The sequence below is a fragment of the Phalacrocorax carbo genome, chromosome 2, assembly GCF_963921805.1.
Source record: "Phalacrocorax carbo chromosome 2, bPhaCar2.1, whole genome shotgun sequence".
Classification (NCBI taxonomy): Eukaryota; Metazoa; Chordata; class Aves; order Suliformes; family Phalacrocoracidae; genus Phalacrocorax; species Phalacrocorax carbo.
The window spans coordinates 83,055,360-83,127,448 of NC_087514.1; the positions used below are offsets into that span (position 1 = coordinate 83,055,360).

At 42.3% G+C, this 72,089-nt stretch overlaps 1 protein-coding gene across 1 annotated transcript; it reads left to right on the top strand.

The window, feature by feature from the left end:
* Nucleotides 1-1,912: 1,912 nt before the first annotated feature.
* BASP1 (brain abundant membrane attached signal protein 1) lies at nucleotides 1,913-55,515 on the top strand. The gene is made up of 2 exons (XM_064443421.1): nucleotides 1,913-2,045; nucleotides 53,886-55,515. Exon 2 carries the CDS (start codon nucleotides 53,895-53,897, stop codon nucleotides 54,624-54,626), a length of 732 nt encoding a protein of 243 aa, XP_064299491.1. The 5' UTR covers nucleotides 1,913-2,045; nucleotides 53,886-53,894; the 3' UTR covers nucleotides 54,627-55,515.
* The last annotated feature ends 16,574 nt before the right edge of the window (nucleotides 55,516-72,089 follow it).

The window sequence follows — 72,089 nt, forward strand, 5'->3', positions numbered from 1 at the left end:
CCCGCACCGCGCCTGAGGAGGGGTAGGATGCTGCATTTGGGCAGGTGTGGCATGGCGAGCTGCTGCGCCCCGTAGCTGCAGAGCGAGGGTTAAACCACCGGGGAAAAAACGGATACGGAGGAGAATTCGGGGGTGGGGGTGGGGGTGGGGGTCGAAAGAAGAGGAAAAGGCTGGGGCGAAGGCTGGCATGTGAAGGTTTGCACGAAAATACGGGGAATTGTCCCTGCAGCCGCCCGGGGAACGCACCGTGCCCGTGCTCCCTCCCTCCCTCCACGCCCTTGGCTTTTGTGTGACCGCGGGGAGACAACGGGGGTCTCCCGCCGCCCGAGCCGCCCGTCCCCCCCTGACCCCGGCGTCCCCCCCCCAGCGGCTCGGGCCGACTTCCCCGCCCCGGCGGCGGCTGGATGCTAGGCGCGGCCAGAAGCTGCAATGCCCGAAACACATAAATCTCAAATGCATTTTATTGCCCGATGGTTTTCCTACATGGGAACGTACGGGAAGCGGGGCTCCTGGCGTCGCACATCGCCCCGCACACCACGTCCCTGCAGCAAAACGCCCCCGCCGCCGCGCCTGCCCTACCCACACGCCCTGCGCCCTTTTCGCTCCGTCTCTGTCGGAAATGCAAACCCGAATTATCCTTTTCACGGGCCAGCTACGCGTCTCTCACGCGGTCCTTGTCCCCAGACGCATGGGAAATAGCCTTCATCGTCCCCGCCGGGAGATGGTGCTGCTGGCTTCGAAGCCGTGCCGTGGCCGGGTCGCTCCCCGCCGCGCCCCTGAGCCGGAGCGTCCCCGAGGAGATGCCGCCGCCGCGGTTCGCTCCCAGCGGGTCCCCTTCACCGGCCTCCCCCGGCGGCGGGGCCTCGAGGGGGCGGTCACCCTCCCGGCAGCCGGGCCCCGGCCCGGGCCGGCAGCCCCTGCCCGCCGCTCGGGGGGCAGAGGGCGCCCCAGCCCCGCGCATCCGGCCCCGCCGGTCTCCCGCAGCGCGGAGCGGCGGAGAGGGCGCGCCCGGCTCCAGGGCTCTCGAAAGAGGGAGGTGGGGAGGTGCGGGCAGTGCCCCTAGTTGTGGCGGGGGTGCGGGGGTGCTGTGGCTGCCCCAGGGACGCCTTCGAACTGGGGGGAACCGGAGAGGTACCAGACCTGAAGCCCCCGCGACGTTCAGGGCGGCGCTTCAAGCTGCAGGAGCGCCCGGGAGCGATCCATTCTCCTGAGAAACGGGTTGCTCTCCTCTATTTTTTTTTCTTTTGTGTTTAACGGGCGAACCCTGTCCTTAAGCGTGCCAAAATCATACACGCCTGGGATTTTCTCAGTCTCTTCCACCGGTGCCGCCCCTCTCCGGAGGTGAAGCTCCCGCGCTCCCCGAAAGGGCCGCACCTGTAAGCCAGCGGTCCGCCCTGCCCGCTCCCTCCGCCGCCCAGCTTTACGGGACCCCCGCCGCCCCACGGGGCACAGCCACCCCGCTCTCCTCGCGGCGGGAAGGCTGGCTTCTCCCTTCCCCGCTCCCCGTCCCCTCCCCGCCGGGATCCTCCCTGAGTTTGTTGTTTTTTTTTTTTTTTCTTTTTTATTTCTGGGAGTGGGTGGGAGCGGGGGAAATGAGGTTGCAAGGCGCGTTTGCGGACCCCCGAGCGAGCCCTCCCGCAGCGTGCGAGGCCGGTATTTAAACCCTCGGGTCCGTGCGCCCCCTAAGCGCGAGCGCCGCATCTCCCGCCCGCGAGGCTGGAAAATAAATAAATAAGTGCGTGTGGCTTTTGAACTGCCCACAGACTGTCACAGAAAAGGGGGTGGGGGGGTGGGGGAGGGAGGGAGGGAGGGAGGGAGGGAAAGAGGGAGGGGGGAGCGAGAGAGAGTGGGAAATGCAGAGGCAGCAGCCGCGGTAGCGCCGGCATTGCTCCAGCAGGCGCTCGCCGCTCCGGTCCCGGCGAGCGAGCGGGGGGGAGGCGCAGCGCTCCGACCAAGCCGGGCGGGCTCCGCGGTACCTGGGACTCTCGTTGTGACACCCCGGCACGCAGATACACAGAGGGGGAGGGAGGAAAAGCAGAAAGAAGGTAAGAAGGGGTGCATCTGGCTTACGCCGTTGACACGGCAAACCTGGGAGTTTTGCCGGTTTTGTCGTTTCACCCCCCGCCCCGCACTCCCCGCGGTGTCTCGGGCGTGGGGAAAGGCGATGTGCGCTTGAATCGGAGCGAGTGGGGAGCGCGGAGCAGGGTGGGAGCCGCCACCCCGGGCACGTTTTCAGGAGTGTCGGTGCGAGGGGCTCGGTGCCTGGAGGGGGAGACCGCCGAGGGGCGGATTCGAGGCACAAAACGGACCGAGGCTGCTCCGTGAAATTTAAATGCCCGATAACGCTTTCCTGGGGCGGGGTGGGCGGCGGTGGGTGTGGTGGGAATAATAGTGGTTTATGCCCCGTTTCTTTTCGGTGCCTTGAATCGGTTTCCGAAGGGAGGCTGCTTGAAAAAACATAATATTTTTTTTTTTTAAAAATTATCCCCAAACCTCTCCACGAAAGGAATCGCTCGGGGAAGAAACCGCACCGCGCTAGGAAGATGGCAGGGCGGCTGCGGGGCGGGGGGCGGCGGTGGCGCAGGGAGGTGCCCGGGTGGGAGCGGGGGGGGGGGGGGGGGGGGCAGGCGGCTTGCGCGGGGACTCGGCGGGGCCGGCGCCCCGGTGCGGTGCGGGGTGCGGGCGGGGCCGGGCGTGCGGGGGAGGCCAGCCCGCGGTGGCGGCGGGGCGCGGGGCGGCGCGTGCCCGCGGTGGCGGGCAACAATGGGATTGTTCTCGGCGAGGCGGTGCAGGAGCGGCGCTGGTCACGCGTGCGGCTGGACGCGACGGCGATTTTAATCCCTGCTCTTGGCGGGGCGCTATGGCAAGGATTTTTGTTTGGTTTTTTTGGGGGGGTGGGGTGGGGGCATCGGCTGCCCGAGCCCTGCCTGGGCAGGGGCTGAGGACCGGCCGTCAAAACAGGGAGGGCCGGCCGCCGCCCCCCCGGTGCCGCCCCGCTCACAGCGCCCGGCGCCCCGCCATGAATATTCATCGAGCGCCGCCCCCCACTTCCCCCAGATACCCCCTTTCCCCCCTCGTTTTCCGTTCCCCCCTCCCAAAGCAAGGCACACCTCCCCGCAACCTTTCTTCTTTCTCCTCCCGACCCGCCTCGCCGTGTCGCCTCTCCCCACGCACACGCGTGTCTTTCAAGCGCGGCTCCCGCAAGGAGCTTTCCCCGCGCCTCGGCTGGGCGTGGCGGGGGAAAGGGGGGAGAAACACGCGCAGGGGACCCACCCACCACCCGCCACGCCGCGTGGGCGCCCGGGGGGGGCCGCGGGGGGCGGCTGAAGCCCCGCCGCCCCTGCCCGCGCCTTTGTCTCTGCCCGGCGCATGCGCGGAGGCGGGGGCGGGGATGGGGCCGGCGGCGGAACAAAGGCGCCGCGTTGCGACCCCCCCGCCCCCCCCCCCCCCAAAACCGGGGCTTCGCCCGGCCCCGGCGAGGTGAGTGGGGGTGTCCCAGCGGCGCGGCGACACCCGTCACCCCCACGCCGCGCCCGGCTTGGCTTTGGCATCTGGTACCGTGCGCGACGGCGGAGCTGACCCGTGTGTCGTGTCCCCCCCCCGCCGTGTGTGAGTGTGTCCCGTGCACCCCCTCACCTCGCCGAGACAAAATCTGGCATTTCTGAAGGGGAAGAGGAAGGCGGTGCTGCCCCACCCCGCCCGCAGCAGAACTGGGGCGGCGGAAGGCGAGTGCCTGCGGGGTGCCCCCAGAGCACCCCCGCCCTGGGCGCCAACCACCCCCCCACCCCCCCCAGCCCCCCGCAAAACGGCCTTCGGGGGGCGGCGCAGGGGGTCCTCTGCGGCAGCGCCGGCGCGGCGGGCCCGTTGGCGGCTCCGTTTGGCCAAGGCGGGCCAAGGGGGTGCGCTGGACGCAGCCAGCCCCGCACCGCTGGACGCGCTGCGAAGCGGCCACGCCGCGGGGACGCGCTTGCGGCCGCGCTCCGTCTAGGGGGAGACACCCGTGTTCTGCGTGTCCGGGCGGTCTCCTGAAGCATCTCCCTCTGCCGAGGGGGAGCAACCTTTCAAGAGGAAGATTTTCGTGTGTCTGCGCGTGTTAGTGCGACATCTTGAAATCTCTTTTGTTCGAATTGTTGCATCTCGATGCTGGCATCGGTGCTCGTCCCTCCTCCGCCCCTTCTCCTTCCCGGCAGATGCTCTTGTCCACAATTAGGGTATATGTTACTCTTTAGGGTGAGCGTGCCGAAGCCTGTTGAAATGGGTAATTTTGTAAGCTAATGACTGTTAGTTTCTGACCACGTAGAGAACTGGTGCATTTGCCAAGCCGGAGTTAAAGATGACAAACGAGTATTGCGAGTGGGCTCCTAAAGAGAGGGTGGCGGTGGGTTTTGCTGCTTCCCTTCTAGGGTGATGAACATTCGCTGGAGAACATACACTCCAAGGCCTTTCACATGGTGATCGCTTGGTATTTCCAGTGCTTTCAACTGAGGTCTCGCCTGAAGAAGCGCTGCCGTCAGAGCCCTAAAATCTGTCTCAATGCCCCCTCTCTGCTTGCCAGATGCTTTCCAGGCACCTCCTAGACCTGCAGCCAAGCTTCAAGCACTGAGGGTTTTTTCCTGGTGTAGCTGCTCCCCATTAAGCACGGGAACAGTGAGAGGGTGGGGTGGGAGCGCTGTACCAGGGGAAGATGCGCTATCTGCTGCTACCACTGTCTCCAGTGGAGAGATACCTCAACCCGCACAATCCTTTTGTATTCAGGGTGTTTCTGAGAATTTTGGGCAGACTCTCTAAGCTTTAGGATGGAGGGAAAAGGAAGAAGCAAGGACGTGACCAAAGGTTTTTGCACTTGCTGTCTCTACTCATTGTCTCATGGAACTTCATATGAGGAGCAGCTTTGCTTTGTGATCTCCCTACCTACTGGGTTGTATGCGGCAAATATTTCCTTTGTGTCTGGCTGTTTTTGTTTAATTGCAGAGCACCGACTGTGGTCGGTGGGCAGAATAAACCCAAAGCATTGGGAAATTCATGGTGGCTCTGTCTATTCTTGTACGCTTCATGTGTGAAATAGCTGATTGTGTAATTCAGGGAAATCGTGCGTAGCTGCCAAAAAGCAATCACGCAGCAGGTTTTTTTCTGTTGATATGAACCTCTGAGTTATCAAGTTAAAATAAAATCAACATTAAAAGGTAAAACTGGTAAAATTACTATTCCAGTTATTGCGTGAAGCAATGATCAGGTGGTCTTTTTTCCTGTTCTCCCCTCCCCACCACCCCCCACGCCCTTTCCGTGCTTCTTTGCATTTAAAATGCAACACGCACTGAAGCAACCTCTTGATAAAATACTGACTGATTTCAGGAAGTGGCATACCTTTGGAGCATATCCTTTCCCTGAGATTATAGCGTGCACACTCCATAATTTCAGAACCATCTCTAGAGCTATCTCTAGTCCTTAAGTATTTGTGTGGTTTGATCTTTCAGCATGAAGTCTCTGGAATAAATTGCATTTTCCAAGTGAAGCTTCTTGTGTTTGTGCTCTTTTCTACTGGTAGCATTGCCCCATGCAGTGAACCATGAAGTCCTTCCGCAGAGCCTCCTGTGTACAGGACAGATTCTGTCTGAACAATGCTAAATTCTTCCCATGTGCAGGCATCCACCCATGCCCCGATGGGGTACTCTGAGGGACAGAAGCTGGTTGCAGGGCAGAAACAGGCCTTCCCATGAAATCTTGGAAGTTCTGTACGGCTACGTTTTCAGGCGTTCAGCTACCATTGAGCTACTAATTATTTTGAAAAGTACCATTGGAAGCTGATTTTGCACTAATTTTGAAAACAAGAATTTTAGAATATTTTTTCCCCTCCATCTGCAAGAAGGAGATGCTACATTTGTAAAGGCACATTTGTGTGCAAATCCCAGGTTTTGATTTAGGTCTGTAGGTGTAAACGTAGTGTCCTTGGGTGCACTGTAAATTTAATGGTTAAAATCTGAGTTATTCAAGTAAGAAAACTGAATGCTATTCAAATATAATGAAAGGTTATCAACCAATATTCAAGGCTCTACCTTCATTCCTACAAGTGTAGTAAAGGCAGGCCGTTTTGAAGTACTGTACAGGTGCTTTGAGACAGCTTCATAACTAAAGAAAGAAAACTTAGGAGGGGCTTGAACTGCTGCTTCTGTGTCAATCAAGAACGACAAGAATGAGGTAACAACTAGAGAAATCAAAGAAATTCCTGAAAGCATTAGAGACTCGAAAACAGAAACCATATGCAGCATAGTAGAGGTTTCATGCATTAGTAGGAAATGCCTTCAAGATTAAAAAAAAAAATGCAGGGGGAAGAAGGGGGGAAACACCTCATGCAGGATGGAAAGGACTTTAAAGTCTTCTCTACAGCATCTTGTATATCACAGCTGTCTTTCTTAAAAGCGTGATGCCAGCGAAGCTTCTTACTTCAAGATGGAGACACGCTGTTAGTACAAAAATGTAGTTATTGGTTATTTGATATGAAAATTTGTAAGTTTAAAATAGAAACTGATCGATAGCAACATGATTCCTCAAACATGAAAGATTCCTGACGAATCTGAAAATAAAATCCTTTGACGTTCTTCAGCATACCAATAAATGTAAAGAGATACTGATTTGTGACACATGCGGAATGGTCAGGTTTTGCCTGGGAGCAAGATGTGTAGTAATTCCCTCTTAAGTATGGTTAATGGAATTTAACTCTGAGGAAACAGTTTTATTAAGAAAAACCTTCTGTCTTAGGATATAAATCAGAGGCTGATCTCTTTTGATGTGTTTTGCAGAATAGAAATTAAGTAGGCTGTATAGCTGATCTGACTTGTTGGGTGTAGGCTGCCAAGTACCTCACCAGTGCTGTAGTGTTGGGAAAGCCACATGCTTTTTAGTCACATGTTGCATAGTTTAGATTTTAGCCTGGTAAGTAGTTCCACATATGATTATGATCTGCTGATCCAGGGATTTTTTTTTTTTTTTTTACCCTGTAGGAATTTGAATGTCTTTTCAAAAGATTTAATTTTATGTACACTGCCCTAGCAGTTGTTCAGCGCAGCGTGCACTTGGCACTTAAAGTGAACTGTAGGACTGATGGTAGGAGCATCATTTTGATTAGAGACTTGTGGTCCTTGTAAACGATACAACACTGAATGTGTAATAAGATTGGGCCTTAACTACCTGCCTTTTGCTATTTATAAAAGTATGTTGATGGATGCTTGCTAACGATGTCACGATGGTGGTTGTAGTACCAATGCGTTGGCACGAAGAGGTTGTGGATGCAATGTTGAAGCATAACCTTTTACTCCAGGCAAAAGCCTAGTAACTATAATGGCAAAGCTTCCTACAGGATTAACTTTAATGGCAAAAATCTATGCCATCATGACTTTGCATGACAGATGGAAGCCATTTCTCTACCAGCAGTAAAATCAGGGGGCTGCCGGCAGTCTCCTGCTTCAGTAGTCCGTAAATACTCGAGGGGATGTAGAGCATAACCCCTGCAAAAGGATAGAGCCTGGTTTTAGTTTGTGAATTTATCTTCTGCTATTACAGATTTCCATATGTGATTGGTTGGTGAAGGAGGGGCTCATATTCAAAATTACAGCTTGACGTGATTAACTGTTTTAGGATGGAGTTGAAGGTGGTCACATAGCAGGATGCTGTAGGTGTGCATCTGTTAGGCAAATTTAAGACGATCGCTGAACTATGGAGGAGAAATTAAGCAAAGTTAGACAAAACAAAGAATGGATCAACAATAACAGAACTGATACACATCTCTGTCATTTAACTACCTTAGAAAAGCACACACAAAACAAACACAAGTCTGTCTGTAGAAAACAGTGAAAACCCCGTTGCAAACATGTAATCAACATGGGAGAGTAAAACCATGAGAAACCCTTTGGTACATCTGTTTGTCCATGATAGACTGGAGCCTGAGAATTGCTACATCAGCTTCCTGTAGTCATCCTTCCTCAAAGCAGTGAAGCACGTCATTCAGGGAGCAAGAAAACAAAACCAAAAACAGGCTAGAGGTGTTATAACAGTAGGAGTCTGGAAAAGGATAGGGTGAAACTGGCCACCACTAGATGCAGTGCTGAGACGATTTCGGCATTCCCTGTTCATACGCAAAGTTTCCTGTTGCTTGTATTTTGGCCAGCGCCGGTAAGTGCACGATTGTCTTCTGCTACTGATTGTGCTGAGCTAGTGGGAGGAAGCAAGTTCAGTGAGCTCTGAGGTGGCAAAAATAGCTCTTCTGGGTTTCTTGCTTTCACCACAAAAGCTGAGGCAAATGGGGAAGATGTGCTAGCGGCTGTAATCATCAGGTTGCCGAACCAGGTGGTCTGAGAGAATGGGGCTCATTGTCCTCCAGCAGCACCGCTCATCCCTGTGTGTGAACTCTACACCAGTGAATGTACGGCCCGTGGTGGGAATAGGTGGTTTCACGGAAGAGTGGGTGAAAGCTGCCTGTTGACTGTTGCTTTCCTTTTCAGATCTACAACGCCCATGAAGCGAGGGAGGCAACAGCTCCCCAGAGCGTAAAATGAAAACCTGGCCAGATTTTCCATGCTCTTCCCTTCCATATTTTGCTTGAGATGGAGGAGAGTGTGCTGTTGGTTTGTAACTTCATTTCACTAGGAGCATGTGAGGCTTCTGTAGTGTACCTCAGTGCTCAGGATAGCTAGCCCCTGAGCCTATAATTCGAATGCTTAAATTAGCGGGCTAAAGCAAAGGTGGAAATGTGGAAACTCTTTCCTTGTTTGCAGTCCGTACATGCTCCGCATAACTCTAGCATTCATAGCTAAGAGCATCTGGATGCCTCTAGAAAGCTTCATGTAGGATGTGAGAGTTCAAGGAGAGTGACAAGTTGTCTGTGCAGACAGTTTTTTCTCATGGATCTGGCGTAATTTGCAGAGAAGGATTTATCCATTCTCCGTTCCTGTACGCTGTTCCCTTTTCTCATTTCCTACCCTCAGGTATCTTCACCTTGAAGAAAACCATCCTACAGTGCAGAGATAGTAGCAGAACCCTTTTAAGTCACTTGTGGTCATCTGATGTTCCACCAGTGTTGTCCATTTTAATGATTTCCTCAGTGCTAGTTTCCCTAGGTGACATGTAGAGGAACATTCAGCTTTTCTGCATAGTGGCCCATGCTTTACATCCAGTTGCCTCGAACTGATGACATTGCCTCAATGAATAATACTTTAGAACCAAGCTAAGTAAGAGCTGCTATGTGCACTGAAATACGATAGCTCACGCGAGTGTACTCTTCTGCTGTGCATGTAATATTGAGTAAAAGCTTCAACAAAGTCAAGAAAACTAGTATTACAGTATTTTTTTATAAGCACTAGAATAATTATAAGGTCACTGAAAGTTCAGCTGTCACCCTCTTCTGTGGATGAGTCAGTGACTGACAGATTCATGAACAAATTATTGGTGGTGATGGCAAAAGAAATGTGGCACCCCTCGTGGTGTCTCATTCCTGACTGAACAATACATTCTATTGACAATCCACTGTGGCACAATGTCTTGAAAGTGGCCTTCGGTGCTCAGGTAGCTTCTGTTACCAAGGGTTCAAACTATACTGCAAATCACCTACAGCTGTTTTTGTAAACATCTCTTGAAACAATGCTGTCACCAAGGCATTATGGAGAAAAGCAAACATAGCAGTCAACAAATGCCAAAGGTAATGGATCTCCCTTGCTTGAAGCAGGATAAATATTGTGTCTTTAAATACTTGCCGACTCTGTTCTAACTTGGAGTTGATATGTGGAGGGTGGTGTTGAGGGAAATGAGCTGGCTTTGCACGTTCTCCCACAGCCATTGACTGTGTGAGGCAAGAGACTGAATATCGGAGTGCCTCACCATCTAGAACATGGAGGTGATAGGCAGTGAAGGAAGTTCTGCACTGACAGATTTGTGGTTCAGAAAAAAAGTCTGTCCAGGAGTTTGCTGTGAAACAATGACAGTAAATTTACAGTCTGAGAATAGAAAGACGTATCTCGGCAGCTTTTATTTCCTTTCTACTTAAAAAACAAAGTTCTCTGGCACATTTTCTCCTGCTTAAAGAAGCCATTCAATATGCTTCTTGATAGAAAATTTGTATTCTAACACGTTAGTATATACCGTATTATCTCTGTGCATATTTGTAAATCTGTCACAGTAAAAGAAGTTTTGGTGCCTTCAAGCTAGTACTTACTTATTTTTCAGCTAGTGTTGGCTCCGTATCCTTCCTTGGCATGTTCCTGTAGATCATTTATCTGAATTTCAATTAAATTATCATGGTGGTTATGTTGCCATTTCCCTTGGTTATCCTTTTTAGAAGTCCGTATTTTCAGCTGTGGTCTAATTCAACCTATTTCAGAGAACACCTTGTTAATCATACAGTAAGATGAAATATGTGTGTTAGCAGATATGCGGAACACAGTAAGATCTATGTCATAAGCTTAAGTGTGTGATGTCATTCCTGTGTAATAAACACAGATATGAGAACAGAACCACTTATTGCAAAACTTTAAACTCTAAAACTAATGCTCCTGGACCCCAACTGTTTGCATGGGTATGGCTCTCAAATCTAGATGTTCACTAAAGTGAGATCATATCAACATGAGAACTTGATCTTAAACAAAATTTTATGCAAATTCTGTAACAATATGGAAATCTTGGAGCTCTGCCAGCCAAAAGCATTCAACACTTCTAACTTCTTGTTACCTGAAGAAATATTAATGTGATTTCTCCTTCTGCTGACTGAAAGGGAATAGAATTTTTCCCTTTTTACATGTTGTTATAGTTTTAAGCAAAACTGGCTCTTGACTAAATGACAGAAAACCAAAAACCAAGAAACCTGTATGTGATAGCTTGCATTGTCAGTCTTATTTTCAAGAAGAACTATTTGTTTGATGCCTGTAGGACATTAAACAAATTGCTGCAAGATCATAATTAAACTATATTAGTGAGCTGAAAAACCTTACAAAACATACTTTTAGGGGAAACATTTGCTATTATAATAGACAAAGCTTGTCTGTCAAGCTGTGGCTTTGCTGGGCTGTATAATGCATAAAGGCCAGTAGCTGTCACAGTCGTACTGGCCTGAGTTTCTTTCACAGAGATCTTTGGATCCACTTCTAATTGCTTGAGATCTTTGTTGTGTCCAAGTAAAGCATAACATCTATAAATGATGGAGACAACAACATGATTGCTGTGCAAATTCATTATGAATGCCATCAAGATGAGGGCCATGTTCCGGCCAAATGAGTTCATGATGGCAAATATATATGCCTTTTTTTCTGAAGTGCAAGTTTGCAGCTACAGAGTGAAGACACAAAATAGCCTTTGGTCGCTGTGGAGGGTCCCCAAGTAGGGGGCCAGAGAACTGAAGTGGATTGATTTAGATCATCACCTGTACATTGAGCTCCCAAAGACGACCAAAAATCTCAAAGGACGTTACTTTCATTAGAATTACAACTAGTCATCTCAGTTAATTAATAACTTACAGTGATGAGAGAACCAAAATAATAGATAAAAGGTTTATTCACAGCCCGATCTCTGACCATGAGTCCTTGCAAGTTTCAAATACTAATGTTGGTTTCAAGTACACAGTGGTTTTCTGCATTGAAGCAAATTTCCACAGTCCTCCCTGGTCCCAAACTCCCTTCCCAACCTCTTTGGGGTCTCTCTGTGGGTCTGCTGCATGCTCCTCACAGCATTTTTACAGTTTTGTTGCTGAGCTCTAGGTTCCCAGCTTGAATCTCTTGCCTGTCTCACTCTGCTGCCTCTGGAAACCTTCTCTCCTCTGAGCAGCCTCAGGGACTTCTCCAGAGAAAGAGCTCCTCTGGCCACTCAGTCTTCTTGAAACAAACAAATAAAATGAGGCTGTCCGCAGGAGCCCCCTGCGCTGCCTTGCGAACGCAGTGGCTTTGGTGGGACTGCATCCATGGTGCACACATGTTCTGAAGCGCCAGTCATCGTCTGCTGCGCTGACGGTGTTCATTGACTCCCTGCGCTGGAAAGGAGACCAAATAGCTAAAATTTAATTACTACAAATGCCCTGTTTTATCTTAATTAATCCAGCCACATGATTCTGGTTCCCTGATCTAATTAGGTAGGGAGATAGTTAAATATAACTTCATGTATCTAGGCGCATTTAGTTATTTGTGGCTAAATCTGCTCACGGTTTCTAAGAGACTATATTTCAAAGTTGTAGAGTCACAGCTGGGAATACCTCCCAGGTGCCCTTCATCTGAAATAAAACATACAAAGAGTTCATCTTAATTAACATGGTGGAATTTTTTTTTTTGTGTTAGTAATATACCTCACAACTTAAAATTACATTAAGGCCTTTCATGGAAACCAGGAGGCATCTTTTCTTGTTCTGCTACCAAGGACTAGCAAGTAACTGTGTTGTACATTAGAAATGGGATATCCACTGTTTGGGTAGATAAACATAACTTTAGATTCTATGTGGGAAATATTTGCTCTGTGCGCTGTAACAGATGGAAGACGGTCAGTAACTTGAGTTAAAATAATTTTAATAATTTGAAATGGATAAATAATAGTAAAATTTCCTTGTCTGTGGAATCATTTCTAATAAAGATGGTACATGGTAGGCTTAAAGAATATGAGATCAGTATTACTATAAAGATTTTGTTGACCAGAAAGGGACAACAAGAATAACAGAAGTCCACTCCTTAGTTGTGGTAAGCGTTTGCAACCAAAATAGAATAAATTGCCTTTTAACTGTCCTAAAATGGACATCTAAGAATTTCCTTTCATATACTACGCATTGAACATTTAAAGAGATTACTTGCATGGGTCATATGCCACATAAAAGAGAGATACCGTTCAAGTGAATGCACATGCAAACGATAAGAGTGATCAGACAGGACCTATGAAAGGGAAAAAATGAACACATTGGTTTTGTGCAGTGTAAAGACGAGAATGATTATTTTAAGAAAAGGTAAGAAAATAACCAGTGAGACATTACTTAAATGTAACTCATTCTGCCTTGGGGCAAGAAGAGGGACTATCCAGACTTCTCTTGAGGTCCTTTCCAGCCCTGTGGTTTGTGGGATCAGGCACATGGGGAACCTTTGAAGCGAGCTTATTCTTGAGTGCAGAGAAATGAGTTCAGCTGAAACAAAACCGTTCCCAAGCATACTAATTTATTGGCAGTATGTCTGAGCTCTGTTAAAATAGAGATCAAAAGATAAACCCTCGGCTAAGAAGCTTTATGGACATGGTATATGCTATAAGGAAATATACGAGTAAGGCTTTTCTGGAGCCGGCAAGAGGAGGTTTAATTTATTGATGCTGACCAGCATAGGTTGTTAAACAGAGATTTCTCATAGCACTTTTGACAGAATTCCTGAAATGTGCTGTAAGTTTGACACTATTCTTCAAATTGGGGCTGATGTGCAAGAAGGGGAGTAAAGCTTACTAGAATGACTGGGACTTTTCAGTTCCTAAATTTTGTTTCAAGGAACAAACTACATGACATGTAGTCATGTGGATATGTTTGAAAATTTTACTCTGTAAACTATTTCTGAGGACAGCTGTGTAATTCTGATTGGTATGACGCTAGGATGTCTTTTGTTGCTTAATCTATAGGCTGCAGAGATGTTTGCTGGGCTGTTCCACAGATGAGTGGTGAATCTAACTGTGTAACGAAGGCTATACACACGTTTTCAACACATGGTTGCTCAAACTTAATGGCATAATAACAACAGCTTTGAAGGTTGAGCCTGATATAAATTAGGCTCATTTCTAAAGAAATCCTTGGTGTGTATTTAGAAATGGTTTTGAATAGACTTAATGTTTAGCTGAACAAATATCTTTGTGTGATCTATCTTTTGTGTGCAAGTGGGCAGCGGCCATTGAAGTTCCTGGTTCAATACCAGGGGCTCTCCATGCTGCAGCTACTCCATGCTACTTTGGACTACGTGTTTGAAATCAATCGACCTTTTTGTACCTGAGATTTATTTAGTTTCCATAGGTGCTTACTGGAAATAGCGTTGTGCTTTTAAGAAGCACTTGCAGGATTTGTGCGTGTGTTTCTGTTTCATGAACCGGATTCTTGGTTCCAAGACACATGCACGTGTCTTGGTGTTAGCAGAGATGGGGAAATGCTCACCTTTGTTTAGGTGCTAATTGTTAGATTATTCAACGACATATGGATTTGGAGCCGCGCACAACAGCGTGTTGGCATTTTCTAAAGCGAACCTTTCGATAAGGGAGGCACGTCTAGGAGCAGAATTAGAGCTGTGGGCTTGATTCCGGTTTTATTTATGTTGTTGGTCATTGAGTACTTGCCTTGAATCTAATTGAGTTGTACTAATAAAGAGAGAGCTGTGAGCTGCTAGAACTCCACAGTAATTTGGATGGTTGGGTGGGCAGCACTGATTGGGTCTGATGCTCTTATGTGATACAACAGTGCTTGTGTTCACGATCGTAATACGTAAGCGTTTACCAGAACATTAAATCCGGGTGTTCTGTCATCTGTTTGCTTTTCTTCCTGTCTTCTTCCTTGGTTCCTTTGAGAAACCAGTGGTAGGTTAATTTGAATAGTATCAATGTTGAAGGTGAGTTTCCTACTGAATGAAGAGGAAGAAGGATTATCTTTTTAATCTGTGGAAGGTAAGTGTGTGCAGCAGTGCAGTTTTCATGTTGAGTAGATAGGTCAGAAAAAAATATGCCTGTGGTTAGGATTATTTTGGTCAGAGACAAAATCCCTGGCCTTATTGATATTAATAAACTCATATAAACTGGCACTAAGGGCTGCAGAAAAATCTGTAGAGCAGATAATTTTTTTTTTCCAGTGCCTAGGCCTGTTACATGAGAAACAGCAGACCTAGTAATTATGGCGGTGAGGGAAGGGAGCGTGTCCTAGATATACTCGGCTATGCAAGCACATACTACTATGCAGTAGTATGTACTAAGGTAGGTAGGGAGCATACACTAGTGTATGCACAGGCAGTGCCCTCTTCTCTGCAGTAGATCTCTGTGTGGGAGCTACTGAATGAGAATGACGGGTTAGGGTGGTCATGGGGCTTTCACTGCTTGTCCTGGCTTTGAGTCAACGTTCTGCATCGGAGCTGACTTCAGCTGTGTTTTGGTGGTGAATCTGGTTATTTTAAGAACTGTTCACAAGTGATGCAGCCAAGCCCATTGTATCAGCTGCCTTATTGAGCTCTGAAGTACAAGCAATAGGTAGGCAAGGTGAAGTGCTAAAAATGACCATGGTGGAACTTCATTCAGTTCTTGATGCGCCCTAGCAAATAGTTCTTATCTTCAAGTATTATGTGCATGCTGATGTTTAAACTCCCGAGCTGGCCTGATCTGTCATAGAGAAATATCTGACATGTATAATCCAGATATGGCTGGCATAATTAGTCTTCTACGAAAACCTTTTCTACTTAAGAGACAGGCCAATGAAAATAAACATGAACTTTAAAATCAACCCTCAAGTTTGAATTTCAGGATTAGGGTATGCTTTTGCGACTACAATCTTCAACAGTAGTGTAGTAAAAACATTCCCATTTTCTACCATAAGGTAACTAGCCACTTAATAAAGAATGCAGTTCATAGAATTTTGAGGTTTAAGACCTAAAACATGCAGTAGCATACAAAGCTATGGACAAGTGCATGTTAATTAAAGAAACACATACATCGCATGCCTATTAGTAAAGCGCCCTGAGGATGTGCAGCAATAATAAAACTTGTTGCAAAAGCTATAATGTGAATTATTTGAAATCCCAATACATTTTAATAGATTTTATAGCTTCCTGTGTAGTACTACATCCTTTGCATTTTTTCAGCAAATGGGAAGTGTAATACCGATAGGAGGAAAGTTTAGATGAAAACCTGTCAGCAGTTTCTAGTCAAGTGAAGAGTACTTTTGACTTTATAATTTTTATTTTCTTTTACTTTTTTTTTTTTAAGATTGTCATAAAAAGGTTTGAGGTTTGGCCATGACAATGGAGCTGGCTGGGAATCTTTCAGTTATGGGTTTTCTACTGGAAAATGTTTGAGTTGTTGCAGCTCAAATTCAGTAGGAATAATCATACAGGTTTTATTTCTAGCTGAAGAAGAAGGGCAGACTTACCCACTTGGAGCTAGCTAATAATTTAATGCATAAGAAACACATGTGGACAGCCGAGGTATAAATTTTTGCTCTTGCTGATTCCAGCTGAGGTATTAGACTTGTCTCCTATATAAGAAGCGAGTAACATATTCATCAGACTATTGTCCAGGTTTGGCTGGGTCAGTCTCAGCCTCTACTGATGGAGCTGGCTGTTCCGTGCTATATAAATTACCAACCGGCAAGAGAATGTCTCTGGTCAAAGCAGTCACCAAGGTGTTGAAAGCTGAGGTTCAGGTCTGAACTGGACAGAGAAGAGCTGAAACATGTTCTTTTATAGTTTATTATTTTATAGCTTATTTATCTTTTTTAAAGTGACCCTCTTTAAGCAAAGGGTTTAAACCTGTGGCTAATTTTTTGCCTGCCTGGCTGTGAAAGCTCATATAAAAATGCCATGAGTACCATCCTTTAGAGAGACTGGACAGCTTTTTACCATGTACCAGTGTCTTCGTTTGGAATAATAAATTAAATATCTACCCCTTCTGCTTTTTTGCAGAATTTTATTTGTAGGAGTTTCTGGGAAGATGTTCAAGTCCCCAGCTGCCAATCAAGTGCTTGACATGAATCTTAACCAAGGAGCTGGTCCCGCTACTTTATGTTAGAGGCAAATTACATAGCTTGCAAATTTTAAACTTCAGTTACAATGCGTGGGATTTTTTTCCTTATTTGAGAACTAATCCCGTCTATGGTGTTAGATACTTCCACCTCAAGGGTGCAGGTAGGACGGCTGAACTGAATCAGCAGCTCCTTAGGGTGGGCTGGCTGCATGCTCTCTCCTGTTGGCTTTGTTTCTTCTAGCTGGGCTCCTTTTCTCCCAGCTCAGTGAGCTGAATCACCTCGCCCAGGGCTCAGCTAAGAGCCAGACCAGCTGCAAGGGAAGGGGAGTGGGCAGTAGGCCTATCCCACTTGAAACAGCAAGCTATTTAATTTGGCTTAGCTGTATCGCCTAAATACACCTTAATTTCAAGATTTTAATGATTTTTAATGTTGTTCCTCTAAGCGTGTTTTTAATCTAAACCCACCTTTTTAAGACTATCCATCTTATGACTAGAACATGGAAACATCACATTACGGAATTAAAAAAAAATGCACAGACTGTCACAAATTAAAACTAATTGTGAAATCTTTCAATAAAATGCTTTTTGGTTTATAATCTAGTAAGTGAATTACCTCAGTGCCAAAGGGCTAAATCTTCCCAGAGATCACTGTTTGTCTGAACTGACAAGGGAGTGTGGGAAATCAGAAGTGGGTTAACTCAGACTGTGACCTCAGTGAGCATCTACATCTCTGACATCCATATCTATTTTGCTTAAATGAAGACCAACTCAAATCTTAAGCTTCCTTTTTTAAAGTTGTTTCAATTCCCGTAAAAGCAAGCAATAACCCTTATGGTTTATGATGCAATCCTTTTGTTTACATCTGAATGGAGACTGATGTGTAAAACTCAGGTGTGAGTAAAGTGGTACGGTGAGTAAAGGGATGCCTCAGAGCTTCCGACACTTCTGTGCCTTGGGCAGGAGCCAGACCTCTCATGGGATATTGTGATCCTGGCACTGCAAGACAGCGGCAGAAGTCTCACTAAATTCTTACTTTAATGTTGTCTTGATTCGAATATTATAAATAGTGAGTAGGCTGTTATGATAAAACTGTTACATTGAACTGAAAACTTGGGTTCATACTTTCAAGAGTTTCTTAATGTTCATTTAATGCTGACTGGGGAGTGTTGGGGGGATTTCCATCAGTTTTAATCAAGGAACTATATTTTAATTCCTAATACATATTTATGATCTCTTTAAAGGAGGCTTTTGTTTGTGTTTTTTTTTGTTTGGTGGTTGTTTTTTTTTTGGCTAATGTAAGAGATACTCATAGTTTGCTTCAAAAGCATATTTTAGCTTGACTGTTTCATCTGTAATTCCTGATTCCCACTAGAAGCAGGTTGTTGAGACTACAGGTTGTACTTCTTGATATAATTAGATCAGTAAAGCAGCAATCAAAATGTGTTGCAGATAACAAATTGCTACACTGGTACTGGTTTAAGAAATCCTTTATATTGTAAACAGGAAATTAGCACATTTTATGAAATGTCTTATCCTGTAGATAGCTGTTCAGCATAATTTATAAATACGTGTTGTTTTCTCACTTAAATTTTCTTTACTCACTCACAGCACAGTCCTTAGTGTGTACACAGTACACTCACTTCATGCACTTATGAGATGGCTGTGAAACTGGGCTTCGTTTTGTACAGGTTTTTCGTATTCATGTCTACTGCGTCAGCCATTTGGCTGCAGGGAAACGGTACCACTTGCTCGTGGGAGGGGAAGTTAGGACTCTTAGCCAAACATGAGAAAGTTTGTCAAGACGGCGAGATAAGTGCACTTGTGTCAAGCTGTATTTTGTGGGGTAAGCCCAGCTATCATATTATCTTTTCATACAGTAATTCATTGGGTACTTCCTGCCTACCGAAACACCCTGAAAAGCGTTTTCTACTATGTCCTGGGGCAGTACAGTAAAAAGAAAGGACCATTGAGGGGATTTTTGAGAAACCAACTGCAAGTAAATTTCTTTTCTGATTTTATCTGGAAGTGGAGAACAGTTGGACCATTCCTAATATGTCAGATCTACAGCTATGGATCCACAGTTTTCTGCTCATTTATATTGCAGCCATAAAAGTGGGAATATATCTGCAGTGCATTTGGTAGTTTAGAAGTGTGGGAGTTAGCTCTGTTCCCAGCAGCGCCATAGCCACATTCGTGAGGATGCTCTGTGGGAGCTAATTTTATCCTTCTGAGAATGTTTAGCCACCTCTTGTAGAATTTCATGTGTATTTTACCCTACTGCTTCCACTAATGTAGGCACCAGTATGATACACTGCACTGTGCCTCACAGTTCTGCCTTCCGACCGAGTGTTTCAGTACTAGTTTCAGTGTTGCATTGCCTGGAGTAGTCAGTATCCTTTTCCCATTCTTTTCAATAGAATTAAATTGAATAACAATAACATTTAAAAATCAGTGTTAAATATACCACTTCTATCTTCCATTTTAAACCTTTTAAACCTTTTTTTGTGCACATACCTCCTCAGAAATGCTTGCAAAATCTAACAGTCCCTCTTAACGTCAACCTTAAATAACTGAATAATTAGAAAATGGCCAACATGAGAGATGACAGTAGTGATGGAGATCCTACTACCTTGTATTTGCACACTTCTACAAATGAATGGCACTATAGAGACTGACTCCATCGTACAAATGTTAATGGGTCCAGTGTCATTCAGCACAGATAGTCAGCATAAACACAATTTATAGCAAACCAGTGTTACCTCCGTTACAGGTAACAGGACACTGACCCCTGTTTTCTAGTGGTTTTGCTTCTGTAAAACAAACTCACATTGAATAAAGGAATTTAAGCTTGTAAAAAGTGTGATGTAACTAATATAACAAATATATGGCTAAGCTTATCATCCCTGATACAAATGCTAAAAGCCATCAAGGAGAACAGGCTGAAAAAAGCACTTTGTGATTTGGAGTGAAGTTGTGATCTCATGAAGCTTTCTGGCCTGACCACCCCTGGGTGATGCCAGGTGCCTTCTGGGTGGGGAAGCTACCGGCGTGGGGAGCGTGATGGGCTATGCTTGAGGGCTTACCCACCAGGCAAGCTGCACAACTTGGCTGCTGGATTGAAAGCTGCTTCCTTCTACTTCTGCCTGAAAATTGTATGGCATGTCTACACTGCTGGTGCTGCTGTGATGGCTGTGTGATGCACTACTAGTTTGGAGTTAGCTGAAGGCATGTGCTAGCGTTGCATGGCAGCATGGAGCTCAGCAATCTGCAGAAACCATGCAAGCAGCAGTGTGAATACACCGTTAGCCCACACGGTGCTTTGGGATAGCCCACACGTCTACCAGCACCTGGCATAGCTGGTGTTAAAACTAGGCTGCATGCACCTGCGCTGCAGATGGTCTTGTACAAACCTATGCCTGATGAGATGTTGGAGCTCTCCAGCTTCTCGCCTCATGCAGGTCTGATTGAAAATCCATTTCTTAAAAAGCCTCTGGTGTCTGTAAAGGCTGCTGCCTCTGAGAGGAAGAAAGGTGACTCCTTGAGAAGAACTTCTTGAGACAAGGAAGAAACTGTATTCATTTTGAGCCGAAACTTAAGTGCTAATAATACCTCATCACTGCAAAAATCTATTCTGAATATTAACAGCCCCGTGTGCTCTTTTACAAGGACAAACATTTCTTTCTAAATCTCAACAAAGCAAGCTTCTCATGTGGGTCAAATGGAAATCCTGTTTATTAAAAAGCTGCTAAAGACAACTAGATTTTTAATTTCAATGGAAGAGCCTTCTCTGTGACCCTTGAAGGCATGCCAGTGGACTCTTCCAGAACATGCCTCAGTAAACAACAAATGAATCACTGAGGTGCTCTAACAAGGATTGATGTGTCCACCCAATTAGAGGGATATAAAGAGCGCTTCCTTGAAATTTTGGGTTCATTTGGGTTTCTTTGCTGTTTCTGCAATCTAGCGCTGAAGCATTGCTTCGGGGGTATTGTTGGCCTCAACAACTGGCTTGTGTGCATTGTCCTAGCTAACAAGTACAAATTTTGTACAAATATTTCTACTATGAAGCAGTCAAACAGGGACATAAAAAACAAATACAGTCACTAGTGTCTAAGCTAAGAGCAAGATCTTCTCCAAACTTAGCTCTGCCAGAAGTGTGATTTATAAGACTCTTTAAACCCCTGTTTTCAGGAGCTTACAGTTTCTCAATTTTGCATGGGTTTAATTTTCTCAAGCCTAAAATATGTGCAGTTTTGGGAGGTGAGAAGGTGTAGTGCATCTTGTATGGTGTGATTAATAGAACTGGTCAGATGGAGCAATGCATGGAAAATTCATTAAGTATTTTGAGACTGTTTTCTCTTTCTCTTGGAACAATGTTTCTATTTTTCATTTTAACTGTACATGTAACTTGTACTGCTTCAGAAAGAATTTTGTCACGTCATCTTAAAAGAAAATTAAAAATTAGACCATTTTCTCAGTATACAGAATATTTCTATTCCCAGACAAATAGTCCGATTGTTTGCACAGAACAACACATAGAGTAGCCAAAAGAGGGACATCATGCAGATCAACAATAAAGCAAAGATCAGACTATGTTTTGTTTTTTGACCAGCTGCTGCCTCAACAATTGTGGAGCACTTCAAGACTTCAGAGGGTATCTTGCAGGTACTATGTAAGGATTCACTCTGACACAGTGTGATGGCGATTTGAAATTCCCTGACCGTGCTTCCAGGAAAACTGTATCATGTTATTATGTCTTAAGATAGTTAGATACTGGCATCTGAAATTTCATTTCCTAGACCATAAGAGAAACACCGACTTTTTTTAGCAAATTGCCTAGGCCAAGCAATAAATCATTACAAACCAGCTGATTAAGAAATTCAGCTAACTGTTAGAGAGGATGATTTAACTCCTCCCCTCTTGTTGCTTCTTTCTATCCCTGCAGTGTGACCTGAGTCTTAGTAAGGGACTGTAACTTAGCTGTAGTTAGCAGCTATTTGAATTCAGCTACAATTATATACCTGGGTTATATGCTGTTTTGAAGCCCTAGTTGATCATGTGTGAAGGTCCTTACAACAGAGGGCTGGTAGTGCTCTGAAACACATCGTTATTATGTAAAAGAAGATTTTGCTGTTCTGTAGGTTTTATAAAAATTGTAAATGTAGTGTTGCAGTTCTCACCGAGTAGCTTAAGAAACAAACTTAAGTGCCTAAATTAAAAGCCCTCGGCATCTGCCACTGATGGAGGAAGCCAAGCTCCTCAGTGCTCCTAATGATCCACTGAAGATAATTAGCTGACCGTACTTGGACACGTTTATCATACCTCAGATATGACAGAAATGAAGATGATCTGAGGATTTCTTTGAAGCAAAGATGAGAAGCATGAGTTAGAAATAGGTTCTGTAAGATACTGCCTTTCCTCTTTGTATGGCCAGAATCCTAATATACCATGTGCTCAGTGAAGCCGTGCATGATATTTCAAAAAGTTATAGATCTTGAAGATTGTTTTAAGCCACGTTTACTGGAGCCAGTAACTTCAAACCCCGGTCTGGGCTGTCTTTTAAGCCAAGGAACCTTTTGCCAATTCCTGATTTTTTATACCCATTAAGACTTTATTTTATTAATAGATTGACTTTGTTGAGGATGATTTGATCTCTTGTTTCCACTGTTTATGTAATCGAGTCACTGACCCACTGTGGAAATGCAGTAGCAAGCAGCTGTGATGCAGTGTGTATGTGCCTTATGTCACTGGCCTTCGTGTCCATAAACTTAAAAGCTGCTGCCTGGCCATGATTCTGCTTGCCAAATCTGCCTGCTTGCCAAGACCTTGAGGACATAAAAGAATCAACGTGTTTTCTTAAAATTGAGGTGCGTTTTGGTTTTTTTTTGGGGGGAGGCTTTCCTATTAGAGTGGGGAAAAAAGTAAAAAAGCAGCACAGTAAAAATATTCTGGAATTACTTCAAAAAATATCCCACTGCGGTAGTGAGTGAGACCTCTGTATTTAAAATAACCTTAATAGAGTTAAATACTAGAGTGAATGGAGAAACAGATGAACCATGTGCTTGTATTTAATCCATTCCTGTCTCCCAGTATGTGTGGTTTTTTGCAGTACTGGAGACTGTTTCACCTCTGCTCCTCTTGAGCAACTGCTTTGGGGCTGGACCAATGTAATGGACAATTCTTCATTAGCTCAGATAGTGGGAAAGGAAAAAACACGCATGAGGAAGGCTTGGTAGAGAGAAGTTCGATTGTACAAAACTCTGATTTTAACTCCTGTTCAGTGTCAGACTTAATCTAGCTGCCTCCAAGCCCTCTGAATCTTGACCCAACCTTTGTCAACCCTTTGTGAGGCAGCATGGAGGCACACTTAGTCTTGCTCGCTATGGAGATTGGAACAAAGACCAAAACCTGTTTGTATGAATTAAGGATTGTCTTGCTGCCTTGAACAATCTCCTTCCCCTTTTATCTTCCTCCCCGCAGAGCCCCTCCACCCTGCAAACCCCAAACTAAAATGAGGGAGCAAATATCGTTTCCAGCCGGGGGCTCTCAACCAGCATGTAATCTCTTCCTGTCCCAACAGGGTGATTTTCCCCTGTCTGGCACTTCTGTGTTCCTGCTCTGGGGATGTTGCCGTTGCAGTTTGGCACAGTTGCCCTACCCCTTATCACAGCAATGTCCTCTTTCAAAGATGTTGATTTAATGTGCAGAGCCCTCTTTAGTTAATTATTGGCACAGACATCTCTGCCATTTGGAATGTGTCAAGCAAGTCCAGCAGAGAGCTACCAAGACGATCGGGGGGCTGAAGCATCTCCCTTATGAGGAAAGACTGAGAGACTTGGGTTTGTTCAGCCTGGAGAAGAGAAGGCTGAGGGGGGATCTCATCAATACCTATAAATATCTAAAGGGTGGGTGTCAGGATGATGGGACTAGGCTCTTTTCAATAGTTCCCAATGACAGGACCAGGGGCAATGGGCACAAACCGGAGCACAGGAAGTTCCACCTCAATATGAGAAAAAACTTCTTTCCTGTGAGGGTGCCAGAGCAGGGGCACAGGCTGCCCAGGGAGGCTGTGGAATCCCCGTCCCTGGAGACATTCAAACCCCACCTGGACGCGTTCCTGTGCCCCCTGCTCTGGGTGTCCCTGCTCAAGCAGGGGGGTTGGACAAGATGATCTCCAGAGGTCCCTTCCAACCCCTGCCACTCTGTGATTCTGTGAATCCCTCTTGTCCTCATCCTTCTCCCTTCATGTCTTTGGATCTCAGGGCTTTTCTTGCAGTCACTTCCCATCCCAGTTCTACCTCTTGTGCTCCCACATGGTGCAAGGTAGTCCCAGACCCCTGCCTGACCATAGGCTCTCCTTCATGCTTAGCTCTTCTTTGTCCCCTCTCTGTGTTCACTCCTGCCTGGGCACAGCGTAGATAAGAGCCTGCCTGGTGCTGCCAGGACTCATGGGAAATATACTTCCAATAGACAGAGTAAAGCTTGCCAAAACCTTGCGCCAGAGCACAGGATAGTTTGTTCTGGCAGGCTCTCTGCCCCACAGTCTGCCAGTTGGCAACGACTCTTTCGTGTACTTCTAGTATCTCCAAAAATACTGGTCCTTCCTTACTTCGGGTTTATTTTAAACTCCTCTCTCACGTGGTCTAAATTTTACTGTATCTTTTTTTTTTTCTATTGAGGGCTATAGAAATTAATTGAGCCCAGCAGGCATGCACTAAGTGCCATAACAAGCACAGCACATCCTAGAGCAAGGAGCTCCTTTTGTTCATTGACCATTACCAATTCTTCAGTTACACTGAGTTGAAATTCTCTCATGGGTTAAGAAATTGTCTGAGATAGTTCACCCCCCACCTGCCCCAGACAGTTGGGTGTTTTGCAAATGAGTACCTCAAAATGGAAGTCTCACTCTCTGGGTTACCTCCTTTTCTGGAGAAAATAATATTAACTGGCAAGTGCGTTCATTTAAATACTTAGAAAATTTTCTATGTGCTTGATAGGTTGGAAGTAGTGAATAACTGAGGTATGTAAAATAGAAAATTTACATAACAGTTTCACAGGCCTGTGGGGAGACCTGCATTTGCTCAATACTGATCTGCTGCATGAAGCTCTTAAAGTTTTACCTTGCGAATACAGATGAAAACATAGAAAGTGTACCAGAGCAGTTATCTCTTGGCAGCTTCTAGATCTGTTACGAATTTTTCCCACTGTCATTTCTCAGGACATTTTTCATTCTTAAATGAACGTTTTCAGCTATCACTTTTGCATCTTGCCTTTTGGAATACATTTTTAGAAATGAATTACTTCACTGATATCAGGAACTCCTAATTCTTTTCCTTCCCATTCCTGGATCACCTCACTGCTGCCACTGTCAGTGTTTCAATGTTGAGTAATAACAAGTTTTCCTGCAGTCACCTCAGACCAGTCACTGCAAACAGCTTATATTTGGATCCATTTGATTCTTTTGTTTGTGTGACTCTTTGGTGCACACAAACAAAAGAATAGAAAAACAGAGCTGGCTGAATAAAGTTCTTCTTCATCATGATGGAGTGGCTGATTCCTCCAAAATAATGCTGATTAAGTATTGTCCACATCACTTTTGTACTTTTTAATTTTTTTTTCCTTTATTGAAGGCATAGTAAAGCTGAATCACTTAAAGTTGCAAACTTCTTTTAAACTATGTTGCAGCTACTGAGATGAGTATCTCTGGCATCATCTTCCAGGCTCCCTTTCTCATTTGCAAATTCCTTACCAGCATACGGGTTAAGACTAATTCTCTTGCTGAGTGCTAGTTTTACTGGATGGGTGCAGGCCACCTGCTATTTATACTTGAATCTTCATTGCCATCTATGTAAGCTTCATTTTTGACACAGTGATCAGAGGATGATAGTTGCTTGCTTGAGAAGCTCGTGAAATATTTAGGAAAAAATGCTGTGGCACTGAAGTCCTTGCATGTGAAACACCTCCTTTCTCCTAGTGCAGGTGGGCTGGAATAAATTACTGCATTTCTTATAATAAATGCAGGATAGAACGTTGACTCGATCTGTAGGTGTTACTTTCTCGCTCTTTCAGACTGTCGTGCTGAGTCTGTGTTGCTGCAACGAGATTCCATTGCATTACTGGGAGAAAGCACTGCTTACACTGAACACACCAGAAGGCAAAATTCAGATGGGCGAGAGGCCTTCCTCAAGTTATGCCAGGGATCAGAATGTAAAATTTAAGGGGTAAATTTAATGAAGAATGGAAGAAACATAATGTCGGATCTGGCATTTTATTTTGTACAGTGAAGTAAAAACCCTAACTTAAGACTGGTGCCTCTATGATAGAGTGGCAGTTATTTGTAATTCTCTTGAATTTGGAGGATTTCTTTTTCTAAAGATATTTTAGATTCACAAAACCAGTATCTTGGAAATGTTGAGTTTTGAGGCTACTCAGTTTACTGTTTAGTCCCTATTATTAATCTTCAGACTGCTTTTCTGGTGTTGGAATGCAGTTCCCCAAGGTGATTTCCATCTCTCCTTCAGGAAGAAGCAGGAGTGGCACTTCTTTCTCTTGCTGGGGCAATCCCATAGCAAATTATTTTCCAGCTTTGTACTTCACTTTTACAGGGTTTGTCATGAATATTGAAATGGTTGTATTAATTTGGAGCTCCTGTTGTTATCCCTTTGCAAAGGCCAGCATGCAGGAAGGAAGCGCAGTGGAGCCGTGGCTTGTTTTCTGTCATATGGGGACTCCCCATTTCGAAGTCTTTTCAAGTCAATAGAGCAAGCTAACTCCAGATGAGGTAGAGCCAGTTTCTTATAACATTTAGTTGTCAGTTTCATGGAATGGACACAGCTTGAAGAAGAGGCAGTCCTGGTCCCCCAGGTCATTCATTCCCACAGAATCTAATGTAAAAGTTGATCTGTGAACCAGTTTGTGTTTAGGCCTGGAAGTGACAGAGTACACACATCCCTCTGGATCCTCTTTTGTCCTTGCTTAGGCTTGTACCAAATATATTTCACACTACCCTGTTATGCAGGTGGAATCTCATATGTTGAAAGATAAAGTTTTGATGATCTCCTACTCTTTTTACTTTTGGCCTCAGAACTGGTACTTGCAGGGCAACAGCAAACATTTCTGTGCCGTTTTAGAAAGCTGTTCCTGGTTCTGACTGAAATTCCAGAGGTGCCTGTGCCTCTGTTTGCATGGAGAGCTCGTATGGAGCAGCCTATCTCCCTTTTCTGCTGTTCATTCATTCAGAGCTTACAATCACCCCAAATTTGTAGATATTGAGGATTCTAGCAGTGCAACCTGGTAGCTAGCCTTAGATGTTTAAATGAACTCTGCTGCAGTGCTGCAAAGGTATTACAGCACCAAGGTTAATGATGACCTGATGTCCTACGAGACTCTTATTTTGTTAGATTGCCCAGAGCTAGATATAGTTCTTTAGATAAAAATTAGATTATTTATAAATTTTCTTTAAATACCTTAATATGCATGAAATATCAACCTGTTTGGGTAACCTGTGAAGTTATTTAAATTAGAAAGGTCCAGATTAAAAAAATGTAAGTTCTTCACTGTGCGTTTTTCTGTCTCTCACTGCATTGCGTGAACCTTATCAACTCTATTTTTCTTCCACTTTTCAGCTAGCTTGTATCTATATTCGGCTCTGTATATGAACACTTGTGAACTTACAGTAGTTTCACTTCCTGCACAATTTCTGTCGTCCCAGGCTGATGCGTGGTACGCATGCTTGCTCTGCCGGTGCCGCGTTGTGTTGTGAAACTTTCCTCTTTCAGAAGCTACGCCTCAGGGAGTGGGAAAGATATGTTGTAATGACAGGAGGGGGGAAAAAACCCAACCTCATCTCTAAAATGGGAATTTCTCATAACCTGAATGGTCATCTTCTCCTCTGAAAAACGTGAAACTTGGGCTGTGTGTATATTCTTTTTTTCACTTGTTTTTTAATGGAAAACTGTTGACTAATGACACTTGCTGAAGGAGCGACTGCATACGTGCTACCTGTGCTGTACCTTTCCCAGACAGTAAAAAAAATTATCCTGATGTTAACCGAATGTCTCTGCAAGCGTAAGCAATTCTGCACTGACAGAAAGATGGGGTCTGGAAAAACAATTCTCTGCAGTATTTACTTGAGCCTTCCTTCTGTCCACACAAACCAAAATCAGCAATGTCAGTGTAGACATTGGGTAGTTATGCCACACATGGGTTTATGAGCTTGCATAAACATCTTGTTATTAAAACTTTAAATATTTACACTGAGATTCTGCTGCCTTCTGGACTCTTGTGAGATTATTTCTGAGCATGGAGGTTGGGGTTTTTTAATTGACAATATTTCAGGGTTGACTTTTTAAGATAAAACTGCTGCAGTGCTTTTCTAACAGATTAATTTATGCTATATCTGGCCTTAAGTGTTGCTTAATCCTTTTATAGTTCTATCAAAGACTGACCATTTCAGTAAGATTATGTACCTCTGAAAAAAGCAGTTTTAAATAGGACGTTGAAGCAAAATTAAGTAGAGCTCAGGGTGCTGACTTGTGCTGGTATCTCCACGTTTGGATTCTGCAATGATAGGGCATATTTCTGTGCAGGGCCCTTAGGAAATCAAGGCTCGTGCTGTCTGTTCCTCTTAAGGACGCAGTATAAATCTCCCTAGGTGAGGCTCCTACTGTTTTTGGTGAGCCTTGAAATGGGGCATAAAAGCAGAAATCATTATAGTAGGTTAAAGTTTAAACTCTTTTCTGTTTCGCTGTATATACATATAACAAAACATGTCCTTGGTTTGCCAAACATTATCCAGTTGGCAATCACATGGCAAACATAATGCTGAAGATTAAAAGACGCTGTGCTTTAAACAACACTTTCTGTGCTTGATGCTGTGTTTCCTTTTTAATTATGTAGGGAACTAGCACTGTTGGATGCAAATAATTGCCATGAAAATTTGCAAATTTTCTGAGTAGAAGTATTTCTTCAAAATAGTAGTGGGGTTGAAATGGTGAGTGGTGGGAGATAAGAAACAACCGAGTACACCTGGTGGAAGGACTGGCTTATAAATGACTGGCTGCTGCACTTGAATATAGTGGGACCTGGAGGAGCTGCAGACTGCCAGACATCACTCATTGAGTAATGCAGTTACAGCTCTCTTTTTAGCAAAACAGCAATGACCCCCAGTCGGTGTGGAGACGGAAATCATGGCATGAGGCAATTTGTGCCAGGGAAGCGAGTTATAGCTCCAGTTGTCTGCAGTGGATATTTTAAATTTAATATTTATAGTGCAATTTTAATTCATTCAGAGAACGAGCTAACCCTAGTTTTTTCCTCTTTTAGAAGTTTGGAGGGAGGTGAAAGAAGGATTAAGTAATGTTTTCGGAATTTTACAGTGAACATAGATGTTGGCTCTCTGTTGCTGTAGCTACATCATCCATCTCAACATAGAGTAGCTATGGGAACAGAGCTATTGGACCTTGCAAGAGGAATGCAAACATTTCACTGCTGGTTTGCCATTCGTCAGAGTCCTTTTCTCAGAAGTCTTAATATAATTTCCATTCTGATCTTAGCTCCCTCCTACAGAGTCAGTCTGAAGGCAAACAGGTCTCTTTTCTCTGTATTCTTACAAGTCTTTCTATCAAATTCTATTTTGTTGACATAGTTTTCTTGGGGTTTCTTCCTCCTTGACTGAGAAATGACATTGAGTAAAATATAGCTGTAGACAACAGAGAAAACCAGATGGGCACGGAATAGCCTCTCTAGTATCACAAATGGCTTCGCTGCTTAGGACACACCTCAGTTGGGCAGCTTCGACACAGAATCCCATGGGTGTTGTGATCCCAAATGCTCTGTTTATCCTGGAGCCCAGGGAATATGGTGGTGGTGAGCAATTTAAAACTGCTTGATAGGTTGGCTTATTAAATAGTAACAACAAGCTTACTGTGTTTCAGAAAATATAGCAATCAGCTGCAAGGACTAAGGGGCATTAAGCAGCTAATCCAAGAAGAAGCTTTGTAAACAAGGGGTGCTCATACTCAGTGGAACCTATATATATATATGTATTTATATGTATACAAATTCTAAAAAATAATGTAATCTAAACATAGGTACAAATGAAAGTTGTAACTGTTCAGTGTTCCTTTTCACACAGCATCCTGACATACGCTGCAGAATTCCTGTCCTTTCCTGGCTGAAGAATTGACAAAGTTAGGTGTATTTATATTAGGCTACTTTACCTGAGCACTGTTAAACATTGGTGGCCTTGGGAAGGAACAGAAGTACCATAAATACTGCTCTTTCAGAAAGCTACAGGAAAAGAAACAGGACAGTTGAAGTAAGATACTTCTGTTGGCAAAAACAGTGTTCACAGCATGACTCTGTTAAAACTTGGCTTAATACATTATAAGCAATTTACCAAAGAGAACTGGAATATTCAAGATAAAGACAGTCATAGTGTCCTAGTTTCTGAAAGCAGAATATAGTTGAGTTTGAGTCTCAAGAACTTGATCCAGGCTTACAATTTTTGGCTGAGAATCAAACCAAGAACACCCTACTTCCTAGGAGATGAACCAAAATAAATCACCCGTGAAGCCTGATTCTGTTTCTTGCTCCTATCTATTGTACTGCAAGTAAGATTTCTTACTAAAATCACCATGGATACATGATCCTTATAATCCTGTGAGCCTTTTTCTGATTGTCTGCTTAGCTGCAGAAAGTTAAATAACGCTGTGCCTAAACTTGGAGAAATTGTTATGTAGGTAAAAATGAGATCAGTATCTTCAAAGCTTCAGGTGAGGAAAGGAAAAAGCAAATTCTTTGTGCTTGCTTATGAGATCTCAGTTTCTTTGCCAGAGACTGGATAACAAGCTGGCACCAAGGTGAAAGAAGAGATTTGGATTGGTGCCATTGTTTTTTATGCTTACAGGGTTGGGGGGGTGTGTGTGTTGTACCTGTGAGCTGTGAAATTGCTGCACAGTTTTGCCCTTTTCCACCTATTCCTCCTTCCCTCAGAGTAGTGTGTGGAAGAGAAATAGCTGTACTGCTTCAAATTAAATTTATTTGTACTGTTTGTTTGTGGAAACATATCTGTTTTTACACCCAGGCAGTGTTCTTGGTCCTCTCCTATAGCGGGAAGAGGGAAAGCTGTCTTGCACATGTTGGACAGATGTGCTAAAGGACAGATTAGGCTGTGGGAGAGCCAAAGTTCAAACTGCTTGTCAGGGTAGAGCTCTTTTATTCCTGGTCACCCTGAATTAAACAGAGCAGGAACCTGAAACTGAATCTCATGTGTCACAACGTGCTGCTTTTTCAGCCGCCTTAGCGGTTACTAGAGAAGTGAGCTGCTGCCCCTCTCCCCAAATCCCAAATCAAAGCAGCTCACTTTTGAATCAACTGCAGGCATTTTGACCCGGTTCCACCACGGCAGGTGCATTCAACAGTTCTTTTTGTCCATTCCAGTGGGATCTGAGGTGTGTGCTCTGTGCTGCGTGGCATTTTTGCACCAGAGAAAATAAAACATGGGGCGGGAAGTTGCTTAAACATCTGTGGAAAGAGTGGAGTAACAGTTCAGAAGCAATTGCCCTGATACAGAGCTCTTTTGCAGAGGCCTGCACATACTTCAGAAAAAAAAAAAAGTACCTTTATTCAACAATCAGTATGATTGCTATGGACGAGTTGGTTATTACTGGCAAACTGGTAAAGTCAGTAGTCTGATTTGCATCAGCATGTCCCTGCCGTGAAAATATGAATGCGTAGTCTCTGATTTTCTACAATGTTGTTTATAGGCATGAATTTGAGTCTTTTAAACGTGGCGACATACAGTACATTGGGCAACTCAGTTGTGAGCATCTCCTGGGCTGTCAACAGCCTGGCTCCTGGACAGGCAGTGATCAGAAAGGAAGGGCAAGGATTGAGGGTCCTGGCTTAGGTAAGCGGAGCAGTATTTTGTACATCAGCATACTGCTGTCATTACCTTCTACTGGTATGGGCTCTCAGTTAGAGTAGCACAAATGACTTAACGCTGTGTGTGTCCTTTCTGGGCTCCTCCTTAGCAGCACAGATGAGGTGTCATTATGTGCTTCTCAGTGAAAGAGGCCGTATTAGAAATGACTTCTGTTACTGTTTAACATAGATCTGTATATCAAGACATTTGTTTTTCATTTTTAGCAATGCCCTTTCCCTGAACTCTTCTAATGAGACTGAGTTGTAAGATGTTTGTATGCTATCCAGCTGGACTGGACGCGTGATTCTTGAACTCTGACTCTTACTACATTCTCATTTTAAAGAGTCCTGTGTCAATAGATAGTGGCAGCTATACTCTTAAGGCAGCCTTATTTCACATAATATTACTGCTTTAATAATATACTGCTTTAATGGCGTAAGCAGTGTAATGGATAGGAAAATGCCTGAGACTGGGAGGATTTGGGAATTTCTTTATTACTGAAGTCCCTGACAGCTGTGTTTCATAAACGTAAAGGGGCACTGTAAGTGAAGGGGGAGGGTAATTTATAAAAGGCAGTATATGAACCAAAATGTGACATACAGCAGAAAGTGACAGTGAAGAACAGAAGACTGTGTGATTTATTACCCCTGTTTGTCACAGAAAACATGCCCAGAAACCAGTTCCAGCATGTAAATGCAGTTTATGTAATTATAGCAATATAAACAGTTATAAAAGTCGTACTAGAGGCATAGATTATTGCCTCTAATTTCAGGTATCTGTTGAAATAAAAAAAAATAAATTATGTTGCTGAGTAACCGAGGGACTTTGTCTGCTCTAGATTAAACATAAGGTGAGAAGTTTTTCAACCCATTTAACAGTCTTTATGCCCCTTTTTCTGCTGAATGTCATGGAAAATGTAGATTGCTCAGATTCCTAGGTCAGCTATGCAAGCCAACTCAACTACACTGAATAGCCGTTTACCAAAAATGAGTTAAGTATACTGCTTTTTTCTGTACACTTTGCTGTTAAATCTCATTTGAAGTCTTGCTGGGCTTGGTCTTGTGCATTCAGACTGTGCCGCTGCCCCAGCGACAGCAGGCACTTTGGGCAAGCCAGCTTGTGTCCGAACAGATGCTGAGCTCCAGTGCTGGATTTGCTACTACTGGTCTGAGGGAGCTTTTGTTGTTTGCTGATTTGGTGTTTCATTTTGGTGTTTTGCTAGTGCTGCACCTTTCTTATCTAGGCCAGGAGAACATCTTACACCTGTGTACATCACCTGGTATAATGGATTATTATCTGACTTACAGCTGTGGGTTGGGAGGACCTTTTGTTTGCAAGGGCCTCATGGAAAAAGATGTGAAAGCTGGTCTTGTGGCAGCATACTCTTACACTTTCTGAACACAAGAAGGGTAGATCTCCTATATATCCTTTTATCTAGTTTTCTATCCTCTCTTCTGTCTCTCTCTTTCCCGCCCTCAAAGGGTAAACCTCCTCCTCTTTGTTTATTCCTCTAGAAAGTCCAGCTTCTTTCATGGGGTCTTTTGTTTCATGCCAGTGCAGAGGAAGCAGGAAGATGATGCTAATTGGTGCCAGGAAAAGAAAGGGACACTTCCCATGCTAAGTTTGCATAGGACAGCTTGGAGCTGAGGTGCTCTGTCATGGTAATAGAGAGCTAACCAGCACTGTGGGCCATACTGACCCTGTATATAAGTTGCTTTGGTTTCTTGGTTAGAACACAGGGTGTCTTGCCTTCTGTGTACGATGGCCGCACTGCCCTGCACCCTAGAATAGTGTATGGGATATTTCTTCAGTGAGGAACATGGTAAAAACACAGAGGAAACACAGTGGGAGGGGTGTGACCTGCCATGTTCCAGTATCTGCTGTAGAAGCAGATAAGAGACATCCTTTCTTCAGAAATGTTCTAAAGGGAAAGGGTTGCCCTTTCGTCCTTTTCCCTTCTCTTGCAAACTCTGTGGGATGTAAAACCAGTTTCACTCTTTAACATTTGCACAGATTGACCTCAGAAATAATCAGTGGCATCCTAAAATAACTGCTAATACTGGGAGCTACTCTTTGTCAGATCCTTACACAACATTTAAATAATCAGAAAAGCGTAAGGACCAACTTGATAACCTTTTCCTGGCATTGCTTGCTACACATTTGCTGTTAGACCATGCTCAGTATGGACAATGGCAGTGAGTAACTTCATTTTCTGTATTACAATAATTCCTCACACTTCAGTGTTCTGGCTCGTCGTCTCAATTTCAATCTGTGTTTTAACTTTCCTCGGTACGTTCAACGCTCAGATTCTACATACGAGCTTTTCTTGGCAACTGTGCTTGTAATGTCCAAATTGGTCCTCTAATGCCTCAATATTTTTGAGATCTAAAACACTGCTGTAGAAAAGAATTAAAGCTTAGCCTAGAATAAAAGAACCATTTAACACTTTTTATGCCCCTTTTCCACTGAATTTAGTGGCAGATATAGATTGTTCAGATTCCTAGGTCAGCTAGGCGCCATGACCCAATGATACCAAATATTTATTTACAGCTGAGATGCAAAATCCTGTAGCTTCTCAAGCAAAAAAAAAATGGTGGAATTGCTTGCAATTTTTTTTAATTTTACATTAGAAGTGGAAGACTTTACATCTTGGGAGGATTTAGGTGGACAGGAATAATAATGCCCATGAACCTATTGTACCGAATTTATGATAGTATCTGATCAGAGAGTGAGTATTCATAGTGCTATAGAAACCTCCCAGCAATATCATGCTCCAAGAACAAAAGTACAGCTTGCAGGTGTCCATACAATAATTGTGTGGAAGTGTCTTCATCGAGATATCAACGTTTCAGGCTGTGACTGGTTGTTCAGCCCTATAAATCTGCACCAATAAATCTGCATAGCGCACTTGAGTGCTGATGGTCTCTCGAATCTGAGCAAGACTGGCGATGGAGCATGGTGCTTTTCAGAGCTGCAAGGCCGCTGATCTTTCCAGGTGAGGTGTTAAATGGAAAATAAACAGCTGTGTGGTGCATTCCTGTTGTCTGTGGATAACCGTTGATTGAAAATGGGCACAGATGACAGGCTCAGTGAAGTCCCCACATTTGAATGGGAATGTAGAGTGACATTTACTCTCCTTTGTTGTTTGTTTGGTTTTGTTTTTTTTTTCTGTGCCTTTCCTGTACCAAATAAGAAGGGGAAAGAACACCCTTTTCTCAGATCCCATTACCTCTTTTCAGACTCCAGACTTTGTTTCCTGGTAAAATTAATTGCAGTCATGGTCTAATGTCTCTCTTTTTAAAACAAGAACGTGTATGTGCACAAAGCTGCTCTCCTGTTGCGCCCTTCTCCTGTCTATTAATTAGCAGAACCATCAACTGCTTGATAAAGTCACATGAAGGAAGATGGGGCTTTAGATTTTCTTAGACATTAGTCCGAGGTGGAGTTACAGAGCCCTAATGGAAAGTCAGGTTTTTAATGTAATCCTACTATAGTCAATATTTAATTAACAGTTACATGTTTTTGCAGCTGAGTACTAAGTCTTTTGTTTCACGTGCTTAATCACATGTGCTGAATCTTCATAAGCCCAGTGGTGCATTCTGCTCCACACCATCATGCTGAGGTGCTAGTCAAGGGGAGGCTGTAAACCTCAGTGATTTACAGTGGTGAGATGGCACTGTACCTTACAAAAGGAAAGAATATGCTTTCAAAACAATGTTTTAAGTCATTAAAGCAGTCTGAGAAGGGTGACACTCAGCTGAGAAGAGAGTTACTCGTCCTCAATCTGTATAGGCAGGTAGCCATGTACAACTGTAGTACTTCTTTTCCTGGTGATTAGCTTGCAGATATTGATATCCATCCAGGTTTACCGTTGATAATGATGTTTTCCAGCTGCTGCTTGCTAGTATGAGCCTATTTTTGGTAACTGAGGACCATATTTGAGTAACTGTAGATGTCATACAGTTGGGCTCCATATGAAACACATGATTTTTGGAAGAAATTGTTGAATGTGGGGTTCAACAAAGCCAACCAGCTTCAAGGCCTCTGCCTCAGTGTTCTTTGATCCAGTTTCTAGCTTCATTTGTAGGGCTAGCAAATAGTGCTGGAGCCTTTCTGTCTCTCTTTTTCTTGTTTTTTATTGAAAGATAATTGTACTGGCAAATGCTAGAGGTGTGATCAAAGATCACAGCTAAATTTCAGTCTCCTAAATAGAAAACTTAGTATTTTAATACTCATTTGAAAGTACTGAATTACAGACGGTGATTGCAGGTTAACTTTTGTTTAGCATTTCTAAGCATTATTTTGTACTTCTTCAAGAGAAACTGCAAAATTATTCTTAATGATGGTGGCATTTCGTAAAGACTGAGTTCTTGCTTTGCACTGTTATCTATAGATATCTTTGAGGGAAAGATCTTAAGGAAAAACTCTCATGAGCACTTAACTGAATTTTGAAAATATAACTCATGAAAATAAAATTCGGAAATGAAAAAAAAGTGAGGAAACTTCCACCTTTTCAGCAATGCTGAAATTACACATTGATTTGTATCTGAATTATTTGGTATAGCAGATAATATCACCACATTACTCCAAACAAGTTTCAGAACTGCTTTTGTTTTAATCTAGCCTCAAAACAGATAGTTATATGCCAGTTGTTAAAAATAGGAATGAGATAGAAGAAAAGATGGACAAAAATATCTAGGCAAAACAGTTGAAATGGCCTCATAGGCAGCCAATTTCAAATTCCCACGTTTTCATTTGTGGATTAATTCTATTCCATGAATAACATAAATAAAATCAAATGATTGTTATAGTGTTCCAGCTGGAAAACCACTCAGAGCACCAAAAATACCAGTTAAGTGCAAACAAGCAAAGGAATTTATGTCAAAACACTCCAGAAGCTCAGTAGATGGGATGGAGAGCTAATAGCATAGATCATCTTGCGGTGATGCACTGTAGCTAGCTTGTAGACAACAAAATTGTTCTTGACTTTTTCATTCTAAGTTAATTTAATTTTTTAGGACATTTTTGGATTCTCCGTGTAGGTTTGAAATGGAAAAATTGTTGGGGGTGCCTCCTTTCTCTACCTGCACTGATTTTGACAGTCTGCCATCTCTGCTTTCCTGACACACCAGTTGCCATGGACACAGTTCTCTTCCATCCACACTCCTGTCTTCCTTGTGGCCTTGTTGTACAGTCCTTTATCAGGTTTATTTCAAACGATGCTAGATGTCTTGACTTGTGAATACATAAGGTTAACTTGTCAGAACAAAGCATGCTAAGAAGAAACACACACACAAATTTTAAAGTAAATTTAAAGAACTTGTGTTCCTTGAATTTATCCAAATACCAGACTAACAGGTATGAATGACTGAAATAAATCGACATTCTTTTTTTTTTTTTAATGAATGTTTCACATACTTTTCTGTCCTTGCAAGCATGTAGTGTTCCCAGCCTTAAGCATTTAAAATGAATGATGTCACAAGAAACCATGAAAAATGCCTTGTGGGTTTAGGACTCTTTCAGGACTTTTCTTGCTAAAATAAGGATTAGAAATGAAAGCTTAGATTATTTTTGTAATAAATAGTATAGCTGATGCTTTAAAAAAATCCAAATACTTGGCGGTTATGATAAAATTATGAGCTGACAACTTAAAAATATAAGAGTTCATAGAAACTGAGTTCATTTGAAACTGAGTGCTATATGGTTATGATCCCATGTTATTCAGTTATTTAACCTCACTTCTTTCTCAGGCTAGGATCTTTAAGATTTTTTGGCACACATAACATTTTTCCTGGCTGGCCTCTGACAAATATGATTATGAAAGTAGTTTTCTTTTAGCTTAAAAGAAACACCCCCATTTTAATCTTTTTTTTTCTTCCTCTGTGACAGTTATTTGAACTTTTTACATGGAAATTATCCTTATTTCTGAAATTAATCCAAAAACTTCTTAAGATAAATTTATTTTCCAACCAGTGACTACAAAATAGGTTGTGAACCTTCTCAACAGACCCTGATATGAGATATTTTTCAAAAGCCTTGTGTTTACGTAATCGCCACGACGTAACCCGCATGGAAGCAGAAGTCTCTGCGGCAACATGTGTATGCCCTTAATCTACTCATAATAAAAAAACGAATTACATAAAAATGTACATTAAAAAAAAATACATCAAAGTCAGTGTGTACAAAGTTAGAGGCTCACAAATTCAGTCCATGACTTTGAGCCCCTCAGTGCAGGCACTAAGAACTGAGACCTATGCGGCCGTTCTTCATTCTCCTGTTACCTGGCCAAATTTGTGCTGCTGATCTTAACGTACTTACCAAGGCTTCTGAAACTCCAGAATATAGACTAGTTTGAGCAGACAGTGTGAAAATGCTGCTACTGAGGGGGATTTACTTAAATTAGTCACCCTTCAAATCCCTAATTCCTGCCATTCCTTGCAGATGATCCTTTCGTTGCTACTCTGTTGATCATCACGTCCAGCAGCACCGTCTGCTGCATTGCTACATCTTGTTGATATTTAATCGCACATTAAAGGAAGGCACTTCTAATTTTCATGTGTTTCTATGACTGTAGTAATGTAGTCACTACAGCTCAGATCTGTAGGTAGGAAAGGCAGCTTCTGCAGTATGTGACAAATATAACTCAGAATTTTCAAACTTGCATAATCTTTAAAAAGGTCTTGGAAAGTTAGTGAAGCGGTTTAGAGCTTCCTCTTGCATCTGTTCAAATCTGAATAATTAATCCTAAAAGGGATGTTCTTTTAAGAAAGACATACATATAATTAATAAACAGAGAATAAACATAGCACTGACCATGATGCATCAGTTCAACACCTGAAAACCTAACGCAAGCAGGTTAAAAGGGGTTTATCGTAGTTTTTCAAGCATTCACAGTTTTCTGTTTAAGCAAAATGACTTTGTTTTCTTACGTCTGTATTTCATAAAGCACTAAGATGGTTGCCAAGCAGTAGCTTCATCTTTATCCAGCTGGATACACCTGAGCTTTCTTAGCTTGAAAAAAAATCCTTCTCATCAAGTGAACCGAAGCTGAGTGAAATGTGCGTATTTGGAACTATAAATCAAAATGTCCACGTACAGATGTTCTCAGCCTAGAGGCATAAATGTGAAGGAGCTTGGTTCCAGAAGGAGCTTTCGGCAATACCTGAAAATCTTCAGAGGTGCTTTATGGCTCCATATTACAATATTAGCATAGTACTGTAAAATCCAGATGAGCGACTTTCTCATTATGCTGTTCCTAATATGTGCGATATAATGGTAAGCTTCAGAGACAGTGGTTCAGTGCTGTGCCAATATGCGGAAAAACAGCCTTCTCTAACAGAGATTTTGGGTGAAGATTTTTATGGGGTCAGCTTGCTTTTTAAAAAAAGGAAAAATATCTCCAACCCTTTATAGCACCTGGTGGCATCAGGCAGAGCTTTTCTGAGGATGAAAAGTGATATTATCCCATTTTGCAAATGGGGAAGTTGGCCTTCCACGCAACGGCAACTGGAAGAGACTGAGTAGGTTTTGGGCTCTTGCATCCCGTGACCTCAGACTGCTGTGGACCCCTGAAAACAGGGAGGGAGAGATATTCCTGTGATTTTATACTATGTTACATTTTCTTTGCAGTAATATGTGTCTACGTTTGGGATTTGGAAGGGAAGATCTCTTCTGTCATTTTTACCATAGTATGCTTCATACCGTGACAGCTCCTGGAAGCTTAAAACAAGGGATATTATCTCACTGCTCTAGGATAGCATATTTCTCCTTGAGAAGATGACTCCTGCTCCAAATGAGCATGTTGTGATTTTAGGGATATGAGGTTGGTTCTTTAGACTTGCAGAAAGGTGTAGAGCTGGGACAGGCTTCACACATGAAGCCAAGTGTGAATGGCAGGGTATGACAAAATGTAATGGTGTGATGGTAGTTTTGCATTATTTACCTAAGTTGTCCTGAATAAAGGGCATCATTCCTCCTGTACCTGATTTCTGTGTTTGAATGAAGTGGCTCATGTCAGATTTTGTCAGAAGTGTGTGACATGAGAGAAGTTTGCAACTGGCAAACTAGCTTAAAAGGACCCCTCTTTTTAGCCCCGTATATTCATACAGAATAGACTTTGAAAATGAACCATTTTTTAATCATTCTTTTGCAAACGCTAATAAATACCTAAATAGAAGACTTGCCCTTTTATAGTGAAGAATTGCTGAGCTGAAAGTGGGCAGTGAAACTGGCCATTTATGGAAAAAAGTTTTTATTCTGTTTTATGTATAAATCATAGAGTAAGCTTAACTGTGGTATTGCTTACCGGCTACCTGTGATTAAAAATAGAAGAAATACAAGAGAGTAAGAGATTGTGGTAGATAAGAGACTTAAATGAGGATTTGGGGTTGCAAATACTCATAAAATATTTACGTGTTTCTTGAGACATATTTCTTGATACTGACTCACTTAGCATTTTCTGAAATAGCATGAGACCTTTGAAAGTAGTATTTCCAAATATGGATGTGAGACTTCTGTGCACTTGAATCATATTTAGACCCGGCCCCCCTTTCTGGGATGTGTGAATTTAGTGCTTAACTTGCGCATGTGGTGGGATTACCCAGACAACTGCCGTGAGCAGAACTGTGTGCGCGATTTCTGCAGAGCTGAATGCCTCCTGGCTTGTGACAGCCAACATCTAAAGTTTATGAAGCGAAGCTCCCCCTCTCCAAGCCAAACCCTGGGAGCCAGAGCTGAGGCAGCAGGACAGAGGCGCTCGCTTGGTTCCCATTCCTCAATGAGACCTCGTAGGGGGATGCAGGGGCTCCGTCCCACCAGCTAACCTGCTAGTGCAGGAAGGAAAAAACCCCACTGAAGTGCTGCTCGGTCTGACCGTTGCTACCTCACCAGCCAGGAGAACAGATTACAAAAAAACCTCTGGAAAAACCAGTTAGTGTCGGGAGACTTGGCAGCTGTGTTCCGTTAATGGCATTAAAATGAACTGATATCCTCTTACTCCTTTTAAAACATGGACATCCTGGGGTGTAGATATATTCCACGTATGTGCTAATTTGGGGGACGGCAAAATGGGACCCTGGTGCCGGTTTGACACATGGGCTGCTACTGAAACATGTTAGTGATGAAGGAGCTAAGAGAAGCTTTCTAGTGGTATTTTTCTTTTTATTTATGGCTCTGTCTTGAAAAATGAAAACCAGTTTTCCATACTTCTCAGGTCTCCTTTACTTTGATAGACTTCTCTCATTTTAATGCTGAAATAGCTTAGTTATACTTTATACTGATGTCTGCCTGCCTTCTTTGGTTAGAATAAATTCTAAACTCTATTAATCAAATAGCCATGGACTGAAAGCTCTTTAAACTGAAGGAGTGACTCTAAGAATTCTCTATAAATAGTTTTCTGTGCAGAATGTGGGCCTTGGAAAGTAAGCCCTTTTCTGTTATATGGTCTGAGTTGAACAAAATTGCAAATTGGCATATATACAGGCTTGAGGGAGGGCTAGTATACATCAAGAGCAATATAATCTAAGGCAATTGATATGCATCCTGAACTGCAGAAGTTGAATCGTGGCCATATTAGGTATTAATTACATTTGTTGACACAAAATGCAAGTCAGTGCTCAGGTGAGGGGGAGGGAAAGGGCCTACATCCAGCTCCACAGCTGTCCCTGCAAAGTTATGTTTCTTTTGCTTTCATTCTGTGAGTTTAAATTTGGTAGCTCTAAAATGGACAGATTTCCTGCTGATACTTAAATGAAAAGCAAGCTATTTTATTGAAAGGACATATGCACCTGATCACCTTTTCTGATTTCTAGTTTTCATTTTATTCCTTCTGCACTGTTCTTTTCCTTTTGGGTATCTGATAGCTTGGAATGGTTCTGGCTGAGTAATTATAAAATCAGATTTCTGCCTTGCTTGGTTTGAACATAAATCTCTCTGCAATTCATGGATTACACTAGCTGCTATCTTTAAATCTTGCCAAAAGGACTTGTTAGCCTCCAGTCTTATGGAACCCTCCTCTCTAGCAGAGCTGACCAGCCACCCCAATACAACCCGAACCAAGACCAAGGAAAAGAAAAGCAAAATTACAGTCAGCAAATATGTCAGAAAGAAACTTAGACAATCAGTCTAGATCTGGGAGTCTTGAATCCAAGGTGACTTGTCTAACAGCTTAACACATGACGTGGTACAGCTTATTGCCTGGCAAAGCTCTTACTTTGGGATTGTTAGAAACACTTTAGATTTTCAAAGTGGATTTCTCAGAGCGAGCCATTGTCACATTGGGACACAACACAAACAGAGGTTGGTTTTATTCTGCAGCCCCCTGTCAGCTTGCACCACTGAAACCAAAAAGCAAACTCTGCCTCTTTCCTCTCAGCCGTCTAAGGCGCTCTCTGAATTCGTGTAGCTTATTACCAAAATGTGGCACTGAAGGCATGTAATAGGCTCCACCTGACGACACTGGTTGATGCATTCTTCAGCTGGGTCAAGAAATACAGGTCTAATTTCTTAAGTTTTGGAGCACATTGCCAGTCTTAAAAGACTGCCTAAGACATCCTGGTGTTCTGAACAGCCGTCAGAGGAGTGTGAATGAGTAGTGGCGAAAATGATGGAGAGAGATATTTGTAAGACACAAACAGAAATCAGATGCTTAATGCTCTTTGCTTGCCAGTGATTGCTGTTTACTGGTTCCATGTTATTTTGATAATCCTCCCCCCGTGACTAAAGTGAAACCAGTAAGCCTGGTAGTTTGAATGTAATGCTTTGTTTAAAAAATGGACGGGGGGAGGGAAAAAAGTCAAAATCCAGTATAAATACGCATTCTAAATAAGATCAAAAAAGGAAGTCTGGAATATGAGATTTTCTTTTGTGTTAAATGTATGCTGTTTTAAAAAAACACATATTGTGCTAGTGTGAGAACCAGGAAGTGACAATGACCCAAGTGACAAACTTAATATAATAGACCAAGCCACAGTCTGGTAGAAAACGTAAATGGCAAAATTGAGTGCCCAGGAGCATGAATGTAGAAAGTTTTCCTAGATGCTGAGCATTCAGGCTTTCATTTCTCCCATTTCTTTTGAGCATGTCTTTACTACAAGACTTTATTACAACAGAGCTGTGAGAAGCTGAGAGCTGATAAGGTGCTGACACTGATACTGTGGTCACGAGGAGTTTTTTCTTAACAACATGAAAAATACTTGTAATTCAGCCCAAAGTCTTGCAGCGTTTCATTAATAGGTAGTTTTGATGTTATGCAAAACCTGAATTGACTTATGTACATTGACTTCAGTACAGAATTTTTCGTTGAAAATGAAACTGCATACACAAGACTAAGAGTCAAAAGGTGTTAGTCCAAGGAGAAATGCAGCAGCTCTTCAGGAATTCAGTGTAGAAAACCCTGTAAGTGCTGCTGAGGTGGTAAGTAGGTTTTGTGTTGACTGCGTGAAGAATGTTAAATTCCACCAGAGGCATGATGTATAATATTGTCTTGAAGACCTAAGTTTACTCATCTTTCTAATGCAATATTAAACTTGCAGGTATTTTCAGAATAACATTCCAATTACTAATTTAACTGTCCTTAGCAATTGTGTACTACCGGAAAGGAGATTGTAGTGAAGTGGGTGTTGGTCTCTTCTCCCAAGTAACAAGTGTTAGGACAAGAGATAATGGCCTCAAGCTGCATCAGGGGAGGTTTAGGTTGGATATCAGGAAAGATTTCTTTACTGAAAGAGTGGTCAGGCATTGCAACAGGCTGCCCCGAGAGATGGTGGAGTCACCATCCCTGGAGGTGTTCAAAAAACATGTCGATGTGGCACTTCATGGCATGTTTTATGAGGCACGGTGGTGTTGCGTTGGTGGTTGGACTTGATGATCTTAGAGGTCTTTTCTAACCTTATTGATTCCATGTTTCTATTAACTGGAGGATGAAATTGGCTTAATCCCATGGTCCTTGCAAAAACCTTCATTGCTGAGGAATGCTGTTGCAGTGTTCAGGGCTGAGGCTATCGGTCAGGCTTTGGAACAGGCTGCCCAGAGAGGTGGTGGAGTCACCATCCCTGGAGGTATTTAAAAGATGTGTAGGCGCAGCACTTCAGGGCATGGTTTAGGAAGCATGGTGGCCTTGGGTAAATGGTTGGACTTGATGATCCTAGAGGACTTTTCCAACCTTAATGATTCTATGATTCTGTAAGGTGGGCACATCATCAGTAACTGAAGCAGCTGCATGTCCTGTGATGAAGATTTGGGAGAAATGTGGGTGTTTTTTTTAAAATCAACCAACCTCTTCCAGTGTCTAAACCTGAAGCTGTGGTACCTCCTGGAGCATCAAGTGGATCTGCAGTCATTTCCTTTGAAGACAAGCAGAGAAAAGCTATTGCTGCAGCTTAATATAGAGATGAAACAGATAAAAGCAGATAGAGAATGTGTTAACTAGATCCTAAACCTTAAAATATTTTAATAGGTAGGTAATGGAATAAAGGAGTCAACAATGAATACTGTGTTTAAATTGCTAATCTTTCATTTTGCTGAGTAAACTAGATACAGTGTAGCTTGGAAGGAAGTGCTTGCAATGTTCTCATGGACCCACGATGCACACCGCGGCGGAGAGTGTTGCCTTGTGTGGATGGCGGCTGGTCTTGCTTCCCCGTTGTTTGCTTCCTTTCTGTGGTACAATTGTGAAGTTGTGTGCTGCAGTCAGATACGGTGTGCTGCAGTCCATGTAGCTTGTATTTGAAAAAGCAAAACAAAATTGAGATTTGGATTTGGTTCTTAATTGTAAATGTAGCTTCACTGCCTGTAGTGAGGGTGTCATGCCAACAGGAGGAGGAAAATATATAGTCTAAGGATTGCCATGACCTATCATAGGTCTGAGCTATCTGTTAAGAGTCCTGTTCATAGCTATAGGATGTTTTCTTACAGCTGGGGCATATGCCCAGTGCTTTTCCAGTGAGCAGCACCATGAGCAGCCTAGAGATGGGAAAGAAAAATGCCAAAGAATGTAGCAATCACGTTGGAGAATCCATTTTCAAAGTAAAACTGGTAGTTCCAAGATTGCAAAATGAATATGTCCATTTCTTGTAGCATACTGCAATTTACATGCTAAGGACTGTCTCAAGTTTGATTAGAAAAACTAGTTTAACTAGTTAAATGGGCATTAAAGTGATACAGATTTTTAAAGTGTGGAATATTAAACAGGTATAATGTAAAAATATAGCTAATTGTCTCCAGTGACAATTCACTAGCTAAATACCCTAAAGCCTTTTTTAAAAAGTGAATGTGAGTCTCCATGTCCTTGTTAAGGAAATGGCAGGCAAGTTTGCGATTTATGCAAACAATGACTTAGAACCTTTGCTATTGAAGAAAACATGTAAATGAGAATCATATAGGTTTTTGGGGTTTTTTTTTGCATAGAAAGCATGAATTTAAAATCTCTTTTTGTGCCTTGTACTGTATGTTTAGTATAAGGCTGCATGTTCTTTGTTCAGAAGAACAAATTTCTCTGTTTGGCCAGAGAAATACACGCTACAGTAGTTAAGCTTGAAAAAATTCCCTTTCTCAGTGTGCAGTCCCTCCAGGAATGGTGTCTTCCCACATCTGCTCTTCACTAGGATTGTAGTGTGGAGGAGGCTGATGTTTTCATCGCTTACTAGCATCTGACACTTACATTTTCGGAATGTCTCTTTTGGAGGCACCCAAAACAGTTCAGGGGTCCGCCAGCCAAGCGTATTTGTGGTGCTGAAATCCATGACAGAGATAGCACTGGAGGGACCAAATTTGAGCAAAACGTGAATTAGAAGGAAATTGTCCCATTATCTAGGCTTTTATCACCTTGCGTGTTTTTGTAATTAGACATGGTGGTGGTGTCTTGATTATTTGAGGGAGGCAAAAAGTGGCTGGCCATAATTGGAATAATATGTGTGGAATCTCGCCTCTCCCTCTGCTGTGCATGTTCCTGGGACCTGAACAGTTTGAAAGATGTGGGTAGTAAGCACCTCTGAAATTTGCATAATTTCCTATTTAGGAACTTAATTCTAGGATACAGATTAGAAAGCTTTGGCTAGTGTAAAATATTTATTAAACTGCTTCTTGGGGAGTCATGCACAAATCCAAAAATGATGTGGCAATTTGGAAAGAATAAGGAGGAGGCACATACTTGTATTTTTGGCTTATTCCTTCAGGTTATTTTGAAGACTGCAAACTGTTTCTGCAAGAGGTGTTCTTGTAAAATTAATCTCAGTCTCTTCAAAACAGGTGTTTACAGCAGTGTTTCGCCTTCCAACCATGTGCCTAGCAATAGTGTGATTAAGATCTCAGTCTGGGGCAGGCTGACTTTTGGCTGCATGTGTGTACCTGCATGTCTGCAAGCTGCTTTTATTATTCAACAAAAAGAACATATGCACTTAATGTGAATATAGGAGGAATGCCTTGAACATGAGCTGGGTGTCAAGTCTTTAGGAAGGTTGGTAGACCGAATGGGGCAGATAAGGCAAATAGAAATTGATAGCAGCATTTTTAATTTAAGCAGTCAGAGCACTGGATGAACTGAACGCAAGCCTGGGCAATACATACACTGCACTGTATATTTAATTTGAGCTGCTTCTGTGTTGCTCAGGTTTTAATATGGCTTGTGTTTCTGTTATAAACAATGCAAACCAGTCTTGCAGGAGCTGCCAGGGATGAAACTGGAGGCACTGGCAGTTGTATCTATGCTGCTGGGCAATGTAATGTTGGGTTGGACCACTGAAAAAAACAGGTGCGGCAAAACCAGTGCGATTCTGATTTGAAACCAGCAATAGGAAAGTATCAAATAATGCTAACACCAAAATGTATCGGCTATAGACAATTGTCTAAGGAGAACAGCAGTGATTTTATTTCTATCTGTATTAGCTGGTCTTAAAAAAGATGTTATCTCTGCCTACAAAGCACAGCTTCGCCTGGGGTGAGTAGGGAGTTTGCACACAGAAGAGCATTTCTTCCATGCTTCTCATTGACTTGGGAAGGCAAGACTGTGTTGGTCCATGTTCTGCTCGTGTTTTCTGCAAGATGGCTTTGTAGCTGGAAGGGCTAAGGGCTTCTGAGGCTTAAGGAAATGAAGTGTATTGCACTTGGGAGCACGCTTCTAACAGAGCAGCTCATACAGCACATAGGTCTGTACTTCACATCAGTGGCTTTAATGAAACACAGAGAGACTGCAAAATGCAATACCTTGATATATTTATTTCTGAAGAATCTCCTACAGCTAAAGTAGTGCTGGTGTCTGACCCGAGTCAGACTGAGTAGTGGATCTTCAGTCACTATGTGTCTCCAGGGTCTTCAGCTGTACAGTCAGAAGGGTCTAAGTCGAAAGCCTTTGATAGTTACTTTCAATGAACCCATGAAATCTTCATGACTTTTTCATCAAATAATAGATAAATTCTATTTTTATTCAGGAATTCTGCCTAGTTAGATAGCATAACTCCATACAGGCTGCAAAGATGTATTACACATGCGGAGTACTTGTGGTTTCAGTTGATGCTAATATGAATTGATAGTTTTGGCAAAATCTTTCCTGTAATGGAACTGTTGATCTTCATTCCCATGCTGTTCTTGGAAAAATAGGTTCCTGATTGATGATTTAATACGTACCTCAGAGCTCAAGTATTTCATGTGAATCTTAGTAATCTTAGTAATATCTCAGGTATGACTTTTTAATTTGCTTTCAAAATAATTGTCATGTGATTATTAACTTTTCTGATAACTTGCTGTATTATTAGTAGTTATGCTTCTCAAATGAAGCATCGTCATGTACAAGCTCTCAAATAACGAGGCACAATTTTATATCAGCTTGCAGTGTGCTTCAATTATTATAACTCTCATAATTGGAGTCTATTACCAATGATTATAATTTAGATATACTGACAAATGGCCCATATTAAAAAAGCACATCATTCTTCACATTTTTGTGTAGTATGTGTCCCCAGGAATTTTAAAATAGTAGAGGAATTGAAGTTTTGTGGTTTTGTTTTGTTTTGTTGGTTTTTTTTTTAATAAACTTGCAACAAAGGAAAATAGGACTGAGATCTGGCTGAGAATTAAACCCTTAGACTTGGCAATATTACTTCTTAGAATTCCTTTATTGGCTGCATATTTAAAAAAAACCAGGACAGTAACAAAATTAGAATGACTTATTTTAAAGATCAAAGTTAGAAAATCAGGTGAACACAATTTCTGTATTTTACATATTCACTGTTCTTTTCCTCTGTACTCCTTTACTAGATCTTGAGGTTCATGAGACTGGAGGGAGGAGAGGTGGCACAGTAGTTACAGGACTGTGCACATGCTGAGGGAAGGAGAAAAAAATTATCTGTGGTCCATGGAGAAAACAGCACAGGTGCCAAGCCAAGATGTTCTCAGCTTATTATCCTGTGTCTTACAGCAATAAACACACCAAATCGTTGGGTGTTAAGGACCGGGCTTGAACAGCCAGGGCATGTGGAGATCACAAGCCATCTTTTGTTGTGCGCATCTAATGAACTAGCGTCTTCTTACCTTTGGATATATGTAACTGCTGTGTGAAGGTGGTGCGCTGATCACAGCCCTGCAGGCATGGAATTGCATGAGGTGCCCGGCCCATCAGGGCACAGCTGTGTGCCACCCCAGCCATCTCTTCGGTAGGGACAGGTGGCCAGGTGGATGTCTTCTGCTGCCTCCCTTGCACCAGCAGCACAACCTGCCTGACTGAGGGCAGCTGGTGCCTGTCACTGCTCCGAAACATAAGGAACACAGGAAAAGAAAGGGAAGGGAAGGAGAAAGAATGGAAGGAGAAAGAATGGAAGAGAAGAGAAGAGAAGAGAAGAGAAGAGAAGAGAAGAGAAGAGAAGAGAAGAGAAGAGAAGAGAAGAGAAGAGAAGAGAAGAGAAGAGAAGAGAAGAGAAGAGAAGAGAAGAGAAGAGAAGAGAAGAGAAGAGAAGAGAAGAGAAGAGAAGAGAAGAGAAGAGAAGAGGTTACCACTACTAAGGTGTGAAGAGGCTTGAACCTCAGTGAGACCTTGCATTTCTGTTCTGTTAATTCCAAGAAACACTAGAGGAGAAGGAAGATCTGTGAGGATAACTGAGAAAGAACAGAAAAACATGTATTTTTTGCTAAAAGACAAGGCTAGCAAGTCTAATTCTGTCTAGGGGTATTCTACAGACATCCTCTAATGTTAATCTGTGAACTGACCTGGGCTGGTGAGATATGAGTGTCTTTGAGAGTATGTGTGTGTGTAAGGGGAAGCATGAAGTTGTACTGCATATTTTGAGAAGTCGTAAGTTTTTGGTTTTTTTTCCTTTCATAAAACTTTCAGAAAATCTTTTGAAAATTATGTCTGAAAATTCCAAGTTTCCTTAATTTTCTATGTACGTCCCTTCATAAAAACCTGCTTATTAAAAAGAACCCCAGAGGTGTAGGGTAAATCAATGAGGTACAGAGATGCAATGGTCTCTACAAGATCTTTTTATTTATTTTGAGCAGCTGGGGGGCGGGTTGGGGCAGTTTCTGTGATCGGTATTTCCTTTGGTTTGGAGTGTTGAAACCCTGCCTTGGGAGGGATGTGCATTTTACAGCTCTTGTCTGCAGGCGATGGGAGATAACTCGTGCCTGGGAACAGGCTTGTGCAAGGGCTACTTTGGCCTGACCCACCACATGTGCCTACATTTCACTGAAGGCAGTGGGATTTCAGAAGATACCTGTTGTCTTCCTGAACTGTTTTTTCTGGAGGTGGACTGAGGTCCCCATGCTTCGCATGAAGTTGAACAGGAGCTTTGGAAGTTTAACTTTGGCAATCGGACTATAGCAATTTATAGGTGATACCTGTGGTTTTGTCCTTGCCTGATGCACTGTTCTCTGTACTGAGAATGAGGGTGATAGCAAGTCCATTTCTGTAATAGCCAGACCCTTTCATGAGATGTAAAAAGGTATGCTAAATGAAAGGTTTAGCAATTTGTAAGTACATAAGTAATCTAATTGGGCAGACAAATCTTTACTGACAGAAGAGAGAGATAGTAAGAGTCTAATTCTAGGGACTTATTCACTATAGAGCATAATTTGAAATACAAAACTTGGAAGTAACATTTCCTTTCCCAAATTGTACAAATGTATTCTGCCTGTTCCAGGGATGGATGCCAGGGATTCATCTCCACCAAGTCAGCTCAGTCTTCAACTGCAAAATCTAAAATGTTCTGTGAGGTCTTCCTCCTGTATTATGGTCTTATGGACATTAACTCATTTTTTGACACTGTTATCCCAGGAAATCTTGATTATTATGAATATCCAATTTTCAAAGTGCTTAAATGTGCTCTAGGTGACCTGTAGACAAGATATTTTGTAATACAGTCAGATTATTTCTTCTATACAGTAAGAAAGATACCTGTGCAAGCTCTCCAGTTCTCTTCCTGCTTTCAGTGGAAATTTCAGGATGAGCACAATGAACAGCAGCTCTTAGAAACTGAAGATATCCTTGCTCCTGTTCTAGAAGACCTCCGTAGTGGTCTCTGGATCTGTTTCTTCTTCCATGAGAAGAGCAATACAGTCAAAGAATACTGAGCATGCTGAGAAGCAGATGAAGTCTGTTACAACTTGCAAGTGTGGTATTTAACTTTGCTCTTCTGATGCGCTGGTCTGCCAACTGGTTCATCCCTGAAAATAACTGATATATTGCAACTTCTTATACACAATCTGCTTCTAGACTGTCTCTTTCGAGACCCTTTTCTATCCAGGTGAAGAGGCACAGCCATCAAATGCTGTGCCATTTTAACAGGAATGGTGCTCAGAACCAAAATTTGCAAGGATGTTCATTTTGGATGTGGTTTGCGCTCAGCTGGTAGCTGCCAGAGCTAGTTCAAAACTACTGTGTGTCAGTTGGTACTGTAGTGTAAATAACTGAAGCCATATTGGGTATTAGCCTGTATGGTAAATAGTTTTAGGCAAATTTGTTTTCTGGGTCTGTCATTCACAAGGTGGATGCCATCGTTATGGGGGTTAGGGAGAGGCAGTGGAAGTCAGAGAGGCTGAGCTACGGAGCCATGGCCATCAGAGATTCCCTGGGAGAGGCAGAGTGTCTCCTTGTTGTTAGACTTTAGTCCTTTGGTGGGGGGGCGTAAAAAAGGTCTGTACTCTTGCAAATGTTAATATGTAGGTAGTAATACAGAGTGGATTTAACACCCTATGAATACATACTTCAATGACTTAGTGCACTTCACTGTCTGTTTCACTTTTGAGTTGTTGCACTGAGTTTCACTTTCATGTGGCACCAGGCAGGATTATCCCTGCAAGAATATCCAGAACGGTCACAGAGATGGTTAAGTGGCTTGATCTACACACTGCTTCTTCCAGGTGTAGTTGGTTGTAATTTTAAAATACTTCTGAAGGTCCACTTTGTGTCTGCTGGACCCTGAGACTCTTTGCACTGGGTGGTTCAGAGCTGTGCTTCAGGCACAGTTAAGGTGCGACAGGGACTAGATCAGCATCTGGGGCCGTGGAGCATGTGTGGGCTGTTTCTGGAGAATGTGACAGGGGAGCTCAGATATGTTATCGGGAGGTTGGGGAGAGGAGGAGTATTTGTAATTCAGATATGGGGAAAGGAACATCATAGCATTGCTACCTGCAGGGCTGGGCAATGACCCTCATGATTGCTGTGCTTTTGCACGATAGCCTGGCATAGCTACAATGATGATGACCTAGGTGTCTTTTAAACAGGGAGATGTAAGGTTCAGTGTTACAAGGAGTGAATCTATTCTGTTATAAAGTAGTAGAAACTGCTGGAAGGTGGCAGTCCATTTGTAACTGTAAATATTTACTAATAGAGCATAATGATAGGCTCTGAACCTCTTCTGCTCCAGTATCTTGAGCCAGCTGGCTGTGATGCAAATTAAGACACAGGGATTTCACAGTATACCTCTGAGCGAAGACAGTACATGTTTCTTATCATAGTTTGGGAGCACGTTTCTCATATGCATGCTTCTCTGCTTATTAAAGGTCCTTTGGCATGCTCATTCTGTAGCTAGCTGTATCTGCGGTTAAAAGCTTTTGGTGGAAGAAAATATAAATTGTGGTGAGTTACTACTATCCATGAAATAGCAAAATCTGGAAAAATACAAAAGACTCAGCAAATGAAATTGGGCTGACAGTACTGGGCTTTTCCAGGAAACAAATACAGGCTTAATTAGGGATTGCAGACAGGGATACACACATGACTTCAGTATAAACCTCTGATCCTTCTGACTTGCAAAAGCCCTTTCAAAGTTTTTGGTTGTAACTGTACATAAACAGTAAGCTGGAGCAATATTTATGGGGTATCAAGAAGCCTGTAAATTTGTCAGATAACAAACTGATGTCCATAAATACCTAAAAAGCTGGTATCTCTGCCATGAAGGTAGAGATTAGGTTGCTCAACTATGGCTCTGTGGAAGTTAATCCTTTTATTGCTGATCCCCGTAAGATTTCAGACATCAAAGCAGTGTTTAAGTAACATTAGATTACCATTTTGCAGGGGTGTGTGCTAACCTTTCAACAGTATTTGCAAATTGTTATTCTTCTTGAGCGCTGAAATCAGAAAGGTGTGTGCTGACCATAATATCTCATTTTTGCCCAAGACATGGAAGGTCTGCTGTTGGGCTGTGCCTGTGCCTTGCATCTGTGGTAGCAGAAAATCTACTGAGAGACAGCTAGTTCTTAGTGGTATTAAAAATTATTCATTATTTAGCCTTTTGTGAGCACTCCCGTCAATTTTTACTGGTTTGTGTCTACAATTTTGGCAAGTGTGTGAAAAATACAGGACCTATGAGACTACCTACGTTTGCAAAACAGAAAATTAGCATGATTCGGCTCTCTTGGAGAAACTCTTAAATTAAACATTTGTTTGACAGTATTTTGAAAAAATCACCTCCACTATTTTCAAATGCTACGAAACTAGGATTTTTTTTTTCTTAACATTTCATTATGAATGATATTTTTAATATCAGAAGCATATTTTTAGGCAATCATAGAGATTTTCGTGTTCATTAGTGACATAATATATCTGTGTTTCCTTCTGTTTTAGTAGACAAAATTTGCTTTGAAGTACTGTGGAAAATTTTGTATATTCTTTGTTGAGACTCCCACATGAAGGGTATATAAATACCGATCTGGTTACATACATGCTCAGCTTCTTTCAAACAACTGAACTGTGTACCTGATCACTTGTCATGCTTGCAAACTGTGAGGAGAGGCTGCAAACCATGCACCCCTCTTTTTCCCCACTACTTTTTATTGCATCATGTCACGTACTGCGTGGAAGTCTGCATTCAGAAGTGCCCATATTTGCTTCTGTTGTCTCACCGAGTGGTCACGGGCTTGCTGTGTTTCAGACTCTGTGTCTCCCATCCTGCTGCGGGGGGCTGTGAGGTGCTGCCCTGTGTGGGAATGTGGGGCTTGTGGTTGGCGATTCCTGCAGGAGCTCTGGGGTGAGAAAGGGCTTGGTGGGGGCTCCATGCATGGGGACATCCTTGCTCGGGAACTGCTCCTACTTCTGGGGCTGCTGGAGTGTGGTGCCTGCGCCCCTCTGGGTGAGGGAGCACGCGCTCCTGGCCTCTGGGCGCCATCAGCCATACACATAGGCTGTATATACCGTGGGAGCTGGCTGTGGATGTAACAAGTGGTGAGAGCGGAGTGAGTAGATGCAGACTACCGTCTTAGAAAGTCTACTTCTTCCTGTCTTAGGAAGAGCATTGGCCTTCTGACTGACTCGAGGCTCACTTCGATTTTTCCAAACCTTAATGCAAAGCTTGTTCGTAGCCTTTGCTAGAGTGCTAGTGGATTTTGTGTTAACCAGGGGTGGTTGCCACGATTGACAGTCCAATTCAGTTTGTGCCCAACCTGAATATGACTTTTTTCTACTTCCACCCTTTGTATCCCTTTCTCAGAACATGAGAGATCGTGATGTATGTTAGTCCTCCATCATCCTGTTACCGCCTCCCTTCTCCCTCCCCAAAAACTAACCAGGGTTAGAGGGGTTCAGAGAAGGACTGTTCATAAGGGGATGTGAAAGAAGGGGGTTAGCTGACTGAAAACGCTGCAGGGCTGAGCGGGACGTAAGCTCAGCAGGGGTGGTGCTCACTGGTGTCAGTGTGTTCAGCTGATAAGGTCTGACCAAACATGTCTTCTTTTCAGGAGTCAGCATCAATTTTTCTCTTGCATGTCAGTTGATCTGATTTTGATTCTCTCAGTGATAAATGCTGGGCTTTGGATAACCACCTCCTTCTCTTTTCTGTTACAGAGCTCCAACATGGGAGGCAAACTGAGCAAGAAGAAGAAGGGGTACAGCGTCAATGATGAAAAAGCTAAAGACAAAGACAAGAAGGCTGAAGGAGCAGCAGCTGAGGAAGAGGAGACTCCAAAGGAGGCTGAGGATGCCCAGCAAACCACAGAGACCACAGAAGTGAAGGAGAACAAGGAGGAAAAGGGCGAAAAGGATACTCAGGTCGCTGCCAATAAGACGGAAGAAAAAGAAGGGGAGAAAGAGAAAACAGTGACCCAGGAAGAAACCCAGAAACCAGAACCAGAGAAGTCAGAGGCTGTTGTCGATGCGAAAGTAGAGCCACAGAAGAACAACGAGCAGGCACCCAAGCAAGAGGAGCCAACTGCAGCCTCTGCTCCCGCTGCCAGTAGCGAAGCACCCAAAACTTCTGAGCCTAGCAATGATGCAAAAGCTTCCCAGCCTTCAGAAGCCACAGCTCCCAGTAAAGCAGATGACAAGAGCAAAGAGGAAGGGGAAGCCAAAAAGACTGAGGCTCCCGCAACACCTGCAGCCCAAGAAACTAAAAGTGAAGTGGCCCCAGCTTCAGACTCAAAACCTAGCAGCAGCGAGGCTGCGCCTTCTTCCAAGGAGACCGTGGCAGCAACAGCAGCACCTAGTTCCACTGCCAAGGCCTCGGACCCTGCAGCCCCACCAGAGGAAGCGAAACCTTCTGAAGTTCCAGCGACTAATTCGGATCAAACCATAGCAGTGCAAGATTAAACTGGACAGCCTGTTGAAACAACCACTTAAAACAACCTGTGTCTTTTTTTTATTTTTTCGGCTATACTAACTCGTTTCAGATCTGAAATAACAAATATGTATTGCCCAGAAAGAAAAGGAGAAAACAAAAAAAAATATGAAAAAAAGGAAAAGGATGTCCCATCAAGTTGGGAGGGAGGGAGGGGGGAGAATCCAAATAGTATTTTTGTGGGGAAATATCTAATATACTTTCTGCCAACTTGACACAAGTCCTGGATTTAAAAAAAAAAAAAAAGTAAAATAAATGGATGTCTGAAAGTACAGCACATCTTTTGTATCTGAACTGCTGTAAATGCACTCCACCAATGTATCAAAATCTTCTTTTTGTTCTGTAATGGGGTTTGGGAGTGATGCGTTTGATTCTGCCCACTGGGTTTGTGCCAAGGCAATCAGATCTTTATGAAAGCAGTATTTTCTGTGGTTTTTTTATTTACAGCCTTTCTTATTTTGATATTTTTTTTATGCAGTGGATGAATGCCAACTTTCAGACAAAACCCACTTAGCTGTCCACATATTTCTCAATGCCAATCCTCCAATTCTTCCTCTCCAAATATTTTTTGGGAGTAAAAAGCATTCTCATCCTACTTAGCCTACCTAGATTTCTCATGACGAGTTAATGCATGTCCGTGGTTGGGTGCACCTGTAGTTCTGTTTATTGGTCAGTGGAAATGAAAAAGTCTGCGTTCATTGCAGTTCCAGTTTCTCTTCCATTCTGTGTCACAGACACCAACACACACTCATTGGAAAACAAATGAAAAAAACAAAATGTACAATGGATGCATTGAAATTATATGTAATTGTATAAATGGTGCAACAGTAATAAAAGTTAAATAATTTAAAAAATATAAAAGTGTAAAGACTGATTAAATCTTCACTTTTACCCCTTGGAAACTAGATGAAGGAGATCCTTACACTCAGAGAAGAAGTGTTACACCTGGGGCTGTCCTATTTAAAGTGAAGTAGAGGTCAACCTCATGATCCTAGAAACGTGCTGCCATAAACTCCTACTTCAGCAACCACATGCATTCACAAATGAGTTTGGACGAAGTGGCAGATGAACTGCACATCTCATATATGTTTTGTCCCAGGCAATGTAGAAATGGCTTTTGCCTGCCTTAACGTGTGGAAAAAAAAAAGCTGTCTTGCTATTTTAAAGAGCCAGAGGCATGCTGACTGGGTTTTAACTGGGAGTAAGAGAGTGGATTAAATAAATGAAAATATTCCTAGTGCTGATACATCTTGTTCTTTTCCCCATTGCCACTGTGCAGGAGATGAACTGCAGCTGCCACAAAAGGCCAGTTCTGTGTGTTTCAAGTATGGGTAACCTTGTGTTGCCGAGCAGAGTTTAGCTGAGCATAAACATTTTTCAATAGTTTTCTCTGTTTGCCACATTTTTATTCAGCAGAACTGCTGGATAATTGCAGTATCTCCTGAATGATGTCCTTGCTGGATACAGACAAAAAATTCAGTGCAGAGCCCAGGATTCACAAAACTGGTTAAAGCGGCATATTTGGTCTGCCCATCAGTAAGCTCTTAGGTTAAGCAGAAATTCTGAGGGAAGTGGGTAATGGTAAATAGAAACACAGCCTGTACACATACCAAAGGGATGAGAGGACTTGTGTTTAGTAAGTGAGGGAAATGGTGTTTTAAAATCATATAAATTATTTCACATACTCTCTCCATGCACTGAAGATGAATCACTCTACAGACTTCCATAATTCTTATCCTCTATTTTATTCAGAAATATGAGGTCCCTGTACTGTGCTGGGGATACTGATGTGCAGTCACGCACCTGTGGAAAGCTTACTGGAACAGGCAGGATTAGTTCTGTTGGGTTTAGATTAGGTCATTCACTTACATGAATCTTGCACCACCATCAAGCTTTTGTATCCATAATGCGAAGGAGTCAATTTCATGCATAGCATGTCAAAATAAAGATCCTTTGCACAAAGGTCAGCCACGTACTCTGGCTTAAAAAGCAGGAAGGCTTTTTTAGATAGCTGAAGCACAGCAAGGGGCCAGGGAGATAGCACATTTGCAGTAGTTTACCAAGCTTTGTGCATAAATGGCTGTCACAATCCACAGCATCTTTTATGTGGCCAAGTCTGTGACTGTCCTGCAAATCTGTAAGAGCCCTCTGCCATCGTTTCCCAGTGTAGATGTGTCCTGGACAGGGAGAACTTCTGTCCACAGCTCCCCCATGAATTTTCATGAGACGAGTCCACGACTGAGAGTGCTGCAGGGATCCTCGAGGCCTTCGCAGCGATGTAGTACTGAATCGCCATGAAGCCGATGGGACTATATCTGTGCTCTGCCTTTGGGCTGGAAGTGGCTGCCAATGGATAATAGGTATGGAACTTGTTTACTGGGATGGTGTGAGAATGTGCCTACTAACAACTTCACTCCTTGTCTGGTATCGCACCCATTCACTTTCAGTATAATGTTTAAAACAGTGCTTAATCTCTATTATTAAAATAGTTTGAGAGTCCGTGCATGCTTTGTTTTCCCCTGAGCTTTCTTCAGTTAGCACACTTAAAGCTGGTGAGAACATCTTGAATACAGTCTTACTTTAATTCTTTGAGTGCTCCCCAGCTGTATCCAAACCCAGCATCCTCTGCTGCAGTTCTCACAACCTGCTTGCTGACAGTAGTTTCTTCCCAACAGTGTTGATGGCGCGAGGGAATGTTACGCCCATGTGGCTAGAAATCACTAGCACATGGGCAAAGAAATACGCACTTGTGTCTGAGAAGCTGAAAGGCAGTGCAGCCAAGGTCTGGTAGACTCAAATCAGTGCTCATTATTCTCAGAAAAATAGAAAAGAATGTTGGCATATAACATTTTTGATTCTTTTATTAATAGAGGGGGCTGCAAAATTAGCCTTGTCATAGTATTTAAAATGCTTAGTGTGTAACTGACAGTGCCAAGGCATTCTGGCTTAGGCCATTGTTCCACAGTGCTGCCATTCTGTACCTACATATGCAAGGAAAGAAATCGTCTCTGTTCAAAGGGCTTATGAACTAAGTGTACACGGGGAATAGAAATGTGAAGCATGTTGATTGCCTGAAGCGACGTGAGAAGAGGTTAGAGCCCAGAGCCCTGCTTTTCTTCAACTCAGTCCAGTATCTCATCTCCAAGATCCTCTTTTTCTGAGTTGTAATCACTCGTTAATAACAGCAAAAGTATGCTAAGGGTACAGAGCTGACAGGCACGTTAATGCTTTGAGCGTAAGCACATTGCAGATAACCTCAAAGGACCCAGCCCTTTTGTGAAAGTGTGCCAAGGGAATAGAGAAATTCAACCCTGGGAAAGAACCTTTGCTATTGTTTAGAGCCCCTACAATGAGATGTTTGCAAGGTCTCCCTTGTTTTGCCTTGGAGACTGTTAAGAATCTGTTGCTCTCCCTTCAACAATGGGAAGGTCAGTGCCATTGGCTTTGCTCACGCTTTGCTCGCACTTTCAGAGCAAGGAGAAATGCAGCTGCTCTTAAATCTACAGCAACTTAACCTTTTTTTTTTTTTTCCTTTTTTTTCCCGTACTTGAAAAGTACCTGCTGGCATTTTTTCCATAATGACATTTTGAGATGGAAAAACAACTAAAGTTATGTTAAAATATTAATAATGAAATAATTTCCTAGGAGCAATGCTTGCTACCACTTGCCCTGAAGCTGGTTTCTGAACACTTACTTATATGACTGTACAGGATCGGCACTTCCATGAAGAAAGACTAAAATAAAACATAGGCTGTATTAGTGTCTTATGTGACAGCACTTCTAGGCATGTGACTGTGTGATTGCCTTTACCTAAACAGTCAGTGACTTCCTAATCTCTTCTGGTGCTTTCTTTGTTCCAGCACTTCACTAGGAGGTCTATCCTTTCTCTGTCTCACCTAACAATTGCCCTCTCCGGATCAGCTTGAAATCCAGCTTGGTTCTGGTGTACTGAACTGAGCTTGAACCAGTGGTTGAATCAGGCCCTCAGTCTTGTTTCAGGAGCTCCTTATCACTAGATTGCATTTCCGTGAATTTATCCTTATTTAGCCAAACTGGGTAGTGTGTCAATGAAATGCCTCAGATTTGTTGCCAGTGCTGCAGAAGGCATTTCGTCACAGTACATTTCTTCAGTTCATCTACTGTTATACTTTCATTGCTGTCTCATGGCACTGAATTCATAGTCTTTAAGGCTATTTTTAAAGATTTTTAAAAATGCTAATCACCTGGTTTGTTTCCTTTATTTTTTTTGGTCACATACATTTTTCTGCACCAAACTCTTCTGTCTCCACATTTATCCTGAGCCTGATTCAGTTGCCTTTCTGCCTTTCGTTTACATTTTTTAAAACCCTGTTTTATATTTAATGTCTCCACCATATTTCATGCAATACGAATGCATGTTGGCTGTTAAGCAGCCAGATTTGGAAACCATGGCACTCCAGTCATGGGAAAAGCACAACATAAGGAACATCAGCATACATGTGTTCTCCTTCATTGATGTGAAAAAGAGTCTCTTCTTTGGGACTGGCAGATCTTTGCTTGCTGCATTTATCATGGTAGGCTCAATCTCTGGCCAAAATCAGGTAAGCAGGAGGAGGTATTTTTTGTTTTGGTTCGGTTTCTTTTGTTTTGTTTTGTTGGGGGGAGGGGGGGAGTGGATGTTTCAAAATGTGGCCACAGGAACTGGGATGCAGAGCTCATGAAACACTTTTTGTTTCCTGGAGCAACACTATTGTATGTTAACTGGCCACCATAGGTTAGCAAGTCTCTCCAGCTTGTCAAGATACTTGTCTCTCTTTTAGCATATTTGCTTGTGTAGGCAACAAATATTAATTCCAGCTCTTACTCTCATGGCTGTTTAAATGTGTTGTCTCCATCTTTGTCTTGTCTTCCCTCCACAGTCTTACAGCTCTGAGAGTCTCCCATTGCATCAGGAGTCTGACTGAGCTTCTTGATGACTTGCCTGGACCAAGTTTACTTTTTTTGAGACTGTTTAGTCAAGTAAGGTGCAGATTTGGTTGAGTTACAACTTTGTTCCACATACTAAGCAAAAGTCGAAGGTTTTACGTGACATTCCTGCTGAGGGTAAGGTGAAATCTTCCTACAGGACCTACCAGTCTGTTATTTGGAACATCATTATGTTGCTGCAAAAAGAGTAACTTGCTAAACATCACTACTGATTCAGCTGGCCTGTAGTTTTACATTAGCCCTTGGTAAAATCAGACGTTCGGTCTCACTTGAGAATTAAACAAATGGCACTGGGCTCAGTACATGGACAGAATAGAACTGTTCACGTTAGGAGGTGGGAAAGTAATAGAATTCAATTTTTTTTCCCCCATTCAGTCCCAGCCAGTTCAGAAAACCAGTGTGAAACAGGAGCCTGTCCCTAGATGGTCTTTTCACTTTGGGAATGGATCAAAGCTCTTAGCAGCCAGACTGTAAGCCATACCAGCCAAAAAATGGAGAAGGTCTTTAAAACTCAACAGTTAGTACTTTAAACCTTACACCTGAATAGTAGGTGTTTTAATCACAAGCTACACAACCCCCCTGAGAAGCTGGGCTACTAGAGATACCCAGTATGGCCGGGAGCCAGCTGCTGGTTTTCTGTTCTATCTATTCCAGTGGCTCTCATTTTCAGTACTCCTTTTCCCCTATACCTGTTTTATTAGCATTCTACCAGCTTTAGGTTTATTATGTGTTAATGAGAATAGTTTGCTGTAATGACAGACCATACTGATGCTCCATTAATAGCATTTTTCTAAATTTTTTTTTTTTGGTAGAGGTCTGGCATTACTTGCAGGATTCTGGACTGGGTCCGTAAAAACTTATATGTTTACCAAGTAGAATATGTATTGATCTGGTGTGAAGGAGAAGCTGGAAAAATAATTATATCATTGGAATTGGTGCAAGTCTGAAAGAGCAAAGCCTTTATCCTGCAATGGTCCAGGATTCTGAAATGACTCACTGTAAGCTAAAAGACCCTATGGAGATTTCAAAAGATATCACATGTCAGTGTGCTGAATGCATTGTTGGTTTAAGCTCTGCTGCTCTGTCCAATTATCTGAACTTTGTCAGCTGCACTTCATTTTTTTTATTTTAAAATAAAAGGCAGCATTCCCAAGCTAGCATTTTTGTTTCAAAAGGCGAACAACAGTAGCTCATAATGAGTACTTTGCAAAGGAAAATTTCAGTCCCATTAAACCTTGAATAACCCTTCCCAGCAGAAGAAGCTCTAACACTACTCAGGAATCTTTCCCAACATTTTATTTAAAAACAAAAAGTTTCCTGATAGCCAGCTTTTCAAGGGCATATTCATAAAAGCATACTTTTATGGCATAACTGTTGATGATAAACTAAATGGACAATCTAATGGTGTCTGGCCACACATCACAGGCTAAGGAAAGAAAACCTGCAACATGGGAGGCCAGTCAATCAGCTAGCAAAATTATTGATTCAGGTCCACTGAACTGTACGAAAATCATTTTATTTGCAGTTATTCCATACAGATCTGAATAAAAAGATTATTAGCAATAGAATGACACCTTATACTAGGTAGCACTGAATGATTGCATATGAGGGAATTAAGCTGTTAACCTTAGTGATAACCCAGTAGCAGACAGATTTGGATTTGAATTGAAGCAGTGTATGAATACGAGTTAGGAATATAATGTAAGTTCTGATATAGTAAATTTAAAGGATTTACTCAAGATTTTAGATAGTCAGTTTTTATTAATGTTTCATAGTGTTTCTGTGAGACAAGGGGGACAACATAAAGATCAGCATATTTCTATATATGCAGGTAAAAATGAAACAGAGAAGAAAAATTAATGACAGCAGGGAGGAGTGGTATGTGCATTCTAATATGTATTAAATTTAAATTGGTGCATCATGCTGGCCTTAAATATCTTGGGCTTGAATTTTGCCTTGCACCATATTTTGGTTTTCTAGCTTAGCTGTATGGCACACATGTTGGACGAGACTTTTGGATGAGATTTGATTGGTTTCGCTGCACTGACAGTCTTCTTTTGTAGCGATACCTGCCTAATTTAATGCCAATTTTTCTAGTTTAAGCTGCCAGGACCAACATGGCTACATTGGTGAGGATCTGAACAGGTGATGAGCCAAACTCTCAGATGGGCCTTTACCGTCCTGACTGGGCTCTGTGCTACCATGTTGCATCTGAGCTCGTTACTTCTGGCTTTGATGTGTCCATATGTCATAGTTTTAGCTGGGATAGAGTTAATTCTCTTCACTGCAGCTGGCACAGTGCTGTGCTTTGGACTGAGCATGAAAATAATGTTGAGATAACACACAGATGTTTTGGTTGTTGCTGGGCAGTGCTTGTACTAGTCAAGGACTTCTTTAGCTCCCCACGCTCTGCCGGGTGCACAAGAAGCCGGGAGGGGAGGGGGCACAGCTGAGAGAGCGGATCCAAACTGGCCAAAGGGATATTCCATATCATGTAACGTCATGCCCAGCGTGTTAACTGGGAGGGGCTGGCCAGGGGAGGGAAGCAGCAATTGCGGTTTGGGGACGGGCAGCGTCGGTCGGGGGGTGGTGAGTGGCTGTATTGTTTGTGGTTTTGTTTTTTCTCCTTTTTCCCTTTTCTTTTTTATTATATTGTCATTATTGTTATAATTATAATAATCATTATTATTATCATCATTATTTTATTTTAATTATTAAACTGTTCTTATCTCATCTCACAAGTTTTTTTTGCTTTTGCTCTTCCGATTCTCTCCCCCGTCCCACAGGGGTGGGGGGAGGGAGCAAGCGGTTGCGTGGTGTTTAGTTGGCCGACTGGGGCTGAACCACAACACCATATCAATGTCAGGGACTGGGAAAAGCTGTCAGTGGGTTTTAATGTGTGTTGGGTGCCCCACATCTCACTGACCCCCTCTCTTCCCTCTGCTGAAAAAGTAAGGGCGGCAGATACATTCTAGCATGCTGAGCTGGAGAGCGCTTCTCTAGGCCAGCTGCAAGGCTGAAAACTTGAAAAAAGCTATACAGTTCCTTGGTCAAGATAAGCAAAGAATGGAAAAGAAGAGTCTTTGCACCATAGTAGTTAGCATAAAAGTAATGTTTAACTTCATGGTAGAATTAAGGTGACAAAGACACAGGCTGTGTCCTGAGAAGTGCAGCACATCACAAATGGAATCACATACAGGATTGTAGAGGAGGAAGCTGAGTACAAAAATGTAACTACCATGAAAACAAATATTGCTTTTGGGCAGAAGCAAACCTTGTGATGGTTGGAGGGATATACTGTTTGGCAGAAAGACACTGTTGCAGTAATTTTTAGAGAAGGGATCAAACTTGAAACCTCTTTAAAGAGATGCTTACATTTTTGAGACTTAATTTAGATTAGAAACACAAGAAAATACATTTTGGTATACCTAATGAAATTTTGCAGCAGCGTAAGCAAAACCTTTCTACAGCAGGATGTAGGAATGTAAAAAGAAATTAATTGTGGTGTTGGTGAAGTACAAGTTCCTAGTTAGTGCCCTGAATACATGCAATGTTTCTAATAAAAATTATGGAATGGGATGGAAGCTGTGGCCACAGTTCTACACAGCAATCAGAGCTCATTTGCAGTGAATGAGAAGTTCTGTTTTAGTGATAGCGTCAGGAGAATACTGTCAGATCCAATGACACTATCAATCAGATCCAACTGCAATCGATTCTAGTCATAATGCTTCAGTATAGCTATGACTATTTTGAAGGGGCAACTTTTATGTGAATGGCTGTTTCCATTTGTTTTATAACCTTACTGTCCAGCTTGAAAATCCCACAATGAGTTTGGTGGCATTGAAAGTAAGAATCAATCTCTTGCAAGTCAGTGACAAAGAATAGGTGTAGATAGAGAAGACGAAAAGGACATCACAAGGTCAGAGAAGCATTTGGGAAGGAGTTGGTTGGAGGGGGAATGCCAGGAGAAGATTGCAGTCAGCATGCAAGGCTGAGATAATGATTTTCAGAGCACTATCTTGAATGAGTATGGAGACAAGGTATAAGGTGAGACTCTGGCCTAGACAGCATGGGTTGCAGGCTAGTGATGCTATATAAAAGGAAAGTACAGGCGTTTTGCCTGCATGTTAAGGCACAGACAAAATAATGCACTGCCATTCTTTTCCCTTTCACTCCACCTCTCCCACACTGATATTTGGTTCTTCCTGCAGACCTAACTTTCCCCTGAAGAATCTCTTCTCATTGACAAACTTTCTTCTCATCCAGGAGATGTGCTTTAGTCAACCGGCAAGATTTTCCTGAAGTGCCCAAAGCACCCATCTAAAAGGAATGTGACACATACCACATCTTCCAGAGAGCTCCTGTGCTTCTGGAGAGGCTTCAGAAGCCTTGCCCTTCAAAGCATCTTGTATGCAACAAAGACATACTAGCTCACCTGGTATCTGAAGCCAGCGTCTTACCCTGTTACCACATAGATTTTCTCCACTGTTTTATCACTATGCAGATACAGGTGGGTGTGTAGCGTTTTAGTACTTGCCTGAAACAACAATGGTCCTGTTAACATAAAGAGATAATTTTATGAGCAACTTCTCCAGCTGCCTTATGCGCTGCCAGGTCTGGACTGATCATGCAGGAGGGGAGAGCTGCCCCCCTTTAGCTCACCAGGGCTGCCTGCAGTGGGCTGCAGTTGGCGGCCTCTCCCTGCCTGCCAGTTGCTCCTCCCTCTGCCTGGGCATATTGGCACCAGCCTCCTGCTGCAAAGGCTTGGCTTGGAGGACAATAAATCACCTGGGGAGGCTGTAGAACTGCCTTGGGGGAGCTTAAGGATGGGGAGGAGAACTATTTGTCAGGAATTACGTGGATATGGTCACATCTTCCTTAGGGCAGGAGAATGGGAAGTCCTGAAAGTTTTCTATGGTTCTGTGATAACTGGAGATGTCCCAGTGGGAACTGTTTTTCTTCACCTGAATAAGTAAGAATTAGACTATATCTGCTTCCATGGAATAATAATTCACTCTACATCGCCTTCAGCAGGACTAAGGGCAGTACAAGGTATTGTTCAGTCTTAAATATACCTCACAGTGCTGTACTTCAATAGCCGCATCTGGCATACTGAGTGTCCCCTTTTTAAACGGATTTTTGAAGTGTTGTCTGAATACCCAGAATGAAATGTTTCTCAATTTTATGTCACTTTTCCTCCCCCATCTATTACATTATTTCATTCCAGCCATTCTTTGTCCACCAGGCCATCAATAGGCAAAACTGTTTACTTTTTCCTGTGCACATCAATCGAACCACAAATGAGAACCAATAGCATGTGTTTTTGTCACAGCCCTCCCTTGGATACATTTTTGTATCAGTTCAGTTCATGTCTCAGCCTGCTCTAGGCAAGGACCATATCGCTATTTCTACCGGAGAAAATAATCAGTTGTTATAAACTGACTTGGGGGATGTGCAGATGTCCAGCAGTGGTGAGAAATTTCTAATTTTTGTGTACTTTAGTTAAAAGTGCAATCCACAATTAATCTCTGATGAAAAGTGCTGGTAACCCTGCAAACACTCAGAGTGCTGCCTGTGCAAAACTGGGTGAGGCTTTCTTTTAAGAAGTATGTCTGCTGATTTGGCAGAATTGGACCAGCAAATTGTAGTGATGAACTGGATAAAAATGACCTGGAAAATCCCTGCCTCATGTACAGTGCTAACTGCTGAGCAATCATTGCTGTTCTGTGTTTTTTCCTTCATGCTGGCCTGTGCATAGATATACTAGTACTGAGTTAGTTCAGAGCTGGGATAGCCATAGGAGAAACCACAAAATTTTGAACTGCCTTTTTTTATCCTGAAGAGAAAATTATTTTCTAAGCCTTTCATTTTTGCTGTGGGGAGGGAACAATGAGATTAGAAACTGAAGCTAAATCAGACTTTCTCAAGTCCTTGTGCATCACCACACAGCTATGTTTGGGCACTAGAAGCTGCTTAGAAGTGACTCAGCCATATGCGTAAGGGTAATTAGATCCATTTGAAACTTGGAAACAAACAATTCTGAGGATTCTTTCAAAGCATTTGCAGTTGAAAACTCCATAGGTTTGTCTCCCTCTGTACTCTGTCTTGACACCTGGCATCTATTAGCACCTAAATCTCAGAGAAAATATCTGCAATAACTGCTGGGTTCTCTGTCAAAGGTCTTGGAAATCACCGTTGTTTGCATGCTCCCCCCACCCCTCCAGTCTTAGTTTGGCCAAAGTCATCCAGATCTCAGTGAACTTAAGGACCAGACTGCATGTACAATTTGCCATGATTTTAGCCAGGGCACTTACGCTGTTCAAATAATCATTAAAGCTATTCAAATGAAGGAAAAAGTAGACAAAATATTTGTTCAACTGCAGCAACTGTGTGTAAGATGCTTGAATATCCTTTCAATAGTGAAAACTGGAACTCCTGAGTAATCAGCCGTGCCCTTCCACAAAATCTGGACTATTTATTCATGGTGGTTCCCAAAGATTCGGCTCACCTGGTATCTGAAACCAATGGGTGTCTTACCCTGTTACCGTGTAGATTTTCTCCACTGTTTTATCACTATGCAGATACAGGTGGGTGTGTAATGTTTTAGTACTTGCCTGTCTCTGTTTATAATACTCCCCCACAGTCCCTAATCTTTATTGAACAGCTTTATCTTTTTCATGAGTTTCTTATAGAGTATACAGTTGGATCCGTCATAAGTTGTTACTGAATAACTAAGTGGAGAGCTGCGTTCCTCGAGCCATTGTATTAAACCTAAACACAGTAATAAAAAGAAGAGCTCCTTTTTCTCTTCCTCATGCAGTTAACAAAGATCTAAGACAGGTAAAACAACAGTGTGGTTTAATTTTTTTTTCCCCTCTGGAAAGTTACAGTATTTTCAATTATCATAACTTTATTTTAGGGAAATATTCTAAAATTCTCCTACGTGTAAAGTATTTGGCATAACAATTGCAACTGCTCATAATACTCATTATCTGCACACATCGTGCAGAAGTGAGGCTATTTTAAATCATTAAATGAATGGAACTATATGATATGCATTTTGGCAACCTTCGTGGGCCACAAGGTATGTTTGATTTCACCATGGAAGATAAATGGCAGTATATATACCCCCATTACCTATAGCTATTACAGTGGGCCCAGTCATTTTGTACAGTGCATAAAACTGGAATGCAGTGGTGTCATGTGGTAAGGGACAACACTCCTGCTATGGCTGATAACCCAGACAATGATAGATATGACCACTCTGTTAAAGAGTTTATGTTTAATGAGATTTTTTTTTTCACCCTGGGACAAAGACAAAACAATTTTTAAAAACTTGCTACCCTGGGTTTGCTTAGTTTTAAAGGAAGGTAGGAAGAAAAAGTGTTTTTATTTTTTATTAATTTCTTATTACACAATATTTGGCAGTTTCTTTACTAACATATTTATTTTTAGGAGATCATATTTTTATTTTTAAGACCCTGAAGCTTTCCACAGATTTCTTAAACGTATGATCTACTCTTAATGCAGGGAATGATCTACTTAATATACTTAAATGCATGATCTACTCTTAATGAAGGGAAAACAACACAGAAGGTTAAAAAATGCCCTCAGTTGTTTTAGCTTCGAATTAGTCTGAAACAGTCGCACCTAGTTCGGGCTTCAAGTGCATAAGCAGTAATGCAGCAGATAAAGATGTAATGTGTATTACAGTGCGATAGTCTAATTCGCTTTTTTTTTTTGAAAAGCCAGACCGAAAACAACACAGCCTTGGCCTGGACAAGATATCTATGCTGTTCATTATTAACTGCTCTTCTGAAATCAGGCATGTGTTGGTTATCCATGTAGCCCACTCTTCCCTCTGCCTGCCCATCTTTACAAGTGTAGAGGAGTTCTTGGTTTGCAGCCAAGTGTCGTAGCCCGGCCAGGCAGTGTCATCTGAGGGAGGAAAAACGTGAGGTGGTTGCCCTGGCGTAACCATTAGCATAGTTGCTGATAAAACAGGGAAAGCAGCCATGTTCTTTCCATCACAATGCTTGTGAGACGCAGAGCTTAAAAGCTTATGTCTTGGGTATTTGTAATAATACTAACTCTACTACATTATCTGAAAGTATAAGGATTTGTTATACCTCTGTGTACAATCTGTTCCAACTGGGTATTTTGGTAAGCTGCCTTTATGCAGAAATCTGTACAACACAAGCTAATGATCCCCTAAGAAATAAAATGTTTGGGATTATCCTGGAATGATGAAGAGGCATCGTGTGAATTACAGTAGTATAAAATACTGTCTGTTGGTTTAATTAGTCTACGGGGCAGGAGGGCTAGGTTGCCAGAGAAGCACCAGGGAAACAGTGAGTGAAAGGATTTAAAAGCACTCACTATACTTAAGTGATCAGTGAAGCATGAAGGGTGGAGGCTTCCTCTGCTTTCTCCTATTCATTTTCTCTCTCCACTTGTAGACTCAGCAGTTTTTGGCGCTTGTCCCTTTGTAATATTTCTATGATCCTCTGCTGGTGGACACCACTGACATACTATAAGCATAGAGTCTCTGCTGTGCACCTTCTCTTTACTCTGTAGCTTTCCTGACCAGCGATGCTTTTTAAGAATCTGTCAAATGGGCTCTAAAAAAATGATCTACACTTTTCCTCTCACTTACCAGCCTCCCACTTGCCCTCTTCTCGAGGTACTTCAGTAGTGACCTCAGAGAGCACTGTCTATGGGTTTTAATTTATTTTTGAGGCTTTCTTCTTTCTTCTTTTTATCCCCCCCCCCCCTTCAAAATCTTGATGGAAAGAACATGGCTGCTTTCCCTTTTGGGAATGAAGATACCAATTAATCTGTTATTCTTCTTATGGAGTAAAAGAAGTCACTGACCGTACATGCTACAATAACCACTCTTTCTACTCTGTGTTTATTCTAGCAATTACTGCTTCACATGGTTAAAAAAAAAAAAGAAGTATATCCTAATCCTGTTCTGAATGAAGTTGAGGGAAGTTTGGCTTTGACTAGTAATGATTGCAGAGCAAGGTCCTTGCAAAACAAGGATCAGGTTGTGCATCACACTGAAGGAATTAATTACATCACCGCTAATTTTAGTGTGGGAGTGGATAGGTCTAAAGTAGTAGCAACAGGTGATTTTTCAAATCACCATTTTCTATGATTTTTGCTTGGACTTGGAAAAGCCACTGCTGTGGAAAACAGGCAGCCAGAGAAGCTGGAGGAGGAAAAAATGCTTGAAGGAGATGACTGACAAGAATTTTCATTTTTCTCTTCACAGCACAAACACACTTTTGATTGTTGTTATGGTGAAAGGCCAACCTGAAGTCAGTACAGTGACTACCCAAGCACAGAAATAGAAACTTAAATTCCCATGAAGAAAGTTCAGTCCTCTCATCTTTCACATACAACTCACTGTATAAATAAAGCCTTTCTTCTTTATCGCCACCTTTCTCTCTTTCTCACTTTCTTTTCTATTCTCTTTCTGCCACTCTGCTTTATGTAATATTCCAGGTGTGGAAAACATTTCAGAACTCAGGTGTTACTCAAAATAAACAGAGTCCTTCACATCTGCATTTGAAAACATGTGGGGAAGGCTTCTCATACAAATATAAGAAATATTAGAGTCCTTCCCTTGTGATGGTAGTGTGGTAAGAACGGGATGCACTGTAGAGAGCAGAGGTATTTTAGGAGAAGCAGTGTTTGGATGCCAAGCTCCATACCAAACCAGGACTGCCCTAGAAGTTGACACTGGCTGCCATAGGCATGGGTGCAGCAAGGGCAATGCCCTTGTCCCCAGGCACTTGGCTTTTTGGTGTAGCCTTGGGAACAGCAAGGCTAAGGCAGCTATGGGCAGCAGTTTTAGTGATGCCTTGCTTCTCTCTCAATGGCTTCTGGAGATGGGGCAACGGGCCCCTTAGGCCGTATGGCCAATCTGTGCCTGGATCTGAAAGACATGACATGCCCTGTGTACTCCTCCTATACCTTCTTGGGTGCCAGCTCCCCATCTCTACCGTCTAAATATCAAGCATCCACCTAAGAGCTTCACTGAGAAGACAGCAAGAAAGTAAAGAAGCTTTTTGAAAATTCAAGGACCACGCAAAATAAATGGAATATATTATTTTAATAAACAGAGGTTTCTTCTTATTCAATTCCTATTATTCAATTTTATATTGAACTGAACGCATCTTGAGCTGCATTGAACCAGTATAGCTCATTAGACTTCAGAGCTTCAGTGGTCTTAAAGCTTCCTAAGATTTGACGCTCAATTTTTATGTGTAATGAAGCTGCCACAAAATTAACACAATAACCAGAAACCAGAGCTGTCATCTGCAGAATTTAGCTTAGCTTGTCACAATGTATACAAAGTCCATTTATTTAACTGTAAGATTATTTAAGGCGGAGTTTATTAGTGTTTCTAAGTTGCTTCAAACAGACAAGCCGAGGGGAACGAGCCTTGTGTACTTGTACTTACTAATCAACAGAATGGTCATAGTATAAATCTCCAAGTCTGAGATAACTATGATTAGCTGTGAGCTCCCACTTAAGATGCACTGTAACTTGGAAGATTCATTTATGCAAGTTGAGTACTTAGTTCTAATACTGGTTGTATGCGTAATGTAGAAGTATTTGTAATAAAGGAGGATATGGAAAAGTGGGTTTCCATGTTTGCTAGTAAAAGGCTGGAGGGAGAAGTAAGTGTAAAAAGCTATATCATCTGAAGTATTCTAGAAGATATCAACAGAAAATGGAATGTTTCTTCTATGGGAAATTGAACATTCAGAAATTTGGTTTTAATCCAAACTGAAAATGCTTCTATTTTAAAATTTCCAGCTGGACCCAAACTTATGAAAATTGTAATTCTGAAAAAGAAAAAAATTTTATTAACTAAAACATTAGAAGGTTGTAAATATGTACAAGTGTTTGCATTCTGTGTTTATACATGTATATAGTATTTGTAATGCATGTCCCAAATATTTGTATAAAAATACTAACATAACCTCAAAATTATAAAGCTGCAATGACATTTATCAGCCCTGAAACTATTTTTTTTATGTTTCTCATAGAGGGAAATTAATGGTTTTGAAATACTTCAGTTTCCACAAGAGTGCATTTAAATGAGTGGTGAAAAACTCTTCTGGCCTTTCAGGAGGCCTTAAAAATTTTATATTTCTCTGTTGAAAGGAGACAATGTAAAAAACCTAAAGAACACATGTCAGAGCAAAAACTGAAGTTTGGCAGGAGAAGTGCTGAACTTCACACACTCGATACCTCCCAGGAATCGGCTGGGAGCCCACTGAAGTCAATGGGAATTTCTGACTGGCTTCAATATGCATTGGATCAGACCCAAAAGGGCTCTATTCAGCAAAACACTTAGGTGGATTTTACTTCAGGCATGAGCTTAATGAGACTTAGAAGTCATGCACACTTGCATTTTTTTGAATGCACACTCACAATTTTTGAATTTATTAAGATCTCTACAGTATTAATAGTTGCAATGTAATAATAAGAAAAATCTTGAAGGGTTTTTCCTTCAAGGTCTTTAGTTGTCTAAATACACAAAGAAATTAAAGTTCAAGAGGAGATGTTGGTCTACACTTCTCAAAGGAACCACAAAAAAGACAACTATTTCAGAAAAAAAGGTGGTTCTAGCAGAATGGGAAGTGAGAAAAAGCAGACATTATAACCAGGGGATTTTCCAACTTTTAAATATGAGACCAAATTTGTACTGTGGTAGGACTGAAAGATCAAAGCCAAAGGTGGTATAAATTGGCATATCAATCACTCAGATTAAAGGTTTGGTTCATTTTGTCCTTGACCTGGAAGGGAAAATAAATGTGAAACAGCATTTAATAAAAATTTTCATTTCTGAATTCTAGCGACTCCTGCCAGTGCCCGCCCAACTACAGTGGAGTTCTTCATAAGCGAGAAATAGATTATGGGTTTTTTTCTATATTTAAAAAATAGGAGTAGAAGAACCTCTTAAATTCCTATAGAAATTAAAATGCAGCTTAAATGCAGCCCTACAGATTTCTGCAGCTAGAAGCTATCGAAATAAGATTGAAATCTTCAAAGAGAACATTTCCTTTTCTACATTAAAGAAAAGGCAGAGCATTTGGGTAAGTTTGGATTTGCATTTAGCACTAGAAGTGATATTCTAAAAGGATATTTTTTATTAGCTTGTAGCAAGGGTAATCCTTTCAGGTGTCTGAATAAATCAGGGCCCTTAAGTTGGTACATGGTACTTCTGTTTTTATTTTAGCCATTTTACAGTGATTCAATTATGTGGAACTGACTTACTGTTCTGATGCAGATGTTTCTGATACTCAGTGAAAACGTTGTCACAAATATATACTAGGTTCTCTTAATACCACATTAGAAAGTCCTGTAAGTGTAGTCAGCACATTAGCATCCTGCTTATTTAGTAACCAAAGCACTTGTGCAATTTTATCACAGCACTCAAAATGAATCAC

Bases quoted from the DNA above. Each gene is read 5' to 3' on its own strand.
- BASP1 (XM_064443421.1), top strand. From the start codon at position 53,895: ATGGGAGGCAAACTGAGCAAGAAGAAGAAGGGGTACAGCGTCAATGAT.